The 70,579-nt window shown below is 44.3% G+C and overlaps 3 protein-coding genes and 1 long non-coding RNA gene across 13 annotated transcripts in view; 3 read left to right on the top strand and 1 right to left on the bottom strand.

Moving 5' to 3' along the window:
- Vipr1 (vasoactive intestinal peptide receptor 1) overlaps nt 1-18,399 on the top strand; it is a 49,580-nt gene extending 31,181 nt beyond the window's left edge. For 3 of the 6 annotated variants that reach the window (XM_048795322.1, XM_048795325.1, XM_048795326.1), the window contains exons 4-14: nt 4,518-4,624; nt 6,010-6,116; nt 6,558-6,690; nt 9,098-9,251; nt 9,762-9,822; nt 10,048-10,114; nt 10,460-10,551; nt 10,780-10,800; nt 13,005-13,134; nt 13,378-13,419; nt 14,095-18,399. In XM_048795322.1, coding sequence (XP_048651279.1) covers nt 4,518-4,624; nt 6,010-6,116; nt 6,558-6,690; nt 9,098-9,251; nt 9,762-9,822; nt 10,048-10,114; nt 10,460-10,551; nt 10,780-10,800; nt 13,005-13,134; nt 13,378-13,419; nt 14,095-14,286 — 1,106 coding nt within the window. In that variant the 3' untranslated portion in view covers nt 14,287-18,399. The remainder of the gene's footprint in view (nt 1-4,517; nt 4,625-6,009; nt 6,117-6,557; nt 6,691-9,097; nt 9,252-9,761; nt 9,823-10,047; nt 10,115-10,459; nt 10,552-10,779; nt 10,801-13,004; nt 13,135-13,377; nt 13,420-14,094) is intronic. The other 3 variants (XM_048795323.1, XM_015489437.2, XM_015489436.2) reach the window with 3 other exon arrangements.
- A 6,328-nt stretch (nt 18,400-24,727) lies between these two features.
- Sec22c (SEC22 homolog C, vesicle trafficking protein) lies at nt 24,728-53,127 on the bottom strand. Of its 5 annotated transcripts, XM_048795489.1 has the most exons (8): nt 52,516-52,641; nt 50,638-50,770; nt 41,125-41,333; nt 37,560-37,723; nt 35,531-35,710; nt 32,916-33,034; nt 31,496-31,561; nt 24,728-29,543 (listed from the first exon to the last, which is right to left on the bottom strand). In XM_048795489.1, exons 3-8 carry the CDS (start codon nt 41,304-41,306, stop codon nt 29,343-29,345), a joined length of 912 nt encoding a protein of 303 aa, XP_048651446.1. In that variant the 5' UTR covers nt 41,307-41,333; nt 50,638-50,770; nt 52,516-52,641; the 3' UTR covers nt 24,728-29,342. The 5 variants fall into 5 exon arrangements, with proteins under 5 accessions (XP_048651446.1, XP_048651447.1, XP_015344920.1 ...); XM_048795490.1 differs by lacking the exons at nt 50,638-50,770; nt 52,516-52,641 and adding an exon at nt 52,854-53,127; XM_015489434.2 differs by lacking the exon at nt 50,638-50,770 and having other exon boundaries at nt 52,516-52,666.
- Nucleotides 53,008-54,197, top strand: LOC125613827. Its single transcript, XR_007344423.1, has 2 exons — nt 53,008-53,145; nt 53,623-54,197. It is a non-coding gene; the product is annotated as an uncharacterized LOC125613827 (long non-coding RNA).
- Nucleotides 54,198-58,574: 4,377 nt separating this feature from the next.
- Ss18l2 (SS18 like 2) lies at nt 58,575-62,166 on the top strand. Its single transcript, XM_015489435.2, has 3 exons — nt 58,575-58,749; nt 59,006-59,082; nt 61,410-62,166. The coding sequence occupies exons 1-3, from the start codon at nt 58,681-58,683 to the stop codon at nt 61,495-61,497; spliced, it is 234 nt and encodes a 77-aa protein (XP_015344921.1). The 5' UTR covers nt 58,575-58,680; the 3' UTR covers nt 61,498-62,166.
- Nucleotides 62,167-70,579: the final 8,413 nt, after the last annotated feature.

Below are 70,579 nucleotides of genomic sequence, written 5' to 3'. Positions count from 1 at the left end.
GATGGAGGAGAGGAGCAGCGTGGATGTGGGAGACACAGGGAGAAGGAGGGTGGATGAGGAGGAGTGAGGGTCCAGCAGGGTGAACTGAGAGGACTGAGGGAGAATCAGGGTGTATGAGTGATGGAGGAGCTGGGTGGATGGAGAGGACTGAGAGAAGAGCAGATTGGATGGGGAAGACTAAAGGTGGAGCAGGGTTGAGGAGGCAGAGGGAGGGGGGGAAGATCAGGGCCTTGATAAGGTTTCAGCAGATGTCCCTCACTTCAGGTGACTTTAGTCCTTGGACTTTAGTTCTCCTGTTTGTAAAGTGGAGATAGAAGGTAGAACAATGGTCTCTTTGGCCTATGCCAGGTTTTCCCTCCGTGCTAAGGGTTATGACCTTCACTGTGAAGGACAGACCTTGAAGCGCCCTCTAAGAATCTGGAAGCAGTAAGGTGTGCCTTATTCCAGGTCAGCATCCTCCTTATCCAGCCCTTCTCCAGTGAGGACCTAGGGCCTGGGCTGGTAGGAGATGAGCTCCTCTGGCAGATCCCATATTGAGTCCCAAGAGCAGAGTCTGACAATCAGCCTTCTCCAAGCATCAACTAAATGCTTCCTCTCCATGTGCTACTTCCTTCTGTCCCTGCCGGAATGTATCTAGGCAGCTCCTTTGCTTAAGAACTCAGACTCCAGTTCACCATCTGGCTGACCTTGAGGGTGCTGGCCTCAACAGGACCCATTCAGTGGCTTTGTGCAAATGAGAAAAAATCAGATCTTCTTCAGGTGGAATCAACCTCTCACCAGAGCTCACCTAGTGGCAAGCTGAACGTGAAGTCAATTTTAGTCTGTCATTCACCAGCCAGACGTCACATGCAGTGAACAATCTGTACAGCTAACTCAGAGGACCTCACTCTAAAAATGACGGAGACTGTGGCTGGGACTGAAAACATATCTGGGCATTGAGGCAAAGAAGGCATGAGGAACTGGCCTTAAATTCCAAAGGGGGATGTTTGCAAGAGTGGGATAGGGATGAAGTTCTCCTGCCCCTTTGGATAACTCCCCTAGGAAGTGACCTGGTTCTACAGGAAAAGTCAAAGAAAGCTTATAGAAGATAAAAAATCTTGGTGCGGGGCTGGGGATGTGGCTCAAGTGGTAGCGCGCTCGCCTGGCATGCGTGCGGCCCAGGTTCGATCCTCAGCACCACGTACAAATAAAGATGTTGTGTCCGCCGAAAACTAAAAAATAAATATTAAAATTCTCTAAAAAAAATTATAAAATTAAAAAATCTTGGTGGGTTAGAAGTCATCTATTTAGGCTGGATATAATACCTGGGGGAGAGGGGCTGGCTAGGCAAGTGATTGCTCATTAAGGTACCAAAATGTTTATGGTGGTTTATTTCTTTAGTTTGTAATATGCATACATATATCTGTGTATTTGGTTTTTTTGGAGATGAAACCCAAGTCCTCAAGCAGGCTAGGCAATCATCCTACCACTGAGCTACATCTCCAGACCTTTTGAGATAGGGTCTTTCTAGGTTTCCCCGTCTGGTCTCAAACTCACAATGCTCCTGCATCAGCCTCCAGAGTAGCTGGGATTACAGGCATGCATTGCTGCTCCTGTTTCATCTGTGGGGCTTTTACCTTTAAATATTTGAAGGATTTTTTTAGAATAAAAAATAAGATAGTTATTTTGGTTTGAAAAACAAATACACAGTCTATGTCAGCTAGAGTCTGTGGGCACCCTCTTTCCCCTACCCAGTTCTTGATTCCCAATCTAAGAAGTTTACACTTGCCAACTGGATGGGGAACCCTAGACACATCTCGACAGGAGAGTACTAGGGTCAGGTATGGATGCTAGAACTATCCCTCTAGCTATCTCAGGATAGTGATCTGGTTGGAAGGCTCAGGAAAGCAGATAGACCCATCAGGAGGCTCCTACCTAAGCCAGGGAAGACAAGATACAGGAGAATTGAAGAAAAAGAATCTGGGACAGGACTTGTGGATCCTAGAGGAGGAGAGGAGAAACAAAAATTTCCTAATTTCTGGCTCAAGTCACTGAGCAGCAAATTTTAGAAGACAGAGAACCCCGGAGAGGAGAGGGGTGTGACTGCTTTGAGAGCCATTGGTGAGTGGGAGGAAACAGAATGTGGGGCATCCCTGTTAGCTCAGGATTAAAGTCCCTTGGCCATTCCCTCCCACCCCCTGTATCCCCCCTGCAGACACAGAGCTAAATGGCAGAGACTTGGCTGCTCCTTGGGTCCCATGGTGACTGCCTTTGAAATCCCCTCAAGAGTAGCTCTCTTTGTGGCCTAGGCCACTCTCCCAGGCTCCTCAAAGAGGCCGCCTGTTCTCCCTTCCCCAATTACCTAGAGCGGCCTTGGCTCCAGAGGACAAGGTGGCTCCCTTTGGCCACTGCCAGGAGCCCAGATAGATCTGGAGTCAGGCTGGCTTGAGACTGTAGCTTTCTTGCTGTGACTGAGCAAGTTACTTCCTCTCTTAGCCTTTGGTTCCCCATCTTTTTGCAGGACTAGTGATAACTCCCAATCCTTGGCCTTAACACATTAATGTTTGTCCAACACACTCACACACACACACACACACACACACACACAGAGCATGTGAAGCTACTGTGTAGACACTCATGAGTCACCCAGTCTTGCTAAGCATAAGTGTGATAATATCAGGTGCCCGCTCTGTCCTTGAGCCTGACCTTTTGAGCCCTGATCCATCTGGTGAAAAGGGAATCCAACATTTTAATGCCCCTGCTTCAAGGCTGATTGATTTGGCCTGTCCCTCTTTTCTACTTACCCAATCCCTAGGGTGGAGTCTCCAGAAGAATTGATCCTGAGTGGAAGGCATGGCCTTGGGGCCTTGGGTATAATCCTTAGAACTGGGGTGAGGCAGAGCTGCAGTTTGAAAGGGACTTGCTGAAGGCTGCAGGCCGGGCCCACCTTCAGCCACAATGACAGGAAGTGGAGAGGGCTGAGAGGGGGCTACTAGAGACCGCTCAGTCCTGCAAGCCTCCATGGCAGTGTGGTTGGGAATCCTGGGCAGCACAGGCTGCCAAGGCAGGAAACCCAGCCCAATGCCCTTCCCCCAGCCACCTAATCCCCAGGCCATTTATCCAGGGTTGCTCCTCACTGGCTGTCCTCCCCAAGCCCCAGCTGCCCAAGGCCCCACACATAAAGTAGGAAGATAAGGACCTCTTTCAAAGCAATGTCAGGAGGCTCCTGTAGCCTACTCCAGAAAAAGTGACTATGGAGTCACCTGGTGTATTCCAGGCACAGGGAAAAATTTAGAAATATTAAAACACTCTTGCACAGAGACCCTCCCTGAGTTCACAGGACAGCTCGACCCCTCCTGTGGCTCTGCACCTGGACATGGAAACAAGTTCTCAGGTCCCCTCAGTGCAGGCGAGGGACAAGCTTACCTGACAGGACTTGGGAGAACAGACCAGCTCAGCTCCACCCTGCCCTGTGAGTGACCTTGAGCAAGGTACCAACCCCGTAGAGCCTCCCCTTCTCAAGTGTGAAATGGAGTTACCTTCCTCATTGGGTGGGTGCAGGATTAAAGTGCTCTGTTTAACTCTGACACATGGAAAGGTCAAAACTGGCCATTCTATGAGGCTACTGCTGCTGCTGTTGATGATGGTGATGGTGATGGTGGTCCTGTGGGAGAGGGGCACTCTACTGTCCCCCCCATTATCTATTCAGCCCCTCCCCTCTCTCTGAGGGGAGAAGACACCTCCCTAGGCCTGAAGAGTGGGGAGCTTTGGTGTACCCCTAACCTCACATGCCCCCTTAGCATTCCTGCCCTTTGCTGCACAGAGACTTGATGGAGCGTGCCCTGGAGCCCCAGCCACAACTTGTTTCAGCTTCAAGATCCTGCAGTGCTGCCCTGCTTGAGTGCCCTCTCACATGCATTGCCTTGCAGTTTCCCCTACCAGGAACCCCTTACTTCTGCATTTATGAGAATTTCAGATCTGTACCCTTATCAGGTGTCCTCCACCCCCCACCCTGTCCACCTCTACCTTTGGTCCCTCTCCAGACGCACATCTGAACATGTGGGAGGACATGGCCTCACAGCCCCACCTAGGTTGACCAAGGAGGACTAGGCTGATATGGCCTCCTGCCTGAGCTCTGGCCCAGTGACAAGGGTCAGTGTTCAGCTCATGGCAAGGGTCAGGGGTCCTTCTGTGATGATGATCCAGTTGAGACTGTGACAATAATAGAATTTACATTTCCCCTGGAATGAGGGTGGGTCATGACAAGGGGTAGGACTAAGCCCAGGACTGTGTGATCTGATTCTGCTGTCTGTTCAGAAGGTCCCCTGGCACTCTGAAGGGGCTCCTCCCTGCCTCAGGTGCCCTGAGGGTCTGAATGAGAGCAGCTGGAGCCTGGCGGCATCAGGAGTCAGTGGGAATAGGACTGTAATCTGCCTCGTGCCCAGCACAGAGGCCGCCAGGCCCCTGTGGCCTGCTCCAGGGACTAGTCCTCCTCCTGGTCTCAGCCTCTCTCCTCCCTGCTCTTCTCTCCCATCTAGGCCGCAACGTGAGCCGCAGCTGCACAGATGAGGGCTGGACACAGCTGGAGCCTGGCCCCTACCCTATTGCCTGTGGCTTGGATGACAAGGCATCAAGTTTGGATGAGGTGGGCCTCAGTGCACCCTCCCCCCACCCCCAGCTCACCTCAGCCCACCCATGCTCCTTTCGGCCTCCCATGAGGTTGCCATGTGTGCAGGAGCTGGACTCCTGGGACCTGCCCTCCAAGACTCCCTCTCCAAGCATGGGTTTCTGGAGACTCATCCCCTCAATCCCCCTGACCGGGTGCATTGCAGGTGGAGGGTGGTTCATGAGGACAGCACACAGAAAGTTGTCCCCAGTAGAAGAAGCTGAAGCAGTAACCACAAGCTAGGCCACCCCACTGTCTTGAGGGAGCCTGGTTCCAGCCTGGGGGTGGCACGGCAAGCAGATACCATCACCCTATTGTGTCCAGATGGAAATTGAGGTACAAAAAGAACCAGCCCCAGATACCCAACATCACATCAGGGACAGGATAGGAAAAGGGCACATTGTCCTCAGTCTGAGGACAGGGATCTGTCCCTGAAGCAAGTAGAGCACAGGTGGTCTCTGAAGAGATTTGAGGAACCACTTAGTAATATGGATGTGAAGGCTGGATGATAACAGTAGTCCTTAGCTAGAAGCCCCTCACTGCTTTGGGGTGTAAACATCCCTGTGGGACTGTGATGACATCTGCCCCACTCCAAGACACCCCATCAGACAGCTTTCCTGTCTTTGAAGGGAGCAGTAATTTCCTAAAAGGCTTCTGAAGCCTACCAGAGCCTTCAGCCCTAACTCCCCAGAATCCCTCTTAACCCCTTACCTCTCCTTAGGCACAATGTGGGTCATGGAGGAGAAAGTGGGGCTTACCAAGAGACTGTCACTCTGCATGTGTGTCCATAGGGAGGGCACTAAGGGAGGGGGCCAAGTGAGAAGCCTTGGGATCCAGTGTTGTCCTGTCTCCTACAGAAAGGCTAGCTTTTTCTCACCCTGCTGCCCCCAGCCACTGGGAACCCCAAATGGGAAATTACACCCCATGTCTTCTTTAACAGTCTGCACTCCCTGTGTGCCTCCCCAAGCTACATAGAAAGAGGGCTTCATGTGCAGGTCTGAAAGGACAGCAGCCTTGGTCTCCTGGGGCCCTGAGCCCAGAGTTGGCACAGCAGGGCCAGACACATGACTGAAGAATGAATGAATCAACAAGTGGAATGTGTGAGGTCTCCATTCTGTCCCTCACTGACACATCCCTCTTGAAGAGAGGGAGTGACTTCAACCCTCACCACACCCCGGGACATGGTTGTGTCCTGGAAACTGAAGTGTTAGGGGGTTGGTGGCACAAAGGGCACTCTGCTCAGCTCTTCTTAGGAGCCCTGGGCCATAGCCTCCTCATCTGCCAGGGTCTGGCAGGCAGAGTGTAGAGCCTCTAGGTGAGCCCACCTCGCCCCCCACCCAAGATCCTTGCCTGCCTCCCTCCAGCAGCAGCAGACAATGTTCTACCACTCCGTGAAGACTGGCTACACTATTGGCTACAGCCTGTCCCTTGCCACGCTTCTGATCGCCACCGCAATCTTGAGCCTGTTCAGGTAAGACCCGCCTGGGCATTAGGCTTCAAAGCAGTCCCAACGAGTATCATTCCCATGGTTGAGCCCCGCCTCTGCACTGTCAAACCCCAAGCTAGTTCACAGTCCCTGCCCCAGCCCTCCTGAGAGGCCAGCCTCCTCTGGATGGCAGGTGGTCAAGATGTGCCATCTGCCGCAGCCTAGTCACCCACAGGATGGCCTATAGCTGTGGATATGGCACCAGAGGTTAGGTGCACCCTGGCTGAGGCTCCTCGGATGCACAAGAGAGTGGGGTTCCTGAAGTTGGGCCCACCGTTTGGGATGGGACCCCCTTGGAGGCTGGACCTGTACTCTGGAGCCCACATGCTTCTCAGCCCCACCCCTTTAATCAGAGCACAGGTCCGTGTTGGCTGGGATGAGTGTCCGAGGTCTTTCCAGCCTCCCTTATCTGCCTGCCCCATGCAGGAAGCTCCACTGCACGCGGAACTACATCCACACGCATCTCTTCGTATCCTTCATCCTGAGGGCTGCTGCCGTCTTCATCAAAGACTTGGCCCTCTTCGACAGCGGGGACTCAGACCACTGTTCTGAGGGCTCGGTGAGGACTCTGCCCTGGCCCCCTCCCTCAGTCTTGCCTTCATCTTTAATCATGTGAATCTCCTCTTCCTCCCTACTTCTCTCCTCTCCCTTCTCGCTCCCTCCCTCCTCCTACCCTGCCCTCCTTCCCTCTTCTTTCTCTCTCTCTATCTTTCTCTCCAGGAATGGCCAACCCCTCTACCCAACTCTGTGATAGCTCCTCAAATCTCACTCCTCTCCCAGCACCTGATCTTACAGCCTTTCCTCTTATAGACCTTTCCTACCAGTGAGCAACACAGGTGGAAAGTGGGATATCTCACAGCCACAGACTAGGGCCTACACCCTACCTCCACTGCTAACATTCTGTTGGCCTTGAAAATTCCCTGCCTTAGTTTCCCCATCTGCAACCAGGGCTCTGCTCACCATGCCACCCTTCCTACTCCCCACCCGCTCCTCTTGCCATCTGGATTCCATCCAAACACTGTTCTGAAGCCTTCCTCTTCTGTTCTTCCCCTGCCCTCGGTCTAGTTCTGGACCTTCCTATGGAGGGGAGGTCAAGGGAGCCTCTAGGGAATTAATTGCTAGTCACTAAGAGGTTCATCTCCAAGTGATTCTGAGCCAAAGACCCCTCTCTGGGTGTCCCTGTCCTGGGACAGAGAGCTTGACAGTGGCCCTGGCTCTGTCCCATCCCTTGTGGTCAAGGACTCATTGTTTCATGAATGATCCAAGAGAAAGTACCTGATATCAAGGGTCAGCAATACCTTCCCCCAGGGAATGAACCTATGATGGTTGAATCTCAGGAATCTCCAGAAGAGGGGAAGAAACCCCAGTGTTCATTCCACAAGGTGGGGACCAAGTGCAGTAGGGACCTCAGAGCCTGGGAAGCGGCCTGCGGCCTCCAGCACACTTGCTGAGGATAATTGTGAAAACTGTCTTCCCAATTCATTTTATTAGCAGCCTTGTGAAACTTTTCTATGGCAAAGGAAAAGCACTGAAAATTGTCCAGTTAAAGAACTGAGTATGCTTGTTGTAAAGCTAATGATGGGGAAAGGTAGGGAAGCAAGCACACCTTGCAGCTGGAGGGACAGATATGTGGCCTAAGGAAGGACTTCACCTCCCTAGGGAGGGAATATGAAGCTTCTCTCTGAGGATATCTCAAAACCAAGGGGATGAGAAAGAAGGGTGGGAACTTATATTCTGGGTACAAGGAAGTAGAAGAGGAGAGTAGCTTTAAGCCCTGGCTCAAGGCATCTTGGTTTCATCTGAAATAGAGACTGTTTCTGGGAGGGGACAAAAGGCCCAGAAGACTTTCCAGTCATGCCAGATGGGCCACCTAGAATCCACTGATTGCTCTACTCTAGGGTCTCCCTGACTCCTTCATTGTCCTTATGTCCCTGGGGAACCCATTCGTCCAGTAGCTCCATTGGCCCCCAGAGAAATGACCACCCCTTTCCTCTTCTTCTTTTCCTCATTTCTACTTCTTTCTCCTCTACCTTCTTCTCAGTCCCAGTCTCTCCTCCACACTTCCTTGGCCCCACTCCACGGCCCACAGCCTGTACCCCCAAGCGGTCAGTAGACTCTTGAAAACTCAAGCAAGACTTTGCCCTCATATTTCTCCCAGCTACTTTCAGTCCTAATTGGAATAAGATGAATGCGTGGGGACAGAGGATGGGAAGGGGATGGGATGGTTGGTGAATGGGTAAATGGTAAATGGGTCCATGGGTGGCTCAGTAGGCAGAAAGAGAGATGGATTAAGTAAGGAAGATTGAAGAGATGATGGGTGAGGGGTAGGAGGGTAGGCAGGTGGAGGAATGGATGCATGAGTGGGGTGATGGGTGGATGGATAGGTGAAAGGATGGCTAGCTGGGTAAGTGGGTAAGGTTGGTAGACGAATGGAGAGATATATAGGCAAGTGAGGGAATGGATTGATGGTGGGGAAGATGAATAGATGATAGATGAATGCATGGACAGCAGATGAACAGATGAGTTGGTGACAAATGTCTAATGGGTGTGTAAATGGATGGACAATTAAAATTGCTGACTTGCTGGGTGCAGTGGCGTACACCTGTAATCTCAGCAGCTCGGAAGACTGAGGCAGGAAGATCTTGAATTCAAAGCCAGCCTCAGCAAAAGTGCCTCAGTGAAATCCTGTCCCTGAATAAAATATAAAATAGGGCTAGGGATATGGCTCAGTGGTCGAGTGCCCCTGAGTTCAATCCTGGGACCCTCCCCCCAAAAAAAGAATTGCTGATTTATCCCAAAGCATCAGATGATCTAAAATCAAGAATGGTGGGAAAACCATCAAGCACATTCTAAAACAACAAAGAGATTAAGTTGGCTGGGCCACAACTGTGTTTGTCCCTGCAGAATTATGGGTAATAAGGGATCCCTGCTAGCCCTAATGAACCCCCTTTTTCTCCTCCCTGCAGGTGGGCTGTAAGGCAGCCGTGGTCTTTTTCCAGTACTGTGTCATGGCCAACTTCTTCTGGCTGCTGGTGGAGGGCCTCTACCTGCATACCCTGCTTGCTGTCTCCTTCTTCTCCGAGCGGAAGTACTTCTGGGGGTACATACTCATCGGCTGGGGTATGGTACCAGGGAGGGCTGTCAGGCTGGGAACAGAGGGGGCAAGGCCTGGGAAGTTCACTGGGGGGGTGCCAGCCCAACCCACAGTCTTAGTTGCTGCCTACAAGGATCTTGACCAAGGATAATAAAAGTTACTGGAATATCTGACCCTGGGACAGGAGCCGTTAGGCTGCAGATGCAACTAGGGTCACTCTGAGGGACAGATCAGCTTTCCATTTTCCCTTTAGTCACTGTCACATGCAGAGCCACTGCTAATCTGTAAGATGCCTATCAAAATTAGAAAAAGACTGTCCCTCACGGTGGGACCACAGCCCTATGGGCACACAACTTTGCCACCTTGAGCATCTTTGCACAAGGAAAACCCCTTATAACCACAGACAGCAGCCCTGAACCACACCCTTTTCTCTCACCCCCTTCTCTCTGGTTCTTTGTCCTAAATCTCTCCCTTGGCTCTTCTACCCTTGCTTCCTGTGCCCTCTCCTCTCTTTCTCTCTCCTTTGTCCCTGACAGGGGTGCCCAGCACATTCACCATGGTGTGGACCATCATCAGGATCCAGTTTGAGGATTATGGGTGAGCGGTCACCCTGCCCCCACCCCTCAGCTTCCATCACTTGGGTGAGATCCCCTGGGTGGAATGGCAGGTGGACAGTGTTCCTCAGAGGGGAGGTTGGAGGGAAGAACAGACTCTGGGCCCATTGTCTCTAGGGCTTGGGACAGAGCCAGGGACAGTGGGGGTGACTACTGACTCTCTCTGACTGAGAACCATCTCTTGTTCCCCTGCTCATACTCTGATCAGGTGCTGGGACACCATCAACTCCTCATTATGGTGGATCATAAAGGCCCCCATCCTCACCTCCATCTTGGTAAGACTTCCTCCCACCCCGTGGAGTTGGAGAAACTCAGACCCAGATTGGAGATGCAACTTCCCTCAGGTCACACAGGAAATTAGTGTCTAGGTCAGAGCTGAACTGTTGGCTTCCCGCTGCCTGATATGGGGTCATCCCATCTCCATGCCACCAGCTCTTCCTCTAGAGTAAATGGGTTGGGAGGCACGGTCATTAGAGATGTGAAGTAGAGGTCCTAGATGACCATCCCAAAGAGGGAAGAGCTAGTGAGGGGCAGCATAACCCCAGAAAGACAGGCCATCAGCCTGGAAGACTAAACATCCCCTCTCTGAGTGACCAACCTCCATGTCCCCATTCCACCAGGTGAATTTCGTCCTATTTATTTGCATCATCCGAATCCTGGTTCAGAAACTGCGACCCCCCGATATTGGGAAGAATGACAGCAGTCCATACTCGTGAGTGTGGGCCCAGTGCTCTTGTCCCCTACCTCCTCTAACCCCAGCCCTCAAAAAACCTTGCATCCCCTTGAAGAACCCCTGTCCCGAACCTCTAGAGTCACCAAAAAAACCACATTGCTCTTGCCCACCACCATTCCATGGCCTGGCTCAGCCTACCAGTGTCCCTTTTCCTGCCCACCTCACCAGGCTGCCCTCAGAATCCCTTGTCTGCTTCTTCTCCACTAGCTCACCTGGCGTCGTTCCCAGGTACACATCGCTGTCAAGCCACAGAGCTCAAGAGGACAGAGATAACCTGTGTCTTGTTCGTACTGTGTACCCAGTCCCTGGCATGTGCATGGTACAGAAAAGGGGTGCAATAAATGCATGGCAGATGAAAGCCCTAGGGGAGTCCCCAGTCTACCAGTGTGACAGCCATGTTCAGACTCAGTATTATAATAAGGACATCTGCAATTTACATGTACTAAGGGATCTCCATGCATCGTCTCATCGTATCCACACAGTCCCCTGTAAAATTGCTCTCCAGGGCTCGGGATCACATGATCATAGGCAAGGAGAAAGGGGAATGATGTCCATGGGACAGTAAATATGTTCCTTGCTTGGAAAGGCATGAGGGCTGTTCCCTGTGCTTGCAAGGACTAGAGACAGAGGCAGGTTTTTATTGGAGCAACAGGATTGAAAAGCAGAAATAAAGAAACGTGAAAATATGAAAAGGGCTTTGGGAAGGTGAGTAGGGTCTGCATGCCCAGAGACGGGAACAGGAGATTGAGCATCCGTGCTATGCAGACAAGACAAAGCTGGCAGTGCCACATGGGATTTCTGGTCCTGGGATCTTAGAATGTTCCTGGCCCGGCTTTTCTTTCAACATTGTGTGCTGTGGCTCCAGATTCCAGCTATAATGTCACGAGCTGCTGGATTTAGGATTCTATTCTGGAATCGTGTGATTCTCTCTGATGAGACTTAAGACTCACGTCCCTGGTGTGACCGCGTCCTCTCCTGCCTGCCAGGCGTGTAGGTGGAGCGTCCCCTCCTGTTGAAGAAGGGAAGGCCCAGTGAGGGTCTGCAATCTGCTGAGGAGCAGCACATCCGGTTGTGCATGCTCACCCTCTCCTGTGCCCGTGGAGCCTCATTTCCCCCAACATGCAAATGGGCTTGAATCTGAGGGAAAGAATCTGAGCTGGGCCTGGCCAGGTCCGTGTGGGTGAGCTAGATGGGAAGGGAACAGCTGTCATCAGGCAGAAGGGGTGGCAAGAGCTGGAGATGGCGCTCCCCGAGGAGGGGCTGTCAGCTCCCACTCTCCACCTCCCCATAAGCCTTCAATTTAAAGAAAGCCTCCATCTGTCAGCCTCAGTGAAGGATAGGTTTGTGGCCAAGGAAGGGTGGGCAGTGCTCTGGATCCTTGCATGGGTGGGAGCCAAGCCCAGGAAGGAGTGGGAGGGGGTAAGGCCAGCTCCTCTGCTCCCAGGTTACTGGGGGACCTCAGACCCAGGATAGCCCCTCCCCCCTGGACTGACTTCCAGGAGAGGAAAGATAGGGGCAGAGACAACCCCTACCAACCTCTTCCCAGACTTCCCCCATCCAGGAAACCATGGGCTCACACTGCCTGGACCAGCTGTGAGGTCAACTGGTACAGAATGAGCCCTGTGCCATGGAAGAGAGGAGAGAATTTAGAGTGAATGCTGACCCTGCTGAGCACTGGTGAAGAAGGAGTTGGTCCTTAGCAACATGAGAGAAGCATACTGGGAACGTGTGCATTGGTGTGCAGAGGTGGGGGAGTGCGGGAAAGGGATGCAATCCCAGGGAAGATGGCAACTCCTGGAGAGGTGGACACAGCAGAAAAGCTGAAGACAGAGGGCTGTACTGAGTAACCCTAGTGACCAGGCATAAACTTGGGCACTCGCCATACTCCCAAGGGGCCTTGGACCTATGGCACTGCAGCTGGAAAGATTTTCCCTCCCAGAAGTCCTCATTCCCAATTAGGAAAATGCACTGTTTTGTAGCACCCAAAGCACTTCTGAGTTTACAGTAGGCCCCCGACTCTGTTACTTGACTGTGTTGTGCATACATTTACCTAATTGTATAGATTGGAGAAACCAAAGACCAGGAGAGGGAGAACCAGGATCTCTTGTCGCCTGAGAACATCTCCCTAGTAGCTGAAATCCCACACTTACACATCATCCACACTGGCCTCTCCTTTATATTCTCTTCTCTGTAAAGATGAGAATAGAGGGACTTTCTCTCTCATGCTTTCCTCCGGGCTTGGAGGCCAAGGGCGTGAGGGCAGTGGCAATGCAGATCTAGGACAGGAACAGATGTGGGTATGACATGTAGGGGAGCCAGCAGTCCCTCCTCGCCTTGTTTGCATATGTCATGCCTCAGCAACCCCACACCAGGCCCTATGGTATCCACATGAGTAGACACACCTGCCCACAGCTGGCCCTCCCTGTCCCCAGGAGGCTGGCCAAGTCCACGCTCCTGCTGATCCCCCTGTTTGGAGTGCACTACATCATGTTCGCCTTCTTCCCAGACAACTTTAAGGCTGAAGTGAAAATGGTCTTTGAGCTCGTCGTGGGATCTTTCCAGGTATGAACCGTTGACTTCAGGACGCATTCTTCTTAGGGCTTTAAGGGATTTCAACCTGGACTCTTGGGCTCTTGCCACTGAACTCCAATCTTATTGTGATAAGTGTTGGTTGAGCATCTACTTTGTTGCTTAGTCCTTTTCTTAACCAGAGGAACACAGGGATTGTGTGAGGCCAAAGGCGGGGTGGGGCTGGGAGTTCCTGCTATCTGACCACCTCACTTATGCTGTCCCCTTCCTCCCCAGGGTTTTGTGGTGGCCATCCTCTACTGCTTTCTCAATGGTGAGGTAAGTCCTTCCTACACCTTGAGAGCCAGGGTCCATTAACACTGATGGGCTATATGCAGAGCAAGGACAGATTTTAAACCTCACTATTAGACTATTAGCAACTGTGTCAACCTAAAACCTGTTAAAAATGCAGATCTCTGAGACCACCCCAGACCTGCTGACCTAGAATCTGCATTTTAACCCTTTCCTCTGGGTTCAGGGCTGATTGCTGTGCTCAGCAGAGCTGGAGAGGCATCTAGTTGTCTGTATACAGAGTTGAGTGGGGGTAGGGCAGCGAGGGAAGGTGGAGTTGCTGTGGAGTCCTGGCGACAGAGCAGGGACATCCTCATGGATGAGCTCCAGTGAGTTGGAGTGTGGCGATGGGAAGAACCCGGGTACAGCCACCCCCAGTCAGCACCCTTATGGTGCCTGAAATTCCACCATTGCAGTCTAGGCTGCATTCTGTGATCCTCTTTGCCTCCCACCTCCCCCCACTCCAAGGTCCTGATTTGATCCTGGCCCCAAAACGTTCCCAACTCTGCACAGCCCGAGAAACAGCATCTGGGTGTCTCAATTTAGACTTCCAAAGAGGATATGACTGGTTGGCTCAGCACCCTAAATAGACAACAGCAGAATTGGCCCGTGGAGTGGAGAAAGCTCCAAAGTGGCGGGCCCGACCACCCTCCTCTCTCCTAGGTGCAGGCTGAGCTGCGGCGGAAGTGGCGACGCTGGCACCTGCAGGGCGTTCTGGGATGGAACCCCAAACACCAGAACCCGTGGGGAGGCAGCAGCGGCGCCACGTGCAGCACGCAAGTCTCTATGCTGACCCGCGTCAGCCCCAGCGCGCGCCGCTCCTCCAGCTTCCAGGCCGAAGTCTCCCTGGTCTGATCACCCCAGGCCCGGGGAACCAAGGCGGGCCCCTTCAGCCTCTTCATACCCACCATGGCCAGCACCCGGACAGAGGCCTGCCCGAACGTGGGCAGCCACAGGCTGAGGCTGGAAGGCTGCCCTGGAGCCCTGTTCAAACACTCCTGTAGAACTTTTGCACCTCTGCAGTACTTCTACGTGGGCTGGAGAGCTGGGAGCTCCTCCCCTGGAGGATGCGATGGAAATATCAGACTCCTTCCTCCTCCAAAGGGTCCCCTGCCGATCAAAGGCAAGAAATCTGCATACTCTCCTCCGGATTGCTCCCGTGGTCTTTTCTGACAAATCGAATCGGAGCAAAGAAACTACCCATCCTCAAAGTTTTTGTCATCTGAGGGCAAAGAGGTTTTGTCCCTACAGATCATCCACCACCACAACCCTTATGATGCCTGAAATTCCACCACTGCAGTCAAACTCCTTTAAGTTAAACATTGCCATGCAGGCATCTTTCTGAAGAGGCAGTGCCCCCCACCTCCCCCATGCCCTCTTACCTGCCATCTCTCCAGGTGAGTGAGTTTCTCTACCTCGGGCAGATAAGATTGTGGTTTGGAGTTTGTGTTTAGGGAGCATAGCTATCTTTGTGAGACCCACTGAAGTGGAGTGGGTTCCAGCATCTATCAGGTTGGGCAATGCAACCCAAGGACTGAGGAACTCTGGGGCCTTGGGAAGGAAGGAGACTGCATCAGCAAATGCTGAGACCTAACACTAAGCCCACCTGCTCTCCAAGCTTCCATGGCTTCATCTATAAAGTAGGATCAGTCACACCAGCCTTACGCACAACCAAAGCATTCAAGATCTTTTCTCCTTGGCTGCTCACCTATGTGCCAACTATTGAACTAGGCTCAGAGATGTGCACTCATGGGCCCTTTAATCCTCACATCAACCCAGCCAGGCAGGAATTAATCTCCCAATTTCACAGATGGGAGACTCTCTCTCAGAGAGAACAGGTATCTCACCCTGTCTTATAGACAGGAATTGAACTCAGATCTGGCTGATGGAGAAGTGAAAACATAAGACTCTTACTTTACTACCTTTTTATGTATTGTAACCAGCTAAATCTTCTTGGCTTTTTGTATTACCACTGATATTGTTATTGCCATTATTCCTGAATCCCCATCACTACCCCAACCTTCATGGACTGTGGCTGAGTCCTCTAGCCCATGTGTCTCGACACAACAGTCTGGTGGTCAGAGTATACTATGTCTGTCATTCACCCATGTGGCCACGCAGTTTCTCATCCAAGCCTGTGCTGGAAGATCCCTTCTGACTGCAACAGGCTCATGCAACAATAAATGTTGACTTTAATTGGCTTGGTTCCCCCTGGTAGTTGTTGTTCCTATGTGGCCTGGCTTCTTATTTACAGCGTCTCCCCCTACTCCAAAGAGAGGTGAAGCCAGATGCCTCCATCCCTCTGGTTTTTGATAGGAATCCCATGTTTCTGTGTGAGGAGCACAAATTTTGAGGGATTTCAAATCACTTTTTGAGTTGTATCCTCTCTCTTTTTCTGAGTGCAATAAAATTATTACACATCCACATTGTGACTCCAACCCCCTAAATCTAGCCCAAGGGGAGGCCATTTTAGTCTTGGACCGATACAATACAGCTGACAGAGCTGCCCATGGTCCTAGAAATGGTAAAATTTCACAGGCCACAGTCATTCCTGAAAGCAAGAAGGAAACATGAAATATAATGATCATATATATAACCATTACCTAGGGTTCAGCCAAGAGCAGATAGAGGACAGAATAAATGTCACCAACATGAGACAGGGAACAGAGACAGTATGACTAACAGAAAGGCTTAGACCCAGAGACAGTATGACATCTGTCAGCAAGAGATACCTCCAAAGCTGTTGCCCAAGCTGACCTCTTTGGGTTCCACCTCTGCAAATTTGCAAAGAGCTTGTTTTGCTGGAAGAGCCAGTGACAGATGCCAAACTGGTAAAAAGAGGTCAGAAAGGACTGGCAAAGGCTCAGATCTGCCTACAAGCTTCCTATAAAGCCCGTCCTGTTCAGTAACATCCCAAGATGTATCCCACCAAATGAGAGAACCCCATGGACTGCTTGAGTTGTGTGAAGGTCAGGAGGAGCCCCATGCAGGAGCTGGACCTGGGCCATTCACCACAGTGCCTGAAATCCTCTCATGGCTTCAGGGTAAGGCAGGGAAGCCTGGAGGGGGAAGCAGGTATTATCCAAGAAGGTAGGGAGTGAACTAAGAAGAGAGACCCAAGATGTGGACAACAAAAGTGAGAAGTGAGTTGGGGATCCTGTTCAGAGAGGTGACAGGAGGTGAGAAGCAGAGTGCTGGGCATTCCAGCTGGGAAGAAGCTGAAACAGTCTCAGGTGAAAGGCTTAGAAAACACAGACACCCCAGGCTGAGAGCAGCCATGAAGTTGAGCAGGAACTTCTCCCTTCACCTCTCGGGTTACCCTAGTTCCCAAGTCCCTCTCCTGCCTGGTCAGGCAACTGTCAAGCCAGGCTAACTCATCTCTATTGCCACCTGGTGGGTGCTTCAAGGACTTCACCAAGGCTGTCCTCAATATCTCCATCCAGGTCCCTCTTCAGGAGGCCAAGTGACCCAGAAAGTAGACTCTGTCCTGAGCTCTATTCAGAGTGAGATGCAAAAAAAAAAAAAAAAGAGGAAGTTGTATAGCCACAGGACTGGTCCTCAGGTTTAGTCTGGGATTAAGGAGACACAGGGCCTGGCCCTCAGACCAAGCCCCTAACCTCTACCATACATGAACCATGCCTCTGACCCAGCTGTAACCCTAAGTAAGAGCCCCAGCCTCTGGACTGGCCACAGGCTAGACTCTGTTTCCCTACTGAGCCCTGACCCCAGACTCTGAAGTCAAGGCCAGTTAGCTCAGGTTAGTCAAGGCGCCCCCACCATCCCAGCCCAGAGAGCTGCAATCCCCTCTGCCGGAGAGGCCACCATGTGGATAATTGTTGCCACTCCAAGGCACAGGCAATCCAACGAAGCTTTCTGGTCTGCCAGCAGAATTGATGGAGAACAGTTTCTCAGTTGAGGTGACACTGAGGTGGTCTCTAAGGATTAGGTAGGGATCTCCGAATCCATAGGCTTGTTGGGCGCCAGGGACACCTAAATCCAGGTGAGCAGATGCTGGGAGCTCTGTCTAGCAAGACAAAGGGGAGGGTTCACATATGAGGTTGAGGGGAAGTCAGGGGATTTGCGGTAAGCCACTCTGGTTGCTGAAAAGGGCCCAAGGGGCAGATCTGGGGAGGGTTTCCAGTTCATCAACCAGGCAAGGGAGGAAAAAGAGAGCTGGGAGAGAATGGCATGGTTTGGGACATGCTGAATTTAATGTATGTGGCACATCTGGGGAGAAGCCCCAAAACTTTTGAAATCAGGACCTGAGGAGGCAGAAATGTGGATGGCCATGATGGGGGAGCATGTGCAGGGGTATGTACCCCTAGACACCCCACACAGTGTGCTGGGCAGGAGTGGGGTGAGGAGTCAGAATCAGTTCTGACATTTCCACTGCTTGCCCAGGGCCTGTTTTTAATGAGCAGTGACCCAGCGTCCCCCTTCTCCCCCCATGTGGGAACAGGAACTGCCCTTATCTCTCCTGGGGGAGGGGGCCGGAGCCACAGCTGGCAGTCATTAAACACCCTGCTTGGGGCAGGGATGGTTGAGATATTAATAGCCAGGAGTCAATGGCCCTGGAGACATAGCCTCCCAGGAAGAGGGACAGTAACTTCAACAGGCCATGGGGACAAGGAGGACAGGTCAGGAGGCCATCTTGGCAAAGCCCCAGCCTCCGTGCATGACAGATGAAGTCCAGAGAAGGGAAGGGATATGCTTGGGATCACCAGTAAAGGCATTGGTAGAGCCTGACCTTGAACCCTGTTCTCCACATCCCAGAACCCTAACTCTTCTATTGTATGGATTGGGAAGGGGAGATCCTTGGGCATGCCCTATTGTGAAAACACAAGAAGAGCAGATCTAGTTAGCAATACTGATTCTGTCTGTATTTAAAATCTTGATATTTTGTTCATCATGTATTTTTTCATTAATTTTGATTTTTTAACTATTGCATTAAAACATTATATACCTTGATTACCGAATTATTGTTGTTTTTTCCACCTTCTTTAATTCTGCACCTGAGGCAAGTTGCTCACTTATCTCACCTTAGTCCCAGTTCTGTTCCCAGGGGTCCCAGCATCCCTGAGTTGCAGGATGTCGACATAGAAGAAACTTTGGTGACTTCTGGGTCTGCCTCTAGTGCCTCAGAAAGAAAGGATCCTGTCAGTGTGATGCCAATGAGAAGGAGGCAGTTCCCAGGCTAATTCAGCAGCTCAATAATGTTGTCATAGACCTAGTATTTTCTCTCTCTCTCCACTCTACCATTCTCAGTGTGTTGGCTTTCCTCCTCAAGACTATTCCCTTGTGAATGCAAGATGGCTGTCACTGTCCCGAGCTTTATGTTCTCTTAGAACCTGGTCCACCAGCAGGAAGAAAAAATACGGAAGATAACCTATCCAGGACCCACCTTCTGCATACTATCCTACACCCAGATTAGGAACATACCTAACCCCAGCTGTAAGAGACAGCAGGGTTCTATAAGGGAATTTAGGAAGTTAGTTTCCTACTGTTGAGTAGGAAACAGAGTCTGGCTCTCAGCTTGTTTTTGGATATCTCTGGGTAAGTGTGTGATCTTTGGATTTACTCCACCTAATCCTACTCAGAAATATGTGATAGAGGTGAGGGAGCCAAAATGGTCACGATTCAGTGTGAGGAGACAGAAAAGTCTAGGGGTTTGGTGCAGAGATACGCAATGCAGGAAATTTGATATAGGAAGACTTGCAGGAATGGAGTTAGGGCACACTTCTATGCTCATGGTCACACTCCATAGCTGCCACCTTGCAGAAAAATCATTGCCAATGTCCCAATTGTACATCCATTAAACTAATGACCAAAAAAGTACAGAATGTAGTGTCCTACTGCAAAAAAAAAAAAAAAATCATCACAACAACAAAAACTCATGTCTGCCAGTTCTACCCAGTAGCCACCATCCTACAGAAAGAGCTGCCTCCACCTCCCTGTGCCTGCTCTCTTGGCTGTATTTCTTCCTCTGGCAGAGCCTAAACTGCATAATTCAGGAAACATAGTCTTAAGGCTGCCAGCCCATGCAACACAGGGGAACATGGGAGGGACTAAAGAAGAAGTTAATGACAATAGATAATGTCTAACACAGGGATTCAAATGGTATTGTACTCCAGTTCCCTGAAAGCAGGGTCTATGACCAGGAAACAGAGAAAGTGAAACAGGGAAGTGAAGAAAACCAATCTAAAGGTAAATTATTGAACTGGTCGCTGCTGGGACAATGGGGACTCATTGCCACTGGGGACCTGGCAGAACATGCATCATAATTGTCCTCCTGAGGGGCATAAAAGGAGAGCATGAGCCACTGAATCCCATCAACTATTGCTCAAGGTGTGCCCATACCCACCCCCATACACTTTCAGGGGAGGCATGTGTGAGTGTCCAGGTTCCTGTAGGTATCCCACACCATGGCGTCAGAGGAACTCTGGGCAGAAAGTGCTGGCTATGAGGCATGGTTGAGGTGAGGGGCTATCAGGTTACCCCAGCAGAAAATCAGCAAAGGTAGGCCAGAAGGATATGAGATGGAGGGTCCCATATAGGTGACCCCAACGTTCCTTGCACATGAGGGTCTTCATGGACACACACTGGCCCTGCTGTTGAAGTTAGTTGCTGGTACTCATAGCTTGGTCTCACTTTACCCTAGCTGACTCAGCACCACTGTGGCTCTCTCTGGCCCCTCAGGCCCCTCTGGTCTCAGCTGTGCCCCGCCCGGTCCTGGGTGTGACCTGCCCTCACCAGGACCTCCATGGCAGATTCACCCCACCATTCGCCATGGCAGTACTCTGATAGGCCCACCAATTCCAACTTCCTCATGTCCTGTGGCATGCAGGAGCTTCTGGATCCCTTCCAGGCCTCTGGGAGCCAAAGGTGGCTTAGTGTCGCTCACTCACACTGTCCTGCAGTTAAATCTATACTCCACCATTTTTACCCAGAAAGCAGAGCACAAGCTGCCTGGGGGTCTGTCTTCCAAATACAGAATGGGACATACACACTTTTTATTTTCAGCTTTCATTTTCTTCCTTCAAGATGTTGTCCCAGATAATGAGACCAGGATACTGATGTCAGATTCTTCTCCTTCCCATTCTTCACCAGCTTTCCTCCCTCCCTCCCCCATCTCCTTTCTTGCTTTCCAGAGATGGCAACCCCCTCCCCAGGTCATAATAGTGAAGTAGCTTCAGAGGAATATACTTTCGGGAGTGAAGGAGTGAAATTTATGTCTATTAAATGTTTTCAATATATCACCACCATGATAGTCATCCAACAAATGATTACTGGGTGCTTACCATGTGCAGAATTCTAGACACTAAGGGTAAAGTGGGGAGAAAGGCTGAGCCCCTGCCCTCATGGTGCTATAATTGTGGAGACAGGTAGTAAATGAGGAAGATCAGATAGGAAAGAAGCAGATGAGAGGCTAGAATCAGGGGCTATGTTGTTGGTTCAGGTGGTCAGAGGAGGCCTCCCAAAGGGGCTCAAGTAGAGCAGGTCATTTCCCTTCTTGGTGATCAGACGATTTTAAGCCACATATGCCAGAACTGAGGCCCAGAGATCTTGAGGTCCTGTTCAAACCATCCAATCCCCTACCTCTGCAGCAGCAGCTGGACAGTGTCCAAGGAGAAGCCAAGGCTAAGGCTGAGGGCCACAGCATGGTCTGAACCTCCCCTAGGCAGGGGTTCAGCTGCTCACTGCTTGGCAAGCAATTGGGAGCAGGGACGAGGTGTGTTTCTTGAGCTCTCTATGGCAGCAGTGACAAGAGACCACAGACTCCATCTAGGCATGGGGACCAAGAGGTTCCACTACCCCCCCCCCACCCCTCGGCTCAGTGTCCTCCATGCCAAGTGACAGAGAACAGGCAGCTCTTGAAAAGACTAATATTTACTCTTCAAATGGGAGCTGGCACGAGCTGTTTCCTGTAGCCGGCGTCTGGCTCACCCGTGGGATGGACACAACAGGAGGCACTCTGGGAGATAGGCAAATGTCCCCTCAGATATCAGCATTTAGGACAAGACAACGTCTGCTAGATGAGAACAACATGTTCCAAGGTCCCATCTCATCTCCGCTAGGACACCTCTATGGTAGAGACCTCACTGCTCCCCAGCCCTGTTGGACCGCTCTGTGAGAAAGTTCATTCTAATGTTGGCCCTGCGTTCCATGCGTCTGGCTCTTGCTCTTATCCCTGGGGCCTCAGAAAATGTGTCTGAAACAACCTCTCTACCAGGACTATGGTGGTCTCGGTCACCTTCTCCCTTTCCACCCCCAGCCATCTCAGGCTTCACTACCCCAGGCTCACAATCTGAGCTCCATGGCTAGCACAGGCTATTTCTGGGGTGGGAGGAAGAAATAGCCTTGGAGGCACCTCTGTCCCCCAGCAGCTGTGTTCCTTGTCCTCATGAGAGCCCTTCAGCTGAGTGCCTCCTGTGGGAAAGAATCTTGGCCAGGAAACTACTGGTCAGGCGGCCTCAGTCCAGGGAGGAGAGAGTCCCTGGCGGCCAGACTGGCTCCCACTCACCAGCTCTTCTCTCTGGAGTCCCCTCCTCTCTTCTCTCCCCTTTCCGCATCCCTCATGGCCTCTGAAAACCACTCCTGATGAGTACAGTCCCTGGCCTCTGGTTCAGTTCCTCCCCTTGCTCACGGAAAGCTAAAATAATCCAGTAGCATGCAGGGCTTTGGAAGCCCCGGAGGCTGGCCTTCTCTGTCTTGTCATGTCAACTCCAGGAAAAATACAGGCCCACTTCTTCCTCCCAGGACTCTCAAACCTGACTGCTGACTCTAGCAATTTTTTTTTAATTCTTTATTATCTCAATATCTAATTCCCATGATGCTGGCCTTATACGAAACCATTTGAATGTTATTTGGTCTTTTTGCCTATATTCTTACAAAATATTTTATCATTTTGTGCATATATTACTAGCCATATAAAAACTATTATTCACTCAGCTCTGAGTGAACGTCCACATTGACGTTCTATCTAAACCCAGTGCTTCTGCCTGCTTCGTGGTGCTCCATGGGCAGCCTGTGCTTATCTGTCCATGATGCTGTACAGGTTACATTCCACCATCAAAAAATAAAACTTCCATAAACATTTATCTCCATACCTGCTTCCTGAAGGATCTGTGTAAGAGTTTTACTGAGACATAAAACCAGGAATGAAGTTTCCACATCATAAGGCATGTGCACACTTAACTCGGTAGGTAGGCTGTATCAGTCTGCCTGAGCTGCCATAATAAAACATCACTCAGTGTGGCTTAAATGACAGAAATTTATTTCCTCATAATTCTGGAGGCTGGAAGTCTGAGATGAAGATGTCTGATGGCTGTTTCCTTGTCCTTCACAAGTTTTTTCCCAGTATCTGTGTCCTCCTAATCTTTTCTTATGAGGACACCAGTCCTATTGGATTTGGACCCACTCATATGAACTTATTTTACCTTAGTTACATCTTTGAAAGGCACATTCTGAGGTCTGGGGTAAGATTTAAACATGAGTTTTGGGGAGACACAAAACACCATGGCTTTGCAAGTGATCTGTGCCTGTCTTCTCACTGCCAGCACCCAACAAGGTCCTTCTTTCTCCACATTCCCTCCAACACGTGGTGCAAACTCACAAGCCTAAGATGATATCTTACTGTGATTTTAAAGTGTATTGAAAATTATCTTAAATCTAATCTGTATCTAATTATCTTGAATATCTTCATATACTTATTAGCTTTTTCGGTTTTCTCTTCTGTAAATTGATTATTTTTTTTAAAAATCAGGACTTCTGGGCTGGGGTTGTGGCTCAGTGGCAGAGCTCTTGCCTCACACCTGTGAGGCACTGAGTTCGATCCTTAGCACCACATAAAAATAAATAAACAAAATAAAGATATTTTTTAAAAAGAGAGAGAAAGATAAAGATAGTTAAGAAAAAAATCAGGACTTCTGTCTCTCTCGATGATTTACAAAAACTGCTTCTAAATTAACCCTTATTGGTTTTAAGCATTATAAATATCGTCTCCCATTAAGTTTGTCCATGAAACCTTACAAATAAGATTTACAAATTTATGAACTATTTTGCTTTAAGGGTTGTGCCTGTGATGTTTTTGTTTAAGAAGTACATTTCTGGGCTGTGGATGTAGCTCAAGCAGTAGCGCACTCGTCTGGCATGCGTGCAGCCCGGGTTTGATCCTCAGCACCACATACAAACAAAGATATTGTGTCCGCCGAAAACTAAAAAATAAATATTAAAATTCTCTCTCTCTCTAAAAAAAAAAAAAAAGAAGAAGAAGAAGAAGAACATTTCTACCCCAGGCCAAAAGGATATTTTTCCTGTTCTTCAATGAACTGTACAGATCTGGCCTTGCATATTTGATCCAATGTCTTACAGCTGACTCAGCAGAGCCAGACAGGGCCTCCCTGCTGGGTGCATGCAGGTGGGCCCCTTCCTCTCTGAGCTTCTCTTCCACCAGCACTGCCCAAAGATGCTTGGCACTTCTTGACCTTCAAGGGGTGGGGCCTATAAATAAAAAAGCAACCCAGCAGCCTGAACTTCTCACCCAGCCCTCCTAGCACAGAACGGGCATCTTCATGGGCTAAGATTCCCTTTTGTTCTTTGAGAATGCTGCCAGCCTATGTGCAGTCCCTTGTTCCAGCCCAGGGGACAAGTCTCTTCTTCCCCACCTGAGCAACAGGCTTTGCTAACCTTCAAATCCCAAATCTAATAATTTGATACTTATTTTGGAAGCTTTGCCTTTCTCCAAAAGAACTGGGCTCAAGATAGATACAGTAGGGATACTTGGAACTTCCAGCCCCGATGTTTAAACGAAAGATGGTCAGGAGAGGATGGCGCACTTGCTTCCTTTCTGGGAATTCTGTCAGCTGCTGCAGGAAAGCATCTGTAAAAGGACACCATCTCTTGGCTGGGAACCCCATGATGAGGCCAGCAGCTGCGCCTCCTGGTGGTCATTTTGTGACCAGGTTGGTCCCAGAAGATGAAAACTTCCATCACCCTCAGTACAGACAGAAGCCCAGAACCCAGAGCAGGGGATATGCCTGCCTACAGACACACAGCAGGTGGGGACAGAGTCTGCAGAGAAGGCAGGCAGCCCAGCCCCCAAGGCAGCACTGTGACTGCTGTCTTGGCTGGGGACTCCTGCAAAGAACTGTACCTGTCCAGATGTCACTGGACAAGAAAACCAAAATGTCACTTCTCTCAATACTCCCTTCCTATTCATCAGGCCCACCTCATACCACATAGGAAAAAGGACCTACATCTCCAAATTGTTCATACAGTACAAACACAAACACACACATTAATAAACACCTTAGATTTATTCTCCCACTTCTGAAGCCACCTCATTTAATTTATATATACATAGTATATAAATGGCTATACAACATTCTGTATGTACACTGACAGGAGTTTAGGTTTTATCACTATGTGAAAGTTTGTTAAAATGTACCCATGATGTACTCAAAATAGATCTTTGCTGTTACATGAAAACAGTAAGAAGCTTGTATGACAAGGACAGCAAATACTGGAAATGAGTATGTAAGATAAATGGTTTTCCCCTGGCTAGATCAGCCTCAATTTTTTATGCTCTTAGTAGAAAATTCCATTAAATAAAATTGAATCCTGGGGGTTAAGTCATATTAATAATTCATTAGCTAATACTTCTGAAGCAATCCCAGAATTATACAAATGTAAGGGCTAAAGGTCATATGTACCACATACAAGTTAAAGGAACAGAATGGGTTTGATAATTTTACCCTAAAATAAAAGGCGCTTGTGAGACAAAGCTCTGACATCAGTACACATGGGCAGATGTTTCCATATCCAACCATTCCCAGATTTTAACAACAAGCCCCTTTCCACACGTTCCCTGCTAATGAGGTTTCCCCAGCAACAGAAGTTTGATATCACTGTTCCCAGATAGGAGAATTAAAGGTCTGCTAATTTGAGTTGGTGATAGACACTGAGGTTTGGTCCAACCAACAGAATGGGCCTCCTTAGATCCTGGAGTAAACCCAATGCCAATGCTACCAGGAGCTCTGTGCCTAGGAAGCAGGAGGTCCAAGGGAAGAGAGGCCACTACCTTTCTGGAATGAAAGAATGAGGTCCTTTGCACTGCAGTCTCATAAAAGGCCTTTTTGCAAAGGTCAGAAGACACGGCTGTGCCAAGCTGCCTAATGCACCCAGAGCCTACAGGACCAGGTTGACTCAAAGACCTCCTCCTCCTGCATATGAACAATGTATCACCCAGTATTACCCTCCACTACCACTGCTGATTCTCACAGCAGCATACAGGATTGCAGATTGATGTTTTCATCATTTCCCAGAAGAGAAAACTGAGGCCAGACAGGCAGGGACTTCCACTGTGATGTAGGACTGAGTGGAAGAACCAAGCCAATCTCAAGGTCATCTGGTCAGCTGATCAATGCACACCTTCCAACGCCTCATCCCTTGAGGGCATGTCCACATACTCTTCCTCCACCATTATTATTAGCAGTCAGGGTACACAGGCAGAGCTCCCCATACCTGTGTAGAATTCTGCCTGGGATTCTGGAATATAAGCAATGAATGAGCAGGGTCTGCTGGGCACATCTGATTGCAGTAATCACTCCCATCCCTATCCTCACTTGTGCTAGACTGTGCATATAGCAGATTCTCTGAGAGCCACTGTCCTGCATGTTACTAGCAGTCAACTCCTAGTTAAGGAGCAGTAAATGGCATCCCTTGGTAAGGTGCAACATGCACCCGCTGCATGCCAAGGGGTGGCTGTTATCTTCCAGCAGACAATAGAGCCCTCAGTTCAGCTCCCCTAACCCCCCTGTCCCAAACAGCCAGCCATTTGTGGCCTGTTAGCCATCATCTTTGACTCTGAGCAGGGCTGACCACCAAAGTACTAATCCTCCCTGAGGCCTGACTCTCAGGCAGGCTAAGAGGGCCAGCCTCAATGCAGTCTGTTCTCATTCTGAAGTCCCTCTGCCTACCCTCTCAATCACAATTCAGTGGCTTTCCTGTCTCTTTAGAGACTCTGGTTCTACCTCTATCCCTAGGTCTGGAGTGTAGTAGGCAGAGATGGAAAAAGGCAGGGGAGTTGGAGAATCAGAGCACCTAAGAAAGAACAGAGGAGCTAAGGGGTAAGGCCTACTGAAATGACTAACTGCTTTCATTTTGGCACTCCTCCAGAAACCCTTTCCCCCATCCCTTAAGGAACTTGAAAATGTTGGGCTATGTTCCCCAGGGCATGTCAACAGAGTTCACAGATAATGGGTGCACTCCTAAGAGGCAAAATCAGGTGTCTACGGTCACACTGCTAGCACTGAGAGGGAATGCCACCCCAAATGGGCCCCAGTTGTCTCCACCAGCACAATAAGGCCAACCGCAGGAAGAGTAAAACAGAATCTTCTGTATCCTGCCTAAGAGCACTGAGCCACACTCCTGCCCTGGTGCTACAGAGAGATATAACACTCTCTGAAGCTCAAGCTCTCACAGCATCTGATCTCAGAAGACACCATTAAGGTTTTGTTTTCAGTACTGCTTCCTTTGTCGCTAGATCTGGCCCCATGAGATGGTTAGGCGAGTAGCATCAAATACTGGGACAGTGAAGGTGCCAGAACAGCAGTGGGTCCGTGGTGGGCTAAAGAAAACTCCTGGGACGTGGAACCAGCTTTCTGTCATCAGCATCACACAAAGGGCTACAAATCTCCAAGTCTGAGCTAAGTCAACCCCAATCCTGGGATTTCCCTTGGAGGAAATCACCAGACTTCTTTCCTGTCATTAGTCTCTCCCTCCAGCAGGTTGAGGTATCTTTTAGCGGGATTTCAGTTAAACAATGTTCTTGTGGTCATTATTTACACTGTTCTTCCAGTACACCTTTTTCCTTATGTTTGAAAAAATAAATCTCAAACCCCGACTAGATGTTACCTGATTAAGACCACATTCAATCAAGTATAGATAATATCTCCACTGGTGCACAGGTGGGTGGGCGCAGAGCTTCACCAACAAGGGTTCATCTTCAGGGACTGCTTCTTTATTGCTTGTTAAATGGGCATCACAGTCTCAGACCCCAAAACACATGGGGTGCAGGCTACACAGCAACACCAACATCAAACTGGCTCAAAAACAATATATTTTAAAGCTGTTTCTTATCAAATTTTAAAGCTTTTTTGTGCGTGTGCTTTAATTTAAAAGGATTCTTCTCTCCTCTGGACTTCCCATTCTATCTTAACTGCCTCTTCAAAATTATCTCCCAGGAAAACTGAAAACTTATCTGTCAGGTATGTAGAAATTTTGAAGATGCAAAGTCAATGGAGATATAACCTTGAAGTTTATGTCTGAGGATGCTGCCCATATACTTTTCATATCCAGATATTTTGTAGTTGGTTAAAAATAGAAAATTCTATTATAAGAAAATAAAGTTTCTATGGCAACATTTTCCCAATCCAGTTCAGCGTCATATAAACTTGTGTTTCTTAAAATGATACCAAGGTAGCTCAATAACAATACCAATAATAACCAAATCTGAATTCTCTAAAACTACATTCTTGCTTCCCCACCAACTCAATCACTCTCACAATGGTTTTCTACTTTAAAAACTATCAAAATAGAATTTTAGCTTATCAAGTTACATAATTCAACCCAAAGTATTCCATGCAATTGTGGTTGAGTTATTCAGATTCCAGACTTCTACCAAAACAACCAAAGGGCAAACTCCCAAATGACCTCCTGGGCCATTTGAGCCTGACAACCCAGGCTGAAATTTCTGGAGACTTGAAGGATGGATCTCATTCTGAGCCATACTTAGGAAAATGATGACCAATCAATATTTTTGACAATGAAATAAACTTTCCAGACCATGTATCAGTTATAGCTTAATAAAGTTTTAAAAAGTTAACATTACTATTAATTAAAAAAATGAGGTTATTGATCTAAGTAAGATTATCAGGAAAGATGTAGAGGAGTAATTAACTTGGGGGCCTTTGGGAAGAGGCACACTGGATCACATAGTCATCACCATTAAAATGACAGGCATTCAGCTGCTATTTCAAAGGCTGATGCCAGGAGTTTCTGCCAACTGGGGCTGAGAAGTATGTGAATCCACACCATCTGACCACTTTGTGGTCAATTATCAGGCATCCAGAAATTCTCAGGTCTGCTCATGCTTATAAGCTTATGATTCAACAGTATTGATTAATCAATTAATTTTTAAAATATTCTGATATACCCTGCAAATAAATATACAACATTTCTGTACCCACAGTCCCACCACCATAAAAGATTATCTATAAATTAAGTGACCTCAGATTTCTTAACCATTTTCTTGGCTTACTTTTGTCTTCACCCTAAATGAAGTTCAGTTTATATCCAAAATATATTTAAATATTTCAATGGCATATCAAACCTAAGTTATCAAAAATGTAAACAAAATTTACCTAGCTTATATCCATGAACTATATGTTTAAGTTTTTAATTCACCCTGTACTGACCCTCTGTAAAAAACTAACCAAGTCACATTTACACTATTTACGTTTTAAAGTAGTTGCTTGGAGACAAGTGCCAATTACTAAAACTAGTATTATTGAATTTAGTAGTTTATTGTATCATTTAATTTAAAAGACCAAAATGTTTCCATTCTGATCTTCCAATAATTCTCCTTCTGAGTAAGCCCTCGGATTCTGCTGTCCTAAGTAAACATGCTCAACTAGAGGTTCTGCAATGATGCTCAGCACACAACCAAGACCAGGTGGGTATTGAGTGACCTCATGATTTCCACAGCACCTGTTAGAAATCCCCAATCTCGGTTTTTCAGTCCAGTTTAGTTGAAAGGAACGTTAAGCATGGAAACTTGAGGTGAACTTGGAGAAGCAAGAAGGGAAACACAGATTGACTCTCCAAAGAAAATCAAAGGATCCATGGTGTCCTCACACTCCACAGTCAGACTGCTTTTCCTGAAGCTGTCTTGTCAGTATCTGGTATGAAGATAGAAAAGCCACTCCTATGTGGAAAAGGATCTGCCAGAGGTTCCTCAGCCCATGCAGGTACACATTACCCAGGCAAATAAAGAGCAGCATCAGCACCACCTTCATAGTCCTGGCTGGACTGTAGAACAGGTACAAATAACACTGAAACGAGACCACACAACACAACCAATCAGAGATAATCAAACAGCCACAAGATTAGGTGCAAGAGTCACCTCCTGCAGGTGCCACCAACAGCATCATTTCACATGCATTCACTAATTAAATTATATTCACTACAGTGAAGCTTGAACTTCCTGGTTAGGCTGCTGCTGATCTTTGAATGAAAGACAGGATTTGAAAAAGAGGAAAGTGAAACAGACGTTGACAGCAGGAATGCTGGAAAGAAGCTGAAGACATAAAAGATGGTATCCAGGCTGTGGGCTGCAGAGGAGAGGGAGAGGGTTGTGGGGAGTGGGCAGATAGCCAGGGTCTCCCAGCAGGACTGACTAGCCTCCGAGGGAAGTTTTTCTTCAGGGAGCCATGACAGGCAAGCAAGCCGGTGAAAGTCATGATTTTACTATTTTGGTTTCTCCTGAGTCACAACTCAGTTCCCTTGGGCACATTTTTTTAATCACATCTTCAAAAGCATCTCTGAGTCAGAGAAAGTTCTCCCAAAAGAGAGAGTAACGCATTTCATGTAGGGTGACCTCACAGAAAAGGGGCTATTCTTATTCTGCAAAAGCTGGAAAGAGTTTTTTTGTTCTTTTTTTAAGAAAAATAAAGCATATTCTCAGATCATGAAGCAATCAACAGGGCTTAAGCTACAGCAGGGGAGAGAGAGAGAGAGAGAGATCCAGGATAGGAGCACAGCTGAAGGAATGAAGGTGGAACTGTAAGGTCCCTGCAGCCCTGAAATGCCAGCTCTAGAAAACTGTTGCTGGCTACACCCAAGGTTTTAGAGACCAGATTCCTAAAAAGTGAGTGCATTTTTAATCTAGGGTTGAAAGCTTCTTTTGGCACAATCAAGTAATTCTTGAAAAAAAAGAAAAAATTCTAAGATGTGCCCTGAGAACAGACACTTTTTCCCCCCGCGGGGGTGGAGGGGTACCAAGGACTGAACTCAGGGTCACTAAACCACTGAGCCACATCCCCAGCCATTTTTTGTCTTTTATTTGGAGACAGGGTCTCATTGAGTTGGTTAGTGCCTCGCCTTTGCTGAGGCTGGCTTTGAACTTGGGACCCTCCTGCCTCAGCCTCCAAAGCCACTGGGATTACAGGCATACACCACCGTGCCCAGCCAGAAATTTTAATTAAAAAACAAAACAAAAGCAAAAAAGAAGCTTAAGAATGTAAAGAAAGTATTAAAATTTTATCAAGAATGGAGAATTTGAGTTGGGTTTTTGCTAGAATTAACTCTGTCTACAAGGAATGCAAAAGCTCCTTATCATGCTACCCCTTTTAAGTACTCAGCTGGTATGAAAATAACTAAATAATAATCCAAGCCCTCTAGTTAATGTACTAATTTTCCTAGGGATAGATTTGAGTCAGAAGGTATTACTATTAAAGAACCTGTAATTTTTTTGTTTTTTACCTAGTCGTAAGTTTAAAAACCACATCTTCAGGGCCAGGGTTGTAGCTCAATGGTAGAGCAATTGCCTAGCATGTGTGAGGCACTGGGCTCAATTCTCAGCACTGCATATAAATAAATAAATTAATAAAAGGTCCATCAACAACTTAAAAAAATCAAAACAAAACACATCTTTCTGCTCCTTATACAGAAGGATATTTCTGCACTTGAATTGTCCCAAGAATAAACACAGGGTAACATCCTGCCTTACCCTGCAACCTCATCCCTCCCTTCTAGAGAATCAAACCCAAATTCCTAGTTCCTATTCCACTGTTTTCAGTGGCCCTATGGCCTTGGACAAGTGGCTTTCCCTTTCTGAGCCTAAAGTTCCTCCTCTAAAATGAGAGAATTAGGCAGGATGGGCCACAGATCCTTTCACTTAGTACGGTCCAGGATTTGAACCAAGGCCTTGGTAGAACAAAAGCAGGATCTAAAACTTGCCAATAATTCCAGAACAACCAAATAAGGCCATCAACACTTCACCCACCTGGAAAATACAGGCTACGAAAGGAATAAGAAAAGCCAGAATGTTTCCAATTTCCTCACGGGCAACCTAAAATAAGTACAAGAAACATAAGGAAAGAATATTTAGATGAAACACTATAACCCAGAGCATTTTAACCCTCATTCAGTGTGGTATGGCTGACAGCACAATGAGACCTAAGTCCCTCTTATATACCAGATCAGGGGCTGGCATGCAACTATTTTCAATGAACTAGATAAACCATGTGCCCTCCTGTCCCCACAGATCTAAGTCCTCAACCTGTAATGAGCCCACAATCACTCCACCTCTCAAAATCCTACTTTTTATCAATACCACAATTTCTCTAATTCCTCCCAGCCCCAGCCATTGCCTCGTCCTCAGTGCTGTCACCACACTACGCTTTGTACCACAAGAGTCCTCAGAGACAAGGTCTTAACCATCTTATTGGCATCTCTTCTAGTTTTACAAACAGTTGGCAAATATCTGATTATTAATAATCAAACAATTAAGAGTGGAAACCACACCAAACACTGGTCAAAGATGAGATGTGTTATCAAGCAAATAACACTCTGGTAACAGGCCTGCTGCCACTCTCCACACTCTCCTCAGTCTCTGAGGTCCAACATCCACTGCACTTTAGACTATGGCCTCCACATATGAAGGTACCAGCATTATAGCTCTATCTTTTAAAACAATATCTATTTGCTTATACTAATAGTGATTCTGTTCCTTTAAAAAGTATTTGAAATTCTTCAAAATCCAAAAACATATTTTAAAAAGCAATGAGCTGGATATGATGGTGCACACCTGTAATTCCAGCTACTTGGGAGGCTGAGGCAGGAGGATCAAAAGTCTGAAGCCAGACTGGGCAACTCAGTTAGACTCTATTTCAAAATAAAATAAAAATGGCTGGAGATGTAGCTCAGTGTTTGGGCACTTACCTAGCATGCACCAGGCCCTGGGTTCAATCCCCAGTGACAAAACAAAGAACAATGAAACATAAAGTTGCTTTGAGATGAGCAGGCCAACAAAGAACTCTATCCTATCCTAGTGATACAGGTCTTTACAAATCAGACTGTAGGACAACCTTTTCCCAGGGCAAAAAGAAACTTAACCTTAAAGTCTGAATCAGATGTTTGCCATAGGTGAATAATCTATGCCCTGGAAAGACACCTGTATTCCCAAGGAAAACAAGGTAGTCCAATATCCTTGAATTGAGTTGTCCATTTTATACTAATATCCCAGCAGGCAATTTCCATGTATGTTCAACTTACTACAAAGTATAAAATTTTTTAATTTTCATTTGAATTTTAAAAATTTTAAACCTCAGTGCATAATAACTTTATAAATAAAATATATCCTAGTTACTTCTTAGATGTGTCCTTCAATTTAAACTGTTAAAAAAAAAAAAAAAAGAGGTTACCTGTAAAGAATGTTCTGCGAGATGAACACCACGAATGAGGTTCAGAGCAGCGCACATGATGTTGAGGACAAGGGAGAGAATCCCCAGGGCCGTCACTGGCTCCATTCGGAAATTAGGAGCTTCACAATGAAAAGAAAAAAATAAGTGTCTATAGAGAAAATAACATCTATATGAAAGAAAGACAAGCAAAGCCATTAACTAGACCTCCACTAATGATAGGTTTATGATGTTAAACACAAAATTACAAACATGCTAATTTTAAAAGCAGCAGAAGTTAGAAGAAAAAAGGCAAGAAATGAAGGACAGAATGGACCTGGAAATCTGAGGTGAGTATCTTCCAGAAATAAGCCCTTTTATAGGCAAGTGCAGGTTTTCAAGTGCCTATTTCCTTTCTATTTAGAGCAGTGGTTCTCAAACGGAGTGATTTGCTGCCCAGAGGATATTTGATAATGTCTGGAGACATTTTCTATTGGCATCCAGCGGGCAGAGGCCAGAAATGCTTCTAAACAACCTAAAATGCACAGATTAGTCCCCAAGAGTAAAGAATGGACTGGTACAAACATGTCAATCGACCATAGATGGAGAAACTATGATTTTAAACAACTTCTGCTATAAGAGAGGACCATGGCTTTGTTTGTATTGGGTGTCAAATTCTGATAGATTTTTTTTTTTTTTTGGTGGGGGTGTGTACTGGGGATTGAACTCAGGGGCACTCAACCACTAAGCTACATCCCCAGTCCTATTTTGTATTTTATTTAGAGACAGGGTCTCATTGAGTTGCTTAGCACCTCGCTGTTGCTAAGGCTGGCTTTTTATTAGATGCCTCAACCCCCAGCTTGTAAAATGTTCCACTCTTTTTATAAAGACAATATTCAGGGTAATGTGTGCATCTAAAGAGACTGATGACAAATAAATGTGGTTTTAATTCTAAAATAATAGGGAAGAGGAGGGAAACATTGATTATTTAGGCTATAAGCTGTTTCTGGAATTGTAATTAGAACAAATATTCCATTTTCTCCTGAAAGATAACTGTTGAAGTGGATTCTGGTTCACACAATTAAATGTTGTCCCACCCATTCTCTTGCTATGCTCTTCTAAAATCATCCTTTCTTGTCCTTACATTTCTCACACTCGTGTGCATGTGTGTGCTCATGAGCATGTACACACACAACCACACCCACACACACTCTCATACCCCTGGCCACAACACAACTTATGCCTATTGTTAGTGTGTTAGAGTTTTCACTCAGTAATTCAAAGTTCCTATTAGAACAGAACATGCTACCTGTAAAGATCTAGCCTCGGGACAATAAGATGAGTCAAACCACAGTAAAAATGTCCTAGAAAGAAGGCAAGCTGACACTTTCTGGATTTGCTCCTCTTATCTAAGTGTTTAAAAAAACAAAATATATATTATAAAGTTATCCCTGTGTTTAGGGAGAAACTTGGGATTCAATTACCCAGTCTTCTTTCTACAAAAGTTAAATGTTCTCCCAATACAAATTAGAACAACTTACTGATTGGCATGAGAGCCAATCTAAGAACTTACTGGTTGAAACATATTAAACCAAAACACAATGTTAAGCCAAAAACATGAACATTTTTAATACACCACTTTTTAAATTCAAGCAATGAGTTTAGTACAAAATAGTTAAAAATGAAATAATTAGACTGTTACAGTATAGACAGCTCTATCTCTCAGGGGATTCAGCTCTTACACCATTATGGAATTCTTAGAATACCTTAGTAAATATCTACTTTAAATATTAGTTTAACTTTATGTGATTACAAAACTAGGAATGCAAAAAATCATGCTTCATTATGTGCTAAGTGGCTAATGGTGTTAATTCCAAAGTTACAAAGTACTGGGCCACTGTGATCATGTCATTAACATCACATTCTTCAGATGAGGACTGTGAAATCCACTGGGACAAAGGGAGCTCTCCAGGTCTCATGGAGAGCCAGACAGCAACAGCACTAGGAGCCTTGGCACCTATCAAAACACTCATTCCCACAGCCCTCTCTCCAAGAAGGTACACAGGGATTCTCAGTGGAGATTTGCAACTTTTCATTAAGTGATGAGGTAAAAATATGTATAAATCCGTGCTGGGATTGTGGCTCAGCAGTTGAGCGCTCCCCTAGCATGGGCGGGGCCTGAGTTCGATCCTTAGCACCACATAAAAATAAAAGTATTGTGTTGTGTCCATTTACACTTAAAAAAAAATTAAAAAAAAAAAAAAAATATATATATATATATATATATATATATATATATATATATATCCATATGATTCAATGAGTAGCTTCTAGTGAAAGAGAAGGTATATCATTTGCAAAATTTAAACTTACAGATTTCACCCTAATTAAGAAAACAACCTCCCAAGTCACTCTTCTCAACTCTTGAATTTCATCAAAAGAAAGCATCCTCTCAAAGCTACCCACTATCAGAACTGTCAAGGTCTAAATAATGAACACCTGGAAACAGAATCAGTCTGATTTCTTCCCAACATATACCCTCCCATCTCAAGTATACATTTTTAATATTTAAAAAATCTATTTGAAATACATAGAATCACTTCATATTCATCAATATCAGAGAAAATCAGGCCACTTACCAGGCTCCAAGTGCATTGGTATGTGACCGTTCATCATCCCATTTGCCACATCTGTGTCCTCCAAAGTAAGAACTACTGGAGGCTGGAACTCCAGCTCCTCCTGAATTTTCTCCAAGCTGCTCTTTATCTGAGAGGAACTTACATAGTTAAAATGCCACTTCATTTTCTGAATGACGCTGTCTGGAAAAAGAGAGCAACCCAAGTTGAGCATTCTCATAAGAATGGATGTTTAGTAACATTTGAACAAATTTCACATTTCTAAGCAAGCTAGTAAGTCAGGCAGATTCTGAAGAGTTAAGTTATATATGCATCAAGGTCAAATGATTATTAAATAACAACATAAGTCTGATCAATCTCTTCAAAGTAGAATGATTAAAAAGTGATTACAGAGAAGGCAATAATGCATCACAGGACAAAAGTGACAAGGGTGTCAGGTGGAAAGGGGCTGGAGTCTTAGAAAGTACAATCTTAGGTGATTCACACAACATCTCTACCCTTGAAAATGAGGCCAGTTTTTCCTAACTTGATTATCTCAAAAAAAGCTTGTTTGAAAGTACAAGTGAAAATGAATATGTTGTGCAAACTAGGATTACATATTTGAAAGTGATTGATTTTAATTCTTTTACGTTACTCTATCACCAAGTCTTAACAAGCTTTTGAAGTGAAACTTGCTATGTATTGGCAAAACAAAATAATGTACAATTCTAATATCAATGAGCTTTGACTCTTTCCACTCCCATTCAATAGTGAGCAAATGTGGTGCCAAGGAAGGGGCTCCTATCAGATCAAGCACACTGCTTTGGAAGAAGGGCACATGCAGAGATGAGGGAAGAGAAGAACCCAACTCCACTCCACTCCAAATCAACGGAGAGCCAAAGGCTTGCTGCAGCTGTGATCTGCGTTGGGAATAGTGTGTTCTCTTCAAAAGGAAAAGTGGGACTGAAAGCCTCAAGAAAGAGCAAGAGCCAGAGCTCTCCACCTATCACGGGTCTACCAGAGTGGGTCTGGCATACTAGGAAGCTCCCCAGTTCCTTCAAGTGACACCAAAAGAGGGCGCTGGTTCCATTTCTAAAAAGCCAGCAGGCAACAAGAGGGAATGTGAGGCTATCACAATAGCAGCCGGAAAGCCCAACTGGCAACATTTCCAGGTGCCGTGCCCTGCCTGACCACGCGTATCAGATGCTGCCAGCTTCTTGTTCAAGAACATCACAGGGACCCAGAATATTCCCCAACCCCAAGAGCTCAAAATGAGCCACACGGACAAAAACCAAACACCCTCTATGATTATCATGTTGTAGTCCAAAGCCCCTGAGCCTCCACAGGACCTTTCTAGCAGAGCCTAGAAAAGAAGTATCCTTTCCAGAGCAGGGCTTCTCAAAGTTAAGAGAGGAGGACCATATTTTTCTTCCAAATGTTACAGACTGATACTTTTTGATAAAATACCATTTTTAAAATCACAGGAATGTCAAATTACAGTAAGTTTCTGAATACTTTTTCTCATTTTCTGTGCTTACATCATGAAAGAAGAACACTCTGAGTAGTACTGCTCTAGTGTAGGGGTTGGTGAAACTTTCTTCAAGCACCCAACAGTATTTTAGGCTGGGGGGCTCTGTGGTCTCTGTCAGGACAACTCAATGGTGCTGTGTGGGGCAAAAGACAACTGCCAAAGACAACTCATAAAAGAATGAACATGACTGTGTCCCACTTTACTTGCAAAAATAGGCAGCTGGCTTCTGGGCCACAGTTTGATGATCCCAGCTTCAGAGGCCTGTGGTGAATAACCTACATAGGTTTCACCCTTCCTCGACCTCCCCCGGCTCCCAAGACATGAAAAGCCAGAGTATTAAACCTGAAGGCCTTCTAGTCCATTTTAATGGCTGTGAAATCTCATGATGTGAGGCTCTTTTTCAGAGCCAGGTGCTTGTGCCTCTCAGGGCTTTTCTATATGATCAAAGCTAAACCTCAACTGTAAGTTCTACACATCAAATGCCACAGGAGAGAACAGTAAACATGAAAGAGGGTTACAAACCAAACTCGAGAAAAGCGTACGGCCTGGAGGCGAGGCCAATGCAGGTGGTGTCATAGGAAGCTGTGAATTCCCACCACAGGGTCTCCAGGAAGCAGAAGGCCATGGCTGCTGGATACTGGCGGGAGCAGATAGCCATGCAGGCCACGTCCCCAGAAGAAGAAAAACTGAAATAAAAGGGCAACATCTGCATAACCAGGAAATAGACTCATGGTTCTCATAGCATACCCACATACAACCTTCTCTCACCTCTACCCTTGCTTGGCCTCCAACAGTCTTATAGCTGCCTGTGGCATACATATTATCTCTTCAGCCAGACCAGTTTCTAAGATTGTTTTTCTTAAGACTTCCTTTAAAATGTCTAACAGTATTAGTCACCAACACTGTGTGATTACTCACTTATGCATGCATGAGGGATGCATTTTCTATTAGGGAGAATTAGCCTCCAACTTCTCTACACTGAGAATAATGTTTTCCTACTTTAATCTACCTCAACACATCTTCTAATGTTAAATCACTTTGGCTCCTGGAAATAAATCCTTGTTGTGCATTTCTACATATTCATTATTAATCACATGCTAGATTTAGTCTGATAATGTTTTATTTAGGATTTTTGTGTCTATGTAAAATTAGACTGATCTACAATTTTCCTTCCTATGCTGACTTCATCTGGTTGTGGTATTAGAGTTATTCTGGACTCAAAAAAAAAAAAATCCATTCCTTCTTTTTATACTCCTTTTTAGACTGCCATGCTATCATTTCACTTTTGGGGTTGAAGGGGTCTAGTTCACCTATATGGGATGTCTACTAGCTGTCGCTCATGATGGAATATCTCCTCGGGGATTATCATTTTTGCTCAAAGTTCTCCACTGTGGGGCTTGTCATTTTCTGTCTTTTGTAACTACAAGTCTCTACGTAAGACCTCAACTTAAAGAAAAAGATGACTCTCCTTTTGTCAGAAGGAATTCTCCAGAAGGGGCCTAACCTCTTTAGGACAGAGGTGTTTCTACATGAAAAAGGATCCCTATTGTGGGTTGAATGTGTCCCCCAAAAAGATACCCTGAAATCCTAACTCCCAATGAATGTGATTTTATCTGGAAACAGCATCTTTGCAGATGTAATCAGGATAAAATGAGGTTATACTAGATTAGGGTAGGCCCCCATCCAATGATTGGCACTCTTACAGAAGGAAAGAGGGGAGGCCATGTGACCATGCAGACAGACAATGAAATAATAATGTATCTGTAAGCCAAGGAAACCAGGGATTGCCAGCACCTGTCAAAAGATAGCAGAGGTATGGGAAGGAGTCTTAAAGCCTTACAGAGGGAGCAGGCCCTGAGATACCTGGATTTCAGATTTTTGGCCTTCAGAACTATAAGCGATTCTGTTTTTTGCTATTTGAAGCCAGTGTGTGTTAATTTGTTGTGGCAGCCCTAAGAAATTAATATGACCCTTCAACTGTAAAAAACTATGATACTGGGCTGGGATTGGTAGCTCAGTGGTAGAACATTTGCCTCACATGCATGAGGCCCTAGGTTCGATCCTCAACACCACATTAAATAAATAAATAAATAAATAAATAAATATAAAGATATTGTGTCCAGGGCTGGGGTTGTGGCTCAGTGGTAAAGTGCTTGCCTAACACATGTGAGGCACTGGATTCAATTCTCAGCACCGCATGTAAATAAATAAATTAAATAAACAACTAAAAATATTTTTCAAAAAGACATTGTGTCCATCTATAACTAAAAATATATTTAAAAAAAAAAAGCTATGATACTGCTCACCTATAAGATAAGAAAGTCTTAGCTCTGGGAAAATAATGGTGAATATTCAATTCAAAATACAAATGAGTAGAATGTTTTATATTCCTTTTCCAAAAAACTACTGAGGTACCCAAGATTTCATTCTGAAACTGTAGGCTTCTTTTTACTGAGAAATATAACCTTCAACAGAGAAAAGGTGTCCTATCTGAGGCACAGCACACATTAGCTCATCACAGCCTCATGAAGAAGGGCCAGTCAAGGAAGGCAGGTGCTTTCAGGCAAGCAGAGAAAGGAGCTGCAAATGTGGGCACATGCAGCTCAGCTTTTTGTGCCTGAGCACTCAGAGTCCACACCACAAAGTGACAGCTGTAGGTGCTGGCCATCTGACACTGCCGATAGGACACAGACCTTCTTACCCGATACCATCACTTAGCCTGGACGGTCCCTTTTGTTTTTATGATTCTAAATCTGAATTACCCTAAAAGGACTCCATATTATCAGATCAACTAAAAATCTATGATTCAAGAAAAGCAAAATGGACTTGGTAAAAGAAGACTAAATACTACAAAACATAGATGTAGTGTCTATAACTATCTATAAAATTTTGATATTTTAAAACCTGTCTTGCCCCTGATTCCTCCACAAAATAATTGGCTTCTTGCTCTGAGTCCTAGAATAAAATGTGAGAAGCTGACCTCAGTGCCTGAACAGCCTGCATTCAAATCTTAGCTCCACCGCTTGCTAACAGTACAGCTTTGGTTAAGTGGCTTAACCTCAATTTCCTCCTCTGTGTAATACTGCTGCTTGCCTCATAAGCCACAGGAAGCACAGGAACAGTGCCTGGCATATGGAAAGCACTCCACACAATTACCTGTTATAGGATTATTATGACCACCTGAGTCCTACTTCCACTGGGATTTTTTCCACTGTATTCTGTTCAGTTATATATTTCTCTTCTTCCTTCATTAGACTGTAAGTTGTTTGAAAACAAGAGACCTACTCACTAATTTTTCACTCCATGGATCCTGTCACATAATAAAAATTAAAATGTGAAAAAAAATTTATTTAATATATTTTTTTTAGTTGTAGATGAGCACAATATCTTTAGTTCATTTATTTATTTTATTTGGTGCTGAGGATCGAACACAGTGCCTCATACTTGCTAGGCAAGCACTCTACCACTGAGCCACAATCCCAGCCCAAAATACAAGAATTTTAAAGTAAAAAAATTAAAACGAGGGGCTGGGGCTGGGGCTCAGAGATAAAAGTGCTCGCCTACCATGTGTGAGACACTGGGTTCAATCCTCAGCACCACATAAAAATAAAATGAAGATATTATGTCCACCTGTAACTAAAAAATAAATATTAAAAAAATTAAAGTGAAAAAAAATAGCTCTTGAAGATAATAGCTATTAAGTATTTTAATTTCCTTGGCTTTCTCTAACATTTTTCATCTATCATCTCCTCTTCCTCCTTATCCTTTTCCTACCCTGAATCTAAGTACAGGGGGAACAAAAAACAACTAACAACCTAAAGCCAGAAAAACTGGCTGAACTCAGGTCTTCCAATGCTTGTGAGCACTCCATTGACAGAAGCCAGCAGTTGGAACAGCAATGCTTGAGGCCCTGAGGACACCCAAACCGTTCTTAATTCCATTGTTGTAAACATACAACCTAAGACCACTGTCTGACACCATATCTACTCTTAACACACACGGTGATCAGCATAATGTGACTTCAATGTGTGGAAAAAAGTAATCTAAATTCTGCTGCTGTTCTGAAAAAGCGAATATGTTCACTTACTGTATACAAAAGTCACAGCTTTCTGCAGAGCCTCGACCTGGATACTGGGCCAGTCGCAAAGCTAAAGTCTTGAGACATCTCCTGCATTCCAGAAAATCTTGGGTGTGGTAAAAGTCAGTAGAGGCTGAGAGGGGCAGTCCATCCCTCACCCGTACCACACTGGCAAAAAAGATCATGGACATGGTCCGCAAGAGAAGTCATGAGGACACCTGAGGGAAGCAAGGTCATCCTGTTAGTGCCAGAGATGCACCCACCCTCCAAACATGAACTCCATGTTGTTTCACCCTCAGCCCCACTATAACTGCAAATGTTGCTTTTATTATTATTACTCTGCCCTCTACAGCTATGTGGATCCCAATTTTCCTGTCTCTTCTTCATTTGTAATCCTTCTTTTCCTTCCAATTAATGAATATCTCCCTTTCCAGCATTAAACCAACTGGCATGATGGGTAATGGGATAGAGAAGCAAGGGGGCAGTAATACACTGTCCATTTGTCTCATTTCCACACACCTCCCCTTGGTGAATAAACATGTGAAAAGCCCCAGGAGTGGCAGCAGTTAACAGTAGGACACAGTGCCAGACAGACCTACAGAGACAGGAAGTACCTAACACTGAAGAGGTGGGGATAGAAGCCTAATGATCTGCACAACTCAGGTCACCCAGGGTGGTGGGGGCTAAGCAGTGTAGTTACCACATCCTCACCTAAAGGAGATGGAGGAAAGTGGAGAGATTCTGAGCATTTAACCTAACGCTGGTGACAAAGAGAGCAGAAGGCAAAAATGGGACTGAGCAAGCATGTCCTCCTGAATTTCTGCAAATGTCTGATACAGAGCCAGTCTTCAAAATGATGACTGAGTCCCTACAGATGGCTAAAGGAGGAAGTCATTTAACAAATTATATTATAGTAAAACACTAAATATTTAGCTATGATATAGAACACATTAAGAAACAAAATAAAATGGATCTAAGCCCTCACGGTGCCTTTGGCAAATTAGAAAAAGGTGCCTCTCAGGGTGGAAACAGGCCCACACCAGGTCAGCTGGTAGAGTCTGACTGGGTTGAAGCCCCACCTGTCAACTCCACTGGATGCTCTTACACGGCATAACCTACACTTTTCTTTGTGTGGCAGCCCTGCAGCAGGATTAGTGAGGCAGCCAGTATAACTTTAATGTGTCTGTCCAAGTGTGCACATATCCTGTTTCACAGATCCTGTTTATCAGGTCTTCTACTTGATAGGATGTTAATAGGTATACTGGTGAACTTGTCTTCCAAAGAACTCAAGTGATGCAACCTGACTTGGCATCTCAATTCTTCCTCTTCTCAAATATAGGAGCCCCCAGCATGTACACCACCCCTCACCTCTGCTCCTCTTCACAGTCTACACCTGGGTCTATGATGTCACTTTTTTCATTTCCTCATATCCAAATCCACATCAAGGGTTGTCTCGATTCACCCACTACATAAAACCTCCCCAGACGTGTCCAACTGGAAGCCCTCTCTCCCTCTTGTAAGAATCTAAAGACACTACTTCTCTGTTGTACTAATTTAGCATTTCCACCACCTAAGAGAGAGTTCTAAGAACAAAGATCACATCTGCAATGGAGGAATGAATGAATGATTATTCCATTGTACACATGAGAAGCTGCAGTGATAACACTGTCCATTTGTCCTCTTTCTGCATACCTCCCCTTGGGGAGTAAAATTGTGAAAAGCCCCAGGAAAAAATACATCCCTGTGCAAAAGCTACTGAGTTTCCAGCAGGCCCAGGCCAACTGCCAGAAGGTTCAATGGGCTTTAACCCTTGCTTGACCAATGCTGAGACCTCTAGTACCAGAGAGAAAAGGAAGGCACAGGAGTATGAAAGTTAACTGTGCTATCTGCTATACTTTCATGAATGTTCGAAATATTAATTTAACAATTTTAAAAGAATGATATGGCATGAAGTCCTAAGAGAGTTAGGCAGAGACTACAAGATCAATTTAAACCAAGGGTTTATAACTCCAGTAAGACCCTTAAACCATGATATAAAGACACTCAGAAGAAGAAGAAAAAAAGATAATTAATGATATACCAAAAGTCAGAACAGGACAGAAACACCCTACAGCAAAATAAGAAAGGTCCTTTTGGGAGACAGAGTAAACTGTATACTCTTGTAAAGGAAAGCAAGTGTGCATTTATTCCAACTGTTAACCCCCAAACAAGCTCTGTAGTGCTGTCTTTCATGGAGTATCTACCACATGCCAAATGTTGTGTTAAACCAGTAAGAAGAAAAAGGTTGCATTTCTGAGTGCTAGTAATCCCAAGAATCACTTCTATTCCTCACTAAACGATCCAAGTTCCTTTCAGGTACTCTGTTTTGTTGGAAGCCATTTATGAGTTATCATGAGACAGGCTATAATCAAGTAAGAGATGATGATTATGAAAAAACAAAGTGAAGTTCTGCTTCTGGAAAGAGAGGTAGAAGAATTTTCCAACTCTTCCCAAGAGATACAATTTACAAACCCTGAGTATTATATATGTAATAAATATGCAGATTCTGAAAGGTAGAGAGGAGATGACAGCCTGGTTTGGACCTTGGGCCTTGAGGAATGTGAGTTTGGTGGGTTTTCTTTTTGCATCACACATCCCAGGCTTGGTGTGGGAGAAACTAGCAACCAGAAACAACAATGGGCAGAGATATCCACCACTACCCCCCCAAAAAGTCATCACAACAACAAACCTCAAAAAGGTACAGTTTATCAAATCTGAAAATTTTAAGATAAACAACCCTCTATTCTAGTCCAACACCACAGGGTTGGGGGGGGGGAGTGGACTGCACTCTGCCAGGTATGGTGGTACACACCCCGTAATCCCAGCGGGAGCTTAGGAAGCTGAGGCAGGAGGATCACAAGTTCAAAGCCAACCTCAGCAACTTAGTGAGGGCCTGACTAAAAATAAAATACAGAAAAGGCTGGGGATGTGGCTCCATGGTTCAATACCCGGTACTAAAAAAAGAAAACCTACAAAAACAAAAAACTACACTTACCACAGGCCCACCAACAAAGGCCCAGTGAAGAGCCTATTTACCCACTTTCGCCTTGCAGTAACAAGGTGGACCGCCCTCTACCTCCCACCCTGTGGAGTAGTGAGACAGGACGCCCAGTGGGAGCTACAGGGCAGTAATGCGCCATCCCCTCCCCCTGCATTATTAAAGCAATAAACTGCCCATCTCTGCCTAGCAATAAGCAACCCCTTTCCCCTAGGTATCAATAAAGGTCATGCAAGGAACCTGGAATTTCACCATTGCCAGAGTGGTGTCAACAAAGGTTAATTTAAAACACATATTAATTATAAATTAAAGGGATTCACTGTGATGTTTTCACACATGTGTATATTATGCATTGGTCATGTCCATCCAGCCTTCTGCACCCTCTCTCCCCCCAGCTCTCTCCCTTCTCTCTTTCTCAGTACCCCCCCCAGTCCCTCTTCTACTTTCAGGTCTCTCTCTCTCTCTTTTTTTTTTTTTTTAACTTCTACATGTGAAAATCTGATACTTGTTTTTCTGAATCTGGTTTATTTTGCTTAACATCATATCCTCCAGCTCCATCCACTTTCCTGCAAATGACAGAATTTCATTATTCTTTGTGGCTGAATAATAATCCATTATACATAAATCTTTTTTATTTATCCATTCTTCTGTTGATGGGCTCCTGGGCTGATTCTATAACTCAGCTCTTGTGAACAGTGCTATAATAAACAGGTATGCAGGTAACTCTTTTATAAACTGACTTCATTTTCTTCAGACATAAACTCAGGAATGGAATATCTGGATCATATGGTAGTTTTTAGTTTCTTGAGGAATCCCCACACTGTTTTCCATAGTAACTATACGAATTTACATTCAAACCAACAGTACATACCAGTTCCTCTTTCTCTATAACCTCCACCTGACTAGCATTTGCTTTTTGGTTTTTTTAATAATAGCCACTCTAACTAGGGTGAGATGGAATCTAATTGTAGTTTTGATTTGCTGTTGAGAGCCACAGCCGAAGGGGCCCCAGCAAACTTCCAGCTGCCGGCTGATGATTGGCTCACAGCGGCCCCAGCAACATCTAGCTGATTGGCTCCTCTGCAGTGATGCTCATTGGGCTGTTTCCCTGCCCTTTCAGACCACTGAGCTGCTCATTGGGGGACTTTTTGGCTCCGCCCACGTGACCCAGCCAATCGGCCTCAAGAGCAGGAGGATTGTGGGAGGTGGAGAGAAGCTTGTGTGAGAGAGAGAGGCTTGTGGAAAGCCGGTGGTGGCAGTTGAGGCTCTGAGGGTTTTTCCTGAGAGGCTGTTTTGTTTGGCGTGTGTGGTTCTAAAAATAAAGTTAGTTTCTTTTGACAAGTGGCTCCTGATTGTGCCCAGCCAGACTGCCGCAATTTGCATTACCCAAATGTATTAAGATATCAAACATTTTTATATTTTTCAGCCATCTGCATTTCTTCTTTTGAGACATGTCTGTTCAAATCTTTTCCCCATTTTTTATTGGATTACCTCTTTTGATGTTAAGTTTTCTGAGTTATTTACATATCCTGGATATTAATTCTCTGTCAGATAAATAGCTGGCAAAGATTTTCTCCCAATCTCTAAGTTATTGCTTCACTCCTACCTTTGTGTGCAGAAGCTTTTTAGTTTGATATAAGCCCATTTGTTTTATGCTTTTGCTTCCTTGCTTTTGGATTCCTGTCCAGGAAATTGTTGCCTGTGCCAATATCTTGAAGTGTTTCCTCTGTTTCCTTTTAGTGGCTTCAGATCTTACAATAAGGTCTTTGATCCAATTTGAGTTCATTTTTGTGCAGGGTTAGATTGGGGCTTAATTTCAATCTTCTAAATGTGAATACCCAATTTTTCCAAGCACCATTTGTTAAAGAGGCTGTCCTTTCTCCAATGTATATTTTTGACACCTTTGTCAAAAACCAGTTGGCTGAAAATGCATGAATTTTTCTGGATCCTCTATTCTGTTGCACTGGTCTCTATCTGTCTTTATGCCAATACCATCCTCTTTTTGATACTGTGGCTCCATAGCATGTCTTGATATCAAATACTGTGATGCTGCCAGCATTGTTCTTTTTGCTTGGGATTGCTGTTGGGTCTTTTTATGCTTCCATACAAACTTTAGGGTTGTTTACTCTAGTTCTGTAAAGAATGTCATTGGTATTTTGATGGGAGTTACACTAAATCTTTAGATCACTTTTAGTATGGGCATTTTAACAATATTAATTCTCCCAATCCATGAACATGTAGGTCTTTCCACATTTTTTTACATTTCATATGATCCAGATCTCATAAAATAATATCTGAACTGTCCAAATTACAACAGAAAATCACTGGTCAGTGCATGCCTGTAATCCCAGCAGATCAGGAGGCTGAGGCAGAAGGATTGCAAGTTCAAAGCCAGCCTCAGCAAAAGTGAGGCACTAAGTGAGTCTTTGTCTATAATAAAATACAAACTAGGGCTAGGGATGTGGCTCAGTGGTTAAGCATCTCTGGGTTTAATCTCTGGTACCAAAATAAATACATAGACAGATAAATAAATAAAACACTATAAATATTTAAAAGTTTTAGTCTATAATATATTTGAATTATCCACAGGAAGGCAAATAGAGGGTAGAGAAACAATAAACAACAAAAACCAGATCAGAAAACAAAAATAAAAGGGCAGACTCTGATACATTTCTGATTACACTGAATGTACATGATCTAAATACACAATTAAAGAGAGACTGCAGAGTAGATATATATTACCCAATTTTATAATATCTGTATGAAATTAACTTCAAATATTAATAATATAGGCAGGTTGAAAGTAAATAGATAGAAAAATATAGCATGCAATAATCAAAATAAAGCAAGGGGTAGGGATATAGCTCAGTAGTAGAGAGCATGCCTGGCATTCCCAAGGCTCTGGGCTCAATCCCTAGCACCACAAATAAATACGTTTTTAAGAATAAAGTGAGATCCTGATGCAATGGTGCCCACCTGTAATCCCAGTGACTTGGAAGCCTAAGTCAGGAGAATCACAAGTTCAAGGCCTGCCTGGGCAACTTGACAAAACTATCTCAAAATAAAAAAGGGCTAGGATGTAGCTCAGTGGTAAGGTACCCCTGAGTTCACTCCCCAGTATAATAATAATAAATAATAATAATAATAACAACAACAATAACAACAGTAATAATAATGCAAGAGTTATATTACTATCAGATAAAGCTGACTTCAGAGCAAAGATAATTTCCAGGGAAAAACAGTAATATTACATAATAATAAAAGGATAAACCCATGAAAAAGACACAATAGTCCTAACCACGTATGCACCAAACAACAGAGATGCATATAGGTGAAGTAAAAACTGACAAAGTAAAATGAAAATTAGACAAATCCAGAGTTACAGTTAGAGACTTCAACACCTTTCCCCCCAAAATAAAACTAAGCCAAAAATCAGCAAAGATACAGAACTCAACAACATTATCAACCAAAGGATATAATCAACATTTATAAAATACTCCCTCCAACAACAGCAGAATTACCTGTAAGCACCCACAGAGACCATATCCTGGGATGTAAAATAAACCTTAATAAATTTCAAAGAATTCATATGGAGTGTGTCCTACGACCACAGTGTTTTCCAAGAAATTAACAATGGAAAGGGAATGAAAATCTCCAAATGCCTGAAAACTAAACACACATATAATATAGGGATCAAAAAGAAAGTCTCAAGGAAATTTGTAAAAATACAATGATGCTAGGTATGGTGGCACACTCCTGTAATAACCGCTACTCAAGAGCCTGAGGCAGGAGCATTGTGAATTCCAGACCAGCTTTGATTTAGTGACACTATGTTTCAAAATAAAAAATAAAAAGGTCTATAGTATAACTCAGTGGTTGAGTGTCTATTTTAGTCAGCTTTTTCGCTGCTGTGACTAAAAGACCTGACGAGAACAATTTAAGAAGGAAAAGTTTATTTGGGGGCTCACAGTTTCAGAGGTCTTAGTCCACAGACAGCCAGCCCCATTCCTCAGGGCTCAAGGTGAGGCAGAACATCATGGCGGAACAGTGTGGTGAAGGGAAGTGACCCAGGACATGGCCAAGAAGCAGAGAGAGACTCCATTCACCAGATACAAATTATATACCCCAAATGCATGCTGCCAAAGCATATCTCCTCCAGTCATATCCTATCAGCCTATAAATACTACTCAGTTAATTTCAATCAGGGGATTAGTTCACTGATTGGGTCAAGACTCTCATAATTCAATTATTTCACCTTTGATGTTCTTGCCTTGTCTCACACATGAGATAAGGGGACACCTAATATCCAAACCATAACAGTGTCCCTTGGTTCAATTCCCAGTACTCCCCCCTTTTATAAAGCTGGATAATAATGGAAATATATCAAATTTTGTGGTTCACAGCTAAAGCAATACTGAGAGAAGACTCTACAGTACTAAATGCTTATAACAGAAAAAAAAAGTCTCAAAACAATAGGTTAAGCTCACATGTCAAGAAATTAGAAAACAAATCCAAAGCAGGAAGAAGGAAGGAAACAATAGAGATGAAAATGAAAACAGAAAAACAGAGAAAATCCATGAAACAAAAAGCTGCTGACCCTTTGGAAAGATCAATAAAATTAACAAACCTCTACCAAAACTGACAACAAGAAAATAAGAAAAACCAAATTATCAATGTCAGGAATAAAATAAGGGATGTCACTACAATTCCACTTCTGGCATTTATCCCAGAGAAATAAAAACTTATGTCCCCTACATAAAAACCTGAGCATAACTGCTCATTACAGCTTTATTTGTAGCAATCAAAAACTGAAATTGAACAAAATGCCCTACAAATTGTGAATGGTTAAATCATAGTACATTCATACCATGAAAAATGCTATGCAGCAATAAAAGAGAATTAATTTTTGATACAACTAGAATGGATCTCAAGAGCATTGTGCTGATTGAAAAAGGTCAACATCAAAGATGACATAGTACATGAATCCTTTTATGTAACATTCTAAAAATGACAGAATCATGGATGAAGAACAGGATGGTGAGGAGGATGGGAATGAGCGTGACTATGATAGGATGGCAAAAGGATAATCTTTGTGATGACAGAATAATTTGGTATCTGGATTGTGGTGGTGATTACAGGCATTAATACATAATAAGATGGCATAGTGTGATATATATACTTTATACTGAAGTCAATTTCTTGGAGTTGATGGTGTACTATAGTTATATAAAATGTACCCAATGTGGGAAATTAGGTGAAGGGTCTGGGGGACCTCTCTGCACTATCTTTGTAACTTCCTGTGATTACAATTATTTTAAAATAAAAGCTGAGGACTGGGGATGTGGCTCAGTGGTAGAGCTCTTGCCTGACAAGCATGAGGCCCTACATTTGATCCCCAGCAACACAAAAAGTAAATAAGTTAATAAATAAATAAAAGTTAAAAAACAGAATTAACTTAAGGTCCTTCATGTGCCACTCAAATAATGCTCATACTTCATTTTTGTTTATATATCATTTTAAAATATTTCCACCAATATCATAATTGTCTTAACCACTAATTCACTGTAGTTCTGATTGTGAATGGATATTGAAGGGTGTGCTTTATAATGAACAGCTCTAAGACTATAGGACATTTTCAAACTGGAAGATAATATAATATCAGTACTTGATATTATAAAATAAAGCTGCTTGAAGATAATTAGTACTGAATTTAAAACAGGAAAGCAATGGTATGAATCTGGAAAATCAGGTCACAATTATAGAAAGAATAGTATAAATTCTGTAAGGACAAAACAACTAAGCAAATGAGTGAATGAGAAGGCTGTCTAATTTTTGTTCACTGATACAAGAAATGTAGGTGTGCACATCCCTTGCCATAATTCTGAACTATATTTTGAACACTTTCCCACAATAAATCTTCTACTTAGAAAACAAGAAAGGTTTATACAGATGGAATTCTGTTTAGGTAGAAATGTGAAGTAGTAATCAAATACACAGCATCCATATGTGTTTTTCCATATTACTAGGTTTTGTATTTTAATCTGCCTCTAGCATTTTCTCTACCACTTCCAATCATCTATTCATAGATTATCCCTATTGTACCAGTAAGAACTTTATGCCACTCTTGTTCCTGTTATTCCCACTCCTTTTTTTGCCCTAAAATCCTACCCCTAAATCCCTACCACATACAGGGAGAGGGGCTGTGAGAGATGACTGGGCACTGCAAAATAGAAATTTAAACTAGAAAAATAAGTTTAGGGCTGGGGATGTGGCTCAAGTGGTAGCGTGCTCGCCTGGCATGCCTGAGGCCCGGAGTTCGATCCTCAGCACCACATACAAACAAAGATGTGTCCACTGAAAAAAAAACTAAAATAAATAAATAACTCTCTCTCTCTAAGAATAAATAAATAAAAATTAAAAAAGGCATTTAAAAAAAAAAGAAAAATAAGTTTAATTTGGCACACAAATTTGTTAAAATTATTTACCATAAGGTGTATCTCCCACTCTTCAAATATATCATATAGAAGACAAAACTTCAATTGTGTCACCCCCAAATGGATTCTCCTATAGCCACAGGACTGGGATACTGGTCACCTAATTTGTAGATCCTCTGGGTAACTTGGAGATGGGATGGAGAGGAAAATAGAGGTCAATTATGATACTTATTAAGAACTTAGAAGAGTATGAAACTGAACTTGATAGGAATTAATATTATAGTCATCCTTCTGTATCCATGGGTACCAATTCAGCAGATCAACCAACCTCAGATGCAAAATATTATGAAAAACTGCATGTATACTAAACATTTACAGACTTTTCTTCCTGTCATTATTCCCTAAATGGTACTATATAACATAGTGTTTTACTATTTTATGTAAGAAATCTAGAGATGATTTTGAAGTATACAGGACAATGTGTATAAATTGTACACACTGTATATGCCATTTTATATAAGGGTATTGAGCACAATCCTCTGAGGATACTGAGGTACAACTGCATATGCCAGGCACTGTGCTAGGAACTTTTTTATATTGATAATATTATTAACTGCTCATAACTATCTATGATACAGGCATAAACTATACTGGACATGTGGGAAAACTCAGCTCTCAGGCTTAAGAGGTAGAACTAGGATTCAAACTCAAACTTGCCTCATATGATCTTTCCATCACATCCTGCCTCTCTAAATCCAATTTAGCTACTCCATTTCAGCTACTCCATTTCTCTAAATAATTCTTTCTCCTAGAGCATCAAAACACACACACACACACACACACACACACACACACCTCAACAACAACAATCAGTGATACTTGTTGGCAGGAAAGGAGCCTAAAATTACACTTATTAAGAACTGCCCTTACCCACTAGATTCCCTTAGTCAGTATTCTTCTGACCATTAGTCATCTTTTGGATACAGCTGATCTCTAAATTCCTTCTAGGACTAAAAAACAATGGGACCTCAAGACGTCCTCTATGTCGTAAATACAATTAAATTAGATGTTTAACAACATTGTTTACAAATATTTTCCTGAGGAAACTACTGCCAGTTTAATTTTATTTAGCGATGTTAAACCACTTCCAACTATTTTCATTTTATTTTACTAAAATTTTCTTTAATAGAATCAATTCTTTGCAAAACTTAAGATTCTATTGTGTGCATATAAGAATATGTAACACATCCCATCAGTATGCACAACTATAACGCACCAATAAAAAAAAATTAAGATTTACCCTATCCATTGTTCTAAATTGTGATTTTTTTTTTCCCTGATAATGTCACAAATTTCACCCATTAGTTTCACCATCGGGGACATTCTTTCGTGGCTTTGATTTCTCCAAACCTAATGCTTCTCTGGAACGCTCTAATTTTCTGGCTCTGGAGGTCTAAGTAATGGACACAAAACCTGAAATGAAACATCCTACACCTGATGTTCCGAAAAGTTGGTCCAGGGTATTCAGCATTTGGTAGTGCAACTCTAAAGACACGCTAAGGGGAAGTCTGCTATTCGAGTAGCCAATAGTCTGGGCATAAGCTTTGTGGATACTTAAGGAAACAATCGTCTCCTCCCTCTCCTAGGATACTCCTCCCACTGAGGGCAGGGCTGGGCGCGCATCTGTCAGTCGAAGACACCCTCAGGCGAGCGCCAGGATTTGTACGGGGTCCAGAGATCCGCTGGCGGGAGAAAGGGGACCAAGGACTTGGGAAACCCCAAGGGCCCCACGGAGCCCTACGGGTCTAGCCAGAGAGAGGGCGGGGCGAGCCCGGGCCGCCTCCACCTCCAGGCCCGCCCTGCGCCACACCCGACCCCGCCTGTTTTCGGGTAACGGACCTCGCGCCCGCCTCCGCCGGCGGCCCTCACCTCGCCCCGACGGCGGCCTTCAGAAGTCGGCGCCCACCACAGTTTGGCCGCGCCGCCCGCCGCCTCCTCGGCAACCTTAGCCCATCGGGAGGACCCGGCGCAGGACACCGGTGGCCCGGGCGCAGGTAGGCAGTGGTGCGCACGCGCCATCCACGAGTTCCCATTCGCTACTGCTAGGCGACACCCGCACCCAAACAGACCAATCCTGGCGCGCCTTCACTGCCCAGTCCCTGCAGAGTCCGGAATTGAACCGTTCTTAAAGGGCTGAGACCCAAATGCTGAGGGGGCGTGACTGGAGCGCGCGTTTCCCAACTCTCTTCCCATCTCCTGACTCTCACCCTCGCGGGTTTGAGGTCCAAATCTCGCCTCTGAAGGTGCGAGGAGGCTTCGTGGTCTAAGCTCGAATTCTGCCGGGTAGCGGACAAGACCGACGTCTGGAGGCTGGAAGGCTCTGCCTGACTGAGCGACTCTCCCGGGCGTGGGTTATGCGGTCTGTGCGGCTGGGCGGGAGGCCCGAGATAGGCAAACCGAAGAACACGGCCCACTGCCAGCCTGGAGGAGGTGCCGAAGTCCGACCCCTGAGCGGCACACCCCAGATGGGGGCGGAGACACCCGTGGATGACTGGATAGGTGAGAGCACAAAACAATTAAAACCTGCATATATACAAATTACTCAGCTGACAGGAGCAGGATTTGGGGTGGGGTGGGGGATTTGCAGGCACTTCTAACCTAGACTCAGGAGGATTCCCCGAGTAGCAAGCAGTAACTAGGCAAAGGAGAGCGGAAATAGTAGTAGTCCCTAGGCAGAGAGGAAGTGTGTTTCAGAATGAGAGATCAGCATGTATAAAGAAATCTATGTAGAAGGCAAGAGAGCTCCTCAAATTTGAGAGATAGAAAAAAACCTGGAGAGGGGATAATGGGGATTTAGGGTTTAATAGTACAGAATTTTATTTGGGAAAGATGAAAAAGCTCTGAAAATGGATAGTGGTGATGGTTGCACAACAAGGTAAATGTTAAATGCCATAGAACTTTACTGAATAGCAAAATGTATGTTATGTATATTTAACATCCCTTTTCCCTACCCCCCCCCCAAAAAAAAAAAACAAGAAAAGACATCCAAAGTGTACAGAGTAAAGGAGAGGAATGAGAGCCATTAGAGAGAATAGAAGGAGCTGAACCATGGGGCCCTTTTCACAGGCCACAGTGGAAAGTTTTGAATAGCAGAAAACCACATTTGCATTTCGTAAAAAATCACTTTTGGCTGCTAAAGTTAAGATTAAAATAGAGACGGCTCAATGAAGCTGTGGTGGAACTAACCTCAGTCATCTGGGCAAGAAAGGATGGAGTTGGAGTGTGAAATGGGATGCTGGTGAAGAGGAAGAGAACAGAGCAGACTGCAGAGAAATGAAGAACATAATCATCAGGCCTTGGTGACCAACTGGATGTGAAGGATGGATAAGGTAGATTCAAGAATGATGCCACTGTTCAGCCTTGGAGGGAGGGATGAATAGTGGAGACATTCACAGATATGGAGAATGCTGGAAGGAAGTCTGCTTTGGAAAAGAACACTGATTACAATCTCTGTCTTAGACAAGCTGAATTTCAGGTACCTTTGAGACGTCTTTGTAGAATATTGTGATGCTGATTTTGAACGTCACCTTGACTGAATTAAGACATACCCCCAAAAAAGTGGTAAAACTTTATTTATGTATATGTCTATAAAGTGTTTCCAGAAGAGACTGACATTTTAATTACTGGAAAGAATGAGGAAGATCTGTCCTCACTCAATGTGGATGGGCACCATCTAATCAGCTGAGAGGCTGGATAAAACAAAAAGACAAAGGAAAGAGAAATTCACTCTCTCTCCTCCAGAACTGAGACATCATTTTTTCTCCTGCCTTTGGCATCAAAATTCCAGGTTTTCCAGCCTTTTAACTCTGGTAGTTTCATTAGTGACTCCTCAATTTCTCAGGACTGCAGCCTCAGACCAGGAATTACACAATAACATTCTCCCTGACTCAAGGCCAAGTCCAAGTCAAAATAGACTTGACTGAACCACACTACTGGCTTCCTTAGTTCTACATCTTATAGATGGGATTTCTATATGGGATTTCTCCACCTCCATAATTATGGGTGACAATTTGCCTAATAAATCCCTGTCCTATAGCTATATATAGCCCACTAATTCTGTTCCTCTGGAGAACCCCCAGTAGAGGTGTCAACATAGCAGTTGGATAGACAGGTTCAGTGTAGAGGTCTGAGCTGAACATAGACTTCCGAAAGTCATTATCACATGGGTAGAAATGGAAACAGAGCTTACAGAGAGACAAATTACAAAATAGAAACAGAAGAGACTTGTGTTAAGAGTCCAAGATGGGCTCCAGATATCACTGCCTCCTGTGTAGTCCCCTCCCACAATGAGTAAGAACTGGACCATGTGATAATGGGGCTAAGTTATAACAGGCACAAGGAGAAAAAAAAAAAAAAACAGGTGATTCAGAGTTGGGGAGGAGACTAAATTGAACATGCCAGGGCTAGATAAGGAGAGAAAACAGGTGCTGGACCTACAAAATTCTGAAGCTTTCAAATGTGGAGCTTTGGGCTTAGAACCTGTGATGTGATTACTCTAGAATAGGCCCTTATACTTTTGACTGGTGCAGCTGGTGTGGCCCAGACACCAGCGATTTGGACAAGAGCAGTAAAATGTAGTAGCTCTGGTTCTAGCCCTTATCTCGAGTAATTGGTCACTTTGGCTCCAGGCCATTGTCATCTCCATAGGCTTTCCCTTCCAAAGCCTCTTCAGCCCTCTCTTCCGAGGACCTCTGTATCACCACAGAGGTACTCCATCTTGTGGGGCAAGTGGTGCACACCTGTAATTCTGGCTAAGGGAAGCTGAGGCAGGAGGATCACAAGTTTGAGGCAACTTAGCAAGACCCTGTCTCAAAATAAAAAGGGAAGGGCTGGGATTGTGGCTCAGCAGTAGAGTGCGTGTCTAGCACGGGCGGGGCCCGGGTTCAATCCTCAGCACCACATAAAAATAAAGGTATTGTGTTGTGTCCATCTACACCTAAAAAATAAATTAAAAAAAAAAAGGGTTGGGACACAGCTCAGTGGTAGAGAGTTTGCCTAGCATGTGCAAAGCCCTGGGTTCACTCTCCAGTACTATAAAAACAAAAAACAAAAAAAACCTCCATCTCTAATTATGTATAACTTCAGACACTGATCTCTGACCTGTCCTCCAGCTAATCTCTGAATTCCTCCTACTGTTCTCTGGTCTGTGGAAACTTCCAGTCCAGTTGTCTCTCTACTTTGTTCTATTTATCAACTCCTTTTAGTTTTCACTTCCTTCCCCATCAGCTAAGAGTCCAGGGTCCATCATTCCATAACATTCTTCTCAATATACTTACATCCCTTACATGGTCACACCTGCCTGGCAGTGCTCCACCTGTCTGGTGGTGCTCCACCTTTCCAGACAACCTTCTGTCTTCTCTGAGCCTTCTCCTTGCTGTCAATGCTGTTGGACTAAATCTTACAACCACAGAAATCACAGTGTTAAATAGACTGCCAACCTCAACTAGATCCTCTGAGCCATCCAGCAGTTCTAGGTTTGACAGGTCTGCTCTTTCTTAGTTCTCCCCAACACCAAATTCCAAATCTCCTGTATGCCCCCAGATCTCCCATTCCTCACCCCCTCTTTGTTCTCCTAGGTGCCTCCTACACTGAAGAAAGAGCAAACATCAACGTGATATCTGTCAGCTCCCAAGGACTCTGCTTCCCTCCAGCTACCATCTTCTTTCCTTGATCCCTTAATAGCCAAATCTCTTAGAAAAAGTGGTCTATGTTTGAACATTCCATTGCTTTATCTTTCCCATCATTTCTCAGTCCCCTTCAGTTTTGATTTCTGCCTTACCTCTTTACTTATACTGCCCTCATCAAGGACATCAAGGATCTAGTCTTAATCTTGCTTGACTTTTCAACATTTATCATTGATAATCTCTCTCCTTCTCAATTGCTCTTTTATCCTTAAATTCTATGACCCTACACTCCTCTGGTTTTAATCTCTTTCTCCACTCAGTTTCTATTGCAGTTTCTTTTCCTTTGCCATGAGGGAAATCAGCACACTCTCCTTGGGCAGTCTTATCCATCCACTACATGGTTCCAGTCAATCCCCACAGTTGATGTTTCTCAAAGCTATATCTCTATCCAAACCCTTGTCCCTGAGTTCCAGACCCAAATAGCTAACTATGAACTTCAACATCTCTGTATGACGTCACTCCAAACAATACATTTCTACTGTACTGAATGTATCACCCTCACTTCCAGTCCACCTTCTCCTCCACTAATGGCATCACTAGTCTTTTAGTTGCCAAAGCCCAAACTCATGGAGCTATCCTTAATTTCCCTTCCCATTCAATCACTGGCCTGCACACCACTTCTCACTGCTCTTTTTGTTTCTCATCTGGCTTCCCGACCTACCTTTTACCATATTATAGCCAGGAAAATTCCGAGATACATCTCTGACTTCATCACTCTTCAGGCTCCAATTACTCCTAAAAGAGTCCAGATGCTAGACTCCTGCCACCTGCGTAATTTCCACTTCTTCATAGTAAGACATCTCTTCTCCTGGAGGGTGTTCCCTGTATGCTGGATCAGGTTGGTTCCCTGCACCTGTCCCATATTAACACCATCTCATGTTATTATCATTCCTCACTTGTCTAAATAGGAATAAGGCTGAGCAGGACTATGCAAGGTGTGCATCCTGCTCTAATGGGTCTTTCCCTGCCCACTCTGTTCTGTACAATCTTTGGGGAAATTTCCTTAGGCGAGATCTTGATATAGGGGTAACAGTGCAGGCTTGGGAACCAGGAAGCCCTTAATTTTGCCCCAGCTCAAGTATATTATCCTACTTCTCATTGAATTTACCTCACTGCGAAATGAGATGAAAGCCGACTCTTAAAACAGGTCGAGGGGCTGGGATTGTGGCTCACTGGTAGAGCACTCACCTAGCATGCTTGAGGCACTGGGTTCGATCCTCAGCACCACATAAAAATAAAATAATAATAAAATAAAAATATTGTGCCCACCAAAAAAAAAAAAAAAAACAGGTCGAATGCAAGGATTCTGTAGGGAGAGCCCAGCAAAGCCACTCAGAGAAATGGAGCTCTAGAAAGTTCCCCCTTGGAGAAGTATAAGCTCCTAAGATCTCCCTCCTAAATGCAGTGCCCATGGCCGTCTGTGTGCTTCAGGGAAAACCAACTTTGTTAGCATGTCCACCAAGGATGGGCTAGATACAATCAGTTCAAAGTTTTAGTGGTCACTTAAAGCAGCTACATGGCACAGGAGGGTAGGCCCAGGTTCCTCGTTGAATCTTGCAGCAAAACACCCTCACAGTATGCTGCATGGGCAGTACGGGGTAGTAGTTAAAAACGGGAGTTCTAAAGCCAGATTGCCTGTGTTCAGACACAGACTTGGCCATTAGTAACTAAGAACTTTGAGCAAGTTACTTAACCTGTTTTCTAATCTGTGAAATGGAGAAAATACTGGTGCTTTTTAGCGTTGTAAATATAATAAGCATTACTAGTGACCGGGGGAAATATAGTTACATGCGAGAGTTTCTCCTCAGCAAAAAGTAAAAGCAACACCGGTATCTTCCTGGCCCTGCTATACCCATGGTTCACGCTCCAGAGGCACCAAGGCAATATCGAAAGGGCCGTATTGGCTACTTGGAGCCTTTTATATGTGTTTAAGCCACGAATCTTGAGTGAACCAGATACATCGGCCCATGCAGACTACACACCCAGAGGTCAAAACTCCAGTAGCTGAAGATAAGGAAGGTCACCACAGTCCCAGCAAGCACAAACCGCTCCAGGGCCCTAGGGGCGGGGACCGTAGAGGAGGTCTCGCGCGTCCAATCACAAGTGACGTCTCTTCCGCCCCAAGCAGGAGGGCCCAATCAACGTCAATATCATAGCCCCGCCCATCGTGGGCCTTGCGTCCAATCACAAGTGACGTCCCTCGTGGTCCCGCCTCACAGGCTGGAGGACCCAGTCAAGGGAAAGAGGGTAGCTCCGCCCGCCCTGGGCACTTCCGCGCGGAGACAGAGTCTATCTGGACGCACGGTGGGCGTCTTTTTCTGAGCTGGGGTGCCGACCCGGGCCCCCAGCGATGTCGGTGGCCTTTGTACCTGACTGGATGAGGGGCAAGGCGGAAGTCAATCAAGAGACTATCCAGCAGGTGAATGTCTACATGGGCTGAGAGGAGTGGAGATCTAGAGGGACTGGGTGGTGAGGAGAACTTCCTGGAGTGACCCGACCCTGGTTGAGACCTGTGTCCACCTAGCGAGCTGACCTGCCTGGGGTGTGGAGTAGGATGGGAACTAAATCGTCTAAGGCACCGCAGCAAGACATCCTGGCTTGGAGGGTGGGGGGCGGCGCAGGCTTCGCCGCCGTCCTGACGTCACACTGCTCTGACTTTTCTTCTGATCTTTCAGCTCCTGGAGGAGAATGACCAGCTGATCCGCTGTATCGTGGAGTATCAGAACAAGGGTCGAGCGAATGAGTGTGTCCAGTAAGTATCTCCTTCCCGCCCCTGAACTTTGAGTGGAGGGGAAGCCAGTATGATGATGCAGCAGCTGTCCTTAACTAGGAGTTTTGGGTGATGGATCGCAGAAAAACCAAATTTTACAGTTGAGTAAATGGAGGTACAGAGGTTACTTCTTTACCCAAGAGTATACAGCGAGTACATTGTAGAACCTGGAGTTAAATGTGTCTCTCTCCAAAACTTGATTATTCTCATTGCAAAGCCATCTTCCCTTGATGGGGATGGGGATGGCCCCTTTATCATCATAGGTCATATTGCTTCATCTCCTCGTGAAGTAAGAAAGTCAGACAATTTGGCTGCTAAACTCCCTCTCATTTCTTTCCCTCTCTCTTTCTCTCTTTATGGTGCTAGGTATCAAACTCAGAACCCAGGGTCCTGTGCATGCTATGCATTCTAGGCAGGCACTCTGCCACTGAGCCACATCTTCAGCCCACTCCCTCCCCTTTCTGACTTGTAGTTAATCTGTGAGTGACATAGTCGAAGACCAAGAAAGGATTTCCAAACCAAAGATAACTTCTACATAGTAATTTAATGCGCTCTCTAGCCAAATACCAAAATGAGACAAAGTAGAGTCTGAGTTGCTTTTCCAAATCTAGTCCAGGAATTATGCCCCATTTCTTATTGTTATGAAGAAATGTTTAAGGGTGCCGTGCTTTCTTTACCCATTAAAAAAATTGCGTACAAGCTGTGTGTGGTGTCACACACCTATAATCCCAGCAACCGGATATTGATCTCAAGTTCAAGGCCAGCATCAGCAACTTAGCAAGACCAAAGCAACTTGTAAGACTCTGTCTCAATATAAAAAAATAAAAAGGGCTAGGGATGTGACTCAGTGGTTAAGCACAACTGGGTTCAATTCCTGATAATAATAACAACAACAAAAAAGTCATCTACATTCCTCAGTGAATACCTCAATAGAATAGTAGAGAAATCTATTAAGGGTAAATCTTTATGTTTGACTCTGATATTTGGCACTTTTCTTTTTGGCAGGTTATAGTAAACCCTCTCATTTTTCTATATGAAAAGTGGTTGCAATACTTTTTTTTTTTTTTTGATACTGTGAATTATTAATGCAGGGGTAGGAAACTTATCAAAATCTTCTAGTGAGCTTTTTCTCACAAGATCATGCTTCCTGACCCCTGATCTGATTTGTCTTCCTGAATGGGGAGTTTGACTCACTGATTTGGAAATTGTTGTGCTAGGGCTGTGGCTCAGCCGTGGTGCACTTGCCTGGCATGCATGAGGCACTGGGTTCAGTTCTCAGCACTGCATATAAATAAACAAAATAAAAATCTATCAACTAAAAAGGGGCTGGGATTGTGGCTCAGTGGTAGAGCGCTTGCCTAGCATGTGCGAGGCTCTGGGTTCAATCCTCAGCACCAAATAAAAATAAATAAATAAAATAAAGGTATTGTGTCCAACTACAATAAAAAAATAAATATTAAAAAAAACTAAAAATTTTTTTATTAAAAAAAATTGTTGAGGGCAGTGCTTGAGGTAGTGGGGAATTATTAGCAAAAAAAGATACCAATCTGCTCTCATGGAGGTGACATTGTAGACTCTAGAATCTACAGAGAGACAACAAATAATTAGGCACATAATATTAAGTGCTTTGAATGGTAATAATGCAGAAGACTAGAGATGTAACTCGGTGGTAGTACACTTGCCTAGCATGAATGAGGCTCTGGGTTTGATCCCCAGCTTGCAAAATAAATGAATAAAATAGGGAATGTGGGGAGGGCTGTACTCTTTTATGTGTTCCCTCACATACCTGTGTGTGTAAATAAGGCAGAGAGAGCACCAAGTAGAAAAGTTCCCTGGTATGAGTTCTCTGAATACCTTCATGTCACAAGAAGGCCACAAAGGAAAAGCCATAGATGGGATCAGAGAAGTAACTGAAGGCCCTTATCACATAGGGCCTTGTAGAGCATAAGAAGGATTCAGCTTTACTCTGAATGAGAAGGGAGGGGTTTTAAATCCTTATGACATGATCTTGACTTAAATTGTACAATGATCACTCAGACTGCTGAAGAATAAAATGGGGCCACAAAGGTAGATCTAGGAGAGTATTCCTAGAGTCTAAGCAAGAAATTATGGTGGCTAGGTCTACAGAGGTAGAAGAGGTATAGAAGTGGTAATGTTTTCCTTGAATATGTTATGCAAGAAGGTTGATAATACTGAATCATCCAATCAGTGGATAAGCCATTCTACTAGAGTAGGTAGATTCTCTTCCAGTTTTTTGCTCATGGTCAGTAAAAATAAGCCTCTAATTTTTGCTTATTTTTCCCTCTTAGGTACCAGCATGTGTTACATAGAAATCTCATTTATTTAGCTACCATCGCAGATGCCAGCCCATCCAGTACTTCAAAAGCAATGGAATGATCTTTCAGTTGTAAGAAGTGATTGAATGTAATCCATCTCCTATAAAATGGAGACAGGATCTTTACCAACTCAACTGCTTAAAACATGAAACCTCTGGTTCTTTTTAAAATGTGAAAATGTGAAGGAAGCTACTAGTTTAACTATATTCTCAATGTAAATATTTATTTTTAATAATTAATCAGATCCCCCAGAAAGTAGACCCCAGGTGTCCTCTTTCCTGAAATGGGAGTGTGTTTGGATAACAAAGACATCATGGGCATCTTCAAGACTACTCTTTAGTTTCAGCCTGAAGAGGAAACTGAGTAGGTGTTGGAGGATCAGCAGGAATTGCTGAGACTTCTGACTGAGCCTTTGCCAAATGGATAGAGTATCTGTGTGCTCCCATCCAGTTTGTAAATGTGTTCCCCCTGACCCCTCTTCTCTTCTTGGGTTACTTTGAAATAAAGCTTGCTTTTCCACAAAAGAACGATATGAAGGTATAGATATTTCCATGTAGAGTGTTGTATTTGGTTCCCTCAAAAATTGTAAGGATTTAATAACCATAAGGTATGTAACAATACTACTTTATATTACTACTGTTATATGTTGCCAACAAAATTAATAGTGATTCTTTAGTATTCTCTAGTATCATCTGATAATAAAAGATGTGTAATTTTCTTTATCTCAAAATGTCTTCACATTCATTTGTCTGAATTGGGATCCAGTAAGATTCACACTTTGCACTTTGTTGATGTCACTTTAAAAATACTTAATAGTGGGGCTGGGACTGTAGCTCAGTGGTAAAGTGCTTGCCTCGAATGTGTGAGGCTCTGGGTTCAATCCTCAGCACCACATAAAAATAAATAAAGATACTGTATGTTCATCTACAACTAAATAAATATTTTTAAAAATTACTTAATATTTCTTCCTCTTTTTTTCTTTGCCACTTCTTAAAAAATGTAGGTGATTTGCCTAGAATTTCTCATGTTATAGATTCATCCGGTTGTATCCTGGTAGTGTCATTAAATATATGCAACTGTCACCCACTTTTCCTGTAAGTTGGTCTAGAGGCTTATTCAGACTCAGGTTCTGATATTTGGGGCAAGAAAAAAATCATAGGAAATAATAAGTACTTGACCTGATTTATTTTCAAGTTCCCAACAGCCTTTGGCTTAAATTATGATCTTCCCAGCTTGGATCTTTTAATTCATTAAAGATTGCATAGTGGTGATTTTATAATTTTGGCATTTCTTCTGCCTTTATTAACTGAATTCTATTTTTAAAAAACTTTTTCCCTATTTATATTTTAAATGAGGCAAAGAGATTCTTTTAAGTGAACCCCAGTTAGAAGCCCAGGTCCCTATTCCTTTTGCTGGGAACATGAAGAAGAAACAGTAAGTGTTGGGATCGCAACCCATAGTGGCTATAAAACAAATGGTGAAGAGAACTAATTTTGAATCCCAGCTTTATCCCTTAACCTCTGAGATCTCTGTTTCCTCAACCTATAAAATAGTGATAATGAAAACAGTAACTGAGCCAGTCACAGTGACACGCTTGTAATCCCAGTGGCTGGGGAGGCTGAGGCAGGAGGATCGAGAGTTCAAAGCCAGCCTTGGCAAAAGCAAGGTACTGAGCAACTCAGTGAGACCCTGTCTCTAAATAAAATACAAAATAAGGCTGGGGAAGTGGCTCAGTGATCGAGTATCCTTGAGAGTATCCTTCAAGTATCCTAGTACCAAAAATACCCCAAACAAAAAAACTACCTGCCTCCTGAGACTGAGATTGAAATAAACCAGTATGTGTTGGGCCATAGTAAATACTCAAGGTGTATTAGCTCAGATGTATTATCTGAGGGCTCTGGCCCTCCCTAGGCCTTCTCAAATCTGGGAGAGAGCCTGATCCTTAGCTTTCCCTCTCAATTGGCTATCCTAATGGTTTTAGCTCATTTATAGTCTTCTTCACTGTTCATGAAGTTGTTGCCCATACTTGATACCAGTTGGCACAGTGGGCTGCTCATGGGCCTGATCTGGTCAGCAGATGTGTTGGGACTGTGCATTGTTTTTTAGTTTTGAATTTGTTGCTAACATTTAAAATATTTCCCATTAAAGCCTAGGTTTCTAGCAGTTCTGGGCTTGCAGAAATATGTGGTAACCATCAGCTGGAGTGGGATGGCAGCTGTCCCTCTTTGCTAGGCAGCTTGATTTGTTTACATAGGACCTGGCACCCATGGAGCCACCAGACTAGTTCCATCTGGGATGTGGGCACAGGCTGACTGTTCAACTTGAGCCTTCTCTAAAGCAAAGCCCAAAACAAGACCTTGAGAGCAATACGATTACTTAAAAGATGATCTCAGGGAGTAGGAGTAAGGCCATAGGGAGAGTATGAAAGGAAGGAAGAAAAGCCATTGCATTGCTGTGATAGGTAATAGAAGTTCAATTGTGGGAACTTCTGAGAAGCATGCAAGATGTCCCAGAGAGACAACCAGAGAGAGATGAGGCAACCTGTGTTAACCCCTTGTTACAACAAGCAGGCTTTAATGGGCTCCCTGAATGTCAAAGGAGACAGAATAAAGGAGCTGCATGGCAGGCCTCTAAGTTGGGCTCTGCCAGCAAAAAGTGAGTCTTACTTTGTAGGAATTATCTGATACTGGCTGCAGCCCATTGGATGGGACAGGGTCTATGACAAAACACCAGAGGCTCCTCTGCAGGGGAATACGGGCTCAGCAAGAGAGTGTGGCCTATAGTAATTAAGTGCAGCTTCTGACATAGGAAGAGAAATAGTCTTGAAGACAAAACTCAGCTATCCCTCAAAGGGAAGTAGGTTTGTGATGGCTGTGTTTCTCTCCTTTTGTCTTTTGGAAGGATGCTTAATTTGTAGACAGACTAGGCAAATCCCAAGCCTCTGAGAATGGCTGGGGTTACATGGCCACAGCCTAACCTATGACCTATTTCCAGAAAATACCCTGGAAAAGCTGGTGCAGGCCAGATAGCTATCTTCACTCCTGCCCATCCGAAACACAGCAGCCACCATTCCATTCAAAGGGCCTACGAACCAATATGGCTGTGAAAAATGATTGAGGGAAAAAAAGACCCAGCAATGATCTATATTAATCAGACTATATTAATCGCTCTCCCTTCTCAGAGGACCTACTTCAAGACTTGACCCGCCACGCAACCTATCTGGCCCTTCTCCAACTCACATTTTTAAGCTGATTGATCTCCAATAGCCCAGGAGTGTGTCTGTTCTCTAGGGATACCATCCCAAACTTGCCTCTTAAGATTTACAACAGTGGTGACTTGTCATTATCACACTCCTCGGATGAAGGTATCAGCTAAAACAAAGAAAGCAGATAATTTGAGGTTGAATTGTGTTTCACAGAATGTTAGGCTATTTTTCCACTTCATGAGGTCTCTTGACATCCCAATTTTACCTCTGGAGACTCTTAGTCATGATGACTAGCAAGGAAATGATGTTAAGTACTATCTTATGTGCCCTTGAACCTTTGCAATAAAGCTCCATTAGTGGAGATGACCAGAGTGTATTAATTAAGCTGAATACATAGTATCTTTATTTTATTGTTACTCTACCACTTTTTTTTTAAAACGGGGGATTGAATCCAGGGGTGCTCTACCACTGACTCCATCCCCAGCCCTTTTAATTTTAATTGAGACAGAGTCTCACTAAGTGCCCAGGCTATCCTTGAACTTGTTATCCTTCTGCCTCAGCTTCTCAAATCACTGGAATTACAGGCATGTGCCACCTGATACTGTTTTAAAATCTATTCCTTTTTTTTTTTTTGTACTGGAGATTGAACCCAGGGGCACTTAACCACTGATCCATACCCCCAGCCTTTTTTAATATTTTATTTTAAGACAGAGTCTCTCTAAGTTGCTTAGGGCCTCATTAAGTTGTTGAGGCTGGCTTTGAACTTGCAATCCTCCTTCCTCAGCCTCCTGAGTCAGTAGGATTATAGATACACGCCACTGTGCCTGGAAAATCTATTCCAGTTTAATGAAAACAATTTTCAGGAGTTAATTTGTCACCTGTTTTCAAAGTCCCAAAGATTCCTCCAAAATCTAAATGTTCTCTTGAGTTATTGGATCTTCTTCCTTTCTAAACCCAAAGGAAGTTTTTTTCCCATCTCTGTGCTGTTTAATTCAAAAAATATTTATTGATCAACTAGAATTATGCTGAGGATACCGCAGTGAGGAAGCCAGATGGTGTCCCTGATCTCATGGAACCTTTCTTTATGCTTCCTGCGGGAAGCAAAATGACAATAAGCATAAATAAGAACAGCTTTATTATGCAGAGAATTACAACAGGGTAATGTGCTCAAAAGTGCTTGCTGGTTACTTTAGATTATGGAATACAAGATGACCTGAATAGGTTGAAACTGCAGCTGAGATATAAACAAGGAAAGTGACATATGACCATCAAAGGGAACAGCAGAGGCAAGAGCTTAACAAAGATCCTCCATTATGTTTTTTTCTCTCTGTGTGTCTATTCTATTTATAGAGCAATACCTATGTGTTCATGGATTCAATTATAACAGGAGTCCTCACTTGACAAGGCCTTGTACAGGGCTCTCCAGTGAGGAAAACAGGTGGAGGGACACTGGGCCCTGCCTTTGGTGAACCTCTAAACCTGGCAATATAGAAAAGACCTACACTCTGCAGAGACAGGGCACCCTGCAGATTCAGAGATGCCTGAGCAATTGCCCAGATGTTGAAGCTGAAAAGAATTACATGAGGAAATTATCAAGTGCTTCTTGTGTGTCATAGAAAAGTCTCATGATTTTTCAATTCCTGAGCATTTCCTTGTCTGCAAACAAAAAGCTGACTTGTCAGATGTAGCTGAAGCAGTCAGCATCCCACTCTCATTCCTTGAACTTTTTTCCAACTTCACTGAACATTCCTACACCTGGGCTCCAGATGACTCCCAGCTGTCTGCTTCTGTGTCTCTATTCCTGAGGGCTATTTCCTGAAGACGGAAGCCTGCCTTTGCTGTGAGGCATGGTAGGCCAGAAGAATCAGGGGATTATCCCTCCTGAGAGCTGCTCTCAAGGGAGGACTCTCAGGAGATGACATATGAATATCCAGCACCCTCACCCCTCTGGTGGGATGATTCTGATGTGTTTCATTTGTACTGGTTGCCTGAGTTCCTCAGCAGGATGACGCTCCAGTCTCCCACTGTGATAGCTGGCTTAATATCGTACACTATTGGTTATCTTTTTTTTTTTTTACTTCCCTGCTCCCTGAATGTACTTTTGTAGGATTACTTCCTGTCTTAGTCCCTTTGGACTTCTATTACAAGATACCATAGACGGGATAGTTTATAAATAACCAAAGTCTATTTCTCACAGATCTGGAGGCTAGGAAGCTCAAGATTAAGGTCCCAGAAAATTTGGTGAGAGCCCATTTCCTGGGTCACAGACAGCCCTCTTTTCATTGTATCCTCACATGGGCAAGGAGTCTCTTTCAAGAATCTTTTATAAGGACTCTAATCCCATTGATGAGGTCTCTTCTCTATAGACCCTGCCTTCCTAAAACCATCACCTTGGAGGTTAGAATCCTCCAAGGACACAAACATTCAGCACTTCCTAAATAAACAAGCTGCACTAAAGTCACTGTCTCAGAGCCCACTTCTAGAGTAAAACAAAACCAAGATACTAGTTGTCTAATGCCTCATTCCTGGTGGGTAGACGAAGATGGACTGGCTCAGCCAACCTGGCTTCCAATATCACTGGGAGCGCTTGAACAATTTTTTACCCAAACCCAACCTGCTTTCAAAGGCTTGTGTCCAGGAAAAGTGCCAGAGCCAAGATTTCAAAGAAGAACTGAGGGGAAATGAAACCAGTAAACAAGTAGGGTTAAAATAAAATGAGTAAGGGTCCCATTTGACAAGAGGTATATGTTGCAGTCGGCTTTTTATTTTAATTTTATGGGATCCATGCTCCCTCCTAAAAAGGATGAAGCAGCACATTTTTGTAAAAATACAACTATGCTTTAAAACAAGTTAATGGCAAAAAGGTCACTAACCTAAAAGGCCAATATTCTTTTGTTTGGGGGGTGGGGGGGTACCAGGGATTGAACTCAAGGACTACTGAGCCACATCCCCAGCCCTATTTTGTATTTTATTAGAGACAGGGTCTCACTGAGTGGCCAAGTGCCTAGCTTTTGCTGAGGCTGGCTTTGAACTCCAGATCCTCCTGCCTCCACCTCCAGAGCCGGGTGTAGTATTCTTAATTGAAGTAGCTTTTTAGTTCATAGCCATTGCCTCAGTGACCATCTCATTCTGCCACACCTCCATGCCTTCTCCTGGTTACTGGCTCCACCCTAAGCTGATCAATCATAGTATCTGCCCATTTCCTTGATCACCCAGACTGATACAGAGATGGGCATATGGACCTGATCAAGCCAATCAGAAGCTTTCCCTAGGATTTTTTCCTCACTGAATCTGGCAGGAAAAATGCTTTCCCCTGAGATTGCTAGGTTATAAAGATGTATGCTTGAAGCTGCCATGTCAGTGTTCCCTGGTGTCCATGAAGAAAGAACATCTGACTTTGATCAACACCACAAGGATATTTTTCTATCAAAATACATACTTTTCTGTACCCCATCAAATATTCTTGTAGTCAACAGAGGGGGAAAAATCAAGGATTTAAGGTATATTTTCAAAAGTTATGTGTGTGTGTGTGTGTGTGTGTGTGTGTGTATATATATATATATAGAGAGAGAGAGAGAAGGGGGGTTTCTTCTGCATGATCCTATTTAAGACCTAGGATAGTTTTGTGGTTTTTTTTTTTTTGCATTTTGATGTTCTTTTTTAAAATTTTTTTATTTGTTCTAATTAGTTATACATGATAGCAGAATACATTTCAACTCATAGTACACAAATGGAGCACAATTTTTCATATATTTATGGGGGGGGTGGATTGTTGTTGTTATTGTTGTTTTTGGTATCAGGGATTAAACCCAGGGGCACTTAACTGCTGAGCCACATCCCCAGCCCTTTTTGTATTTTATCTAGAGATAGGTTCTCATAGATTGCTTAGGGCCTCACTAAATTGCTGAGGCTAACTTTGAACTCATGATCTCTCTGCCTTAGCCTTCTGAGCCACTGGAATTACAAGTGTGGGCAACCATGCCTGGCTGTACATATATTTTTAAACTAAATTCTGGCCCTATTTTTATGTCTGGCTGGGCACAATTCAGGAGCCACTTGTCAAAAGAAACGAACTTTATTTTTAGAACCACACACGCCAAACAAAACAGCTCCTGATGAAAAACCTTCAGAGCCCAACTGCCACCACCGGTTTCCCCCAAGCCTCTCAACCTCCTCAACTCCTCCTGCTCTTGAGGCGATTGGCTGAGTCGGTGGGCAGAGCCAAAAAAAGTCCCCCAATGAGCAGCTCTGTAGTCTGAAAGGGCAGGGAAATAGCCCAATGAGCATCACCACAGAGGGGCCAATCAGCTAGAAGTTGCTGGGGGCCGCTGTGAGCCAATCATCAGCTGGCAGTCTGAAAGTTTGCTGGGGCCCCTTGGGCTGTGGCTCTCAACAATAGGTCCCTAAGGTTACCTCCAGGATTGACTGTTCAGTAGAGGGATTCACAGAACTCAGCATATAGTCTTAGCTATGACAGATTATAAAAAGAGGACACAAAGTAAAACAAAGGGAAAAGGCATGGGGCAAAGCCCAGAGGAAACCAGGTGCAAGCTTCTAAGAGTCCTCTCCCAGTGCAGGCACACAGGATGTGAAATTCCTGCAGTGATGAATTGTGATAACACATGTGAAATATTGTCTACCATGAAATTCATTAAAACACAGTGCCCATGTTTTTGTTGGGGGCAGGACGTATATGTGTCCTCGGCTTAGCACATACCCAAATTCCAGACTCCCAGAAGGAAAGCAGGTGTTCAGTCTAAGCCATATTGTTCGCACAAATAATTTAGGCAAAGGGAGAGTTTTATGAATGGAGTATTTACCATTCAAGTTCTCGGACTTCAGCCAAAGGTTAACTTTGGGATCAGACCTTTCAGAAGATTCTCATCTCAGATCAATTATGTACATTAATAGAGACCTTCTGCATGATCCTAAAAAATAAGACCTAGGATAGTTTTGTGTTTTTTTTTTTTTTGCATTTTGATGAGTTCTTTTTTAAATTTATTTATTTGTTCTAATTAGTTATACATGACAGCAGAATGCATTTCAACTCATAGTACACAAATGGAGCACAATTTTTCATTTCTCTTCTACATGTGTCATCATACATGTACCTAGGATATTGATGTCTGTCTCATTCCACTATCTTTCCTACCCCCATGCCCCCTCCCTTGCCCTCCCTCCACTCTGCCCTTTCCAAAATTTCTCCATTCCTCCCATTCCCCCACCCCTGTTATGGATCAGTAGAGAAAACAATCAGCCTTTGTTTTTTGGGGACTGGTTTACTTAAGACCTAGGATAGTTTTTTGATTTCCAAAATGCTGTAAGAAAATAGACATTGTTCAGGTATGTTCTCATTTTATTCTTATTCTCTCCTTTCTCCTTTCCTCAGGCTATAAGCATGTGAAAGTTACTTTTAGGGGACAGCGGTTGGATCAGGGATCCCTGCTTGAGGCTGAATAGTATATTACAGAAGATATATAATGAAGAGTGCATTCAGAGTTGAGGGGCCAAAAAATTGATAACCAATACACCATATATTGGGATAATTGTATAACTTTTTAAATGCTAATCTGGAATTATAGGAATATATTTATTTGATGTATTTTGAGTCATATTCCTGAGCTAAGACCAATTAGATCATGAACATTTTGGGATTAAAATATGGCCAAACTTGCCTTCCTAATATTTTACTTGAATTTTAAATTCTTGTTTATAATGAGATTGGTCTACAACCTTCTTGCACTGACTTTGGTCTTGATATCACAAAAATAAGTGTCATAGCTCTCTTCCTATTTTCTGAAATGCTTTGAGAAAAGCATTATTATTCATTAAAGGTCTGATAAAATTTACCTACAAAATAATCTGGGCCTATCTTTTGTAGAGGAGGCTATATTTGTTCTTACTGGTTTTATTATGAATAATTTCAAAGATATATAAT

This window comes from Marmota marmota, unplaced genomic scaffold (assembly GCF_001458135.2).
Source record: "Marmota marmota marmota unplaced genomic scaffold, marMar, whole genome shotgun sequence".
NCBI lineage: Eukaryota > Metazoa > Chordata > Mammalia > Rodentia > Sciuridae > Marmota > Marmota marmota.
This window is presented reverse-complemented; position numbering and strand designations above follow the sequence as displayed.

Bases quoted from the DNA above. Each gene is read 5' to 3' on its own strand.
- Sec22c (XM_048795490.1), bottom strand. From the start codon at position 41,306: ATGTCCATGATCTTTTTTGCCAGTGTGGTACGGGTGAGGGATGGACTG. The intron at 35,711-37,559 runs GTTTGTAACCCT...CTCTTTTTCCAG, and splicing joins GTACGCTTTTCTCGAGTTTG to ACAGCGTCATTCAGAAAATG. The intron at 31,562-32,915 runs GTAACCTCTTTT...TACTTATTTTAG, and splicing joins TCGCAGAACATTCTTTACAG to GTTGCCCGTGAGGAAATTGG.
- Ss18l2 (XM_015489435.2), top strand. From the start codon at position 58,681: ATGTCGGTGGCCTTTGTACCTGACTGGATGAGGGGCAAGGCGGAAGTC. The intron at 58,750-59,005 runs GTGAATGTCTAC...CTGATCTTTCAG, and splicing joins ATCAAGAGACTATCCAGCAG to CTCCTGGAGGAGAATGACCA. The intron at 59,083-61,409 runs GTAAGTATCTCC...TTTCCCTCTTAG, and splicing joins CGAGCGAATGAGTGTGTCCA to GTACCAGCATGTGTTACATA.